This window comes from Gastrolobium bilobum, unplaced genomic scaffold, assembly GCF_033153095.1.
Source record: "Gastrolobium bilobum isolate Gb01-03AN ecotype WA unplaced genomic scaffold, APGP_CSIRO_Gbil_v1 utg11741, whole genome shotgun sequence".
NCBI classification, from domain to species: domain Eukaryota; kingdom Viridiplantae; phylum Streptophyta; class Magnoliopsida; order Fabales; family Fabaceae; genus Gastrolobium; species Gastrolobium bilobum.
The window spans coordinates 3098-75186 of NW_026895507.1; the positions used below are offsets into that span (position 1 = coordinate 3098).

The window sequence follows — 72089 nt, forward strand, 5'->3', positions numbered from 1 at the left end:
AATTTGTAAAGGATCGAATGTTAATTTTATGATGTTTTCGAACAAATTAAGGAGCATTGACTTTGGTTTTTGAATCTTTCTTTTCTGAATAACCTTCCATGGCTTGCAAATAATTTGAGTTGTGACTTTCGATGCACGAGAAACAACTGTATATAACGAGGACATATCTATGACTAGAATATATAAATATCTTCAAACAGCAAAGTCAGTATATGGTTACTGGACGAATCAATATGAGCTCCGACCTAACTATTTCCCTCCCATTGAAATCTTCAAATTAGCCTTTGAATTCAATCAGAAGCACATTTTTATTGCCAGCTTCATATATATAATCAACACGAAGCCTATGTATTTGCTCTATCTTTTTGAATAACCGTCTTCCAAATAAACGTCCTAACCCCATGAACATATTCTAATATAAACTGGTTATATAATTCATCATGAAATGGAAATTGATTAGTTCCCAATGTATTTGTTTTTTGGAAATTATACATAGGTTTCAATGTAATGTAATAGCAATGAATGTAGGGTTTAAGTTTTCTTATGTTATAGGATTGTAGGAGAGAAAAAAAGTAGAGAGAAGTTAAATGTGGGTCCCATATTTTATATTAAAAAAGAAAAGAAAAATTAATTGGCACGGAAAACGAATTTGTGTAGGAAAATAATGTAATCTCATGTGGCATGAGAGTATTATTTCCCATGAATGTAAGGTAATAGCAATGTCAGAGATGAGCTCAATCTAATTTAAAGACATAAACTTGTGTGCTAACCTAAAGATTTTAAGAAAGGATTCTGCATGTGCACTCCACTCTGATTCGTTCTAAATTTAATTAAGGGACATGCAAATTCAACGGGTTAACTACATGACTTAACTAGTCGAGGTGATATATATGCTCAGTCAAAGCTTAAATAAAAAAAACAGCTTTAAAAGAGGGTTGGCCTTAGAAGATTATGATAATATACAACACAGTTGTAGAGTGCTGGCATATTCCAACCACAATAGAATTGGAAAGTAGAGGATATTGTTTTTTAATTTGATTATGATCTTCAACGAGGGGCTCATGGTGGAGGGAGACCGCTATTCACTGGCGAAGTGAGCAATGACATTAAGTTGGCTTAGATACTACAATCAAATCCAAAACCTTAAAGCATTAAGTTATGTATGAATCTTTCCACTTATATGATGCTCACTTATTCAATTCTTAACTAATGTGAGACTTCACCCACTCACACGGATTCCTCACCACTTTCACCCCTAGGTGTATGGATACTTCCACTTATATGATGCTTACTCATTCCGTTTTTAACCAATATAAGACTTCACTCACTCACACTTGGATTAATTAACAATATTTATTGCCGAACCTATTCAAAAGGCAAAAGTTAATTAGAAATTAATCTCTCCCACGCCATAAAGGATACTTAATACTAATCTGAATTCACCTTAGAAAGATGCCATATGTTGCCTATAAAAGGGAGAGATGTCCTCGTAGTCAAGCATTCCATTTAAGACTGCAATAGGAAAGTGACGCAAGACTTTCATTTTGAAAATGAAGATCACGTTTTTCCTAGTAGCTTGTGTGGTACATTTGTGTTTCCTTGGTGTTTGTCAAGGAGGCAGCCTCAGAAAGGAGTTCTACCGGCATTCCTGCCCTCAAGCCGAGGACATCATAAACAACAAAACCCAGCAGCATGTCTCTGCCAATCCCAATTTGCCCGCCAAGTTGCTTAGAATGCATTTTCATGACTGTTTTGTCAGGGTACGTATTTTCATTCATATTCCAATATCTTTTTACTAGTTATGTTTTCTTTTTATAAATTTTTTATTGCCATTTCCACATGCAAAAATGAGCAACTTGTTCTGGAGCTACTTAACAATATATATGCGTAACATGGTTGCAAATATTACAGGGTTGTGATGGCTCGGTTCTGTTGAACTCCACTGCAAATAATACTGCAGAGAAGGATGCAATTCCTAATTTAACATTGTCTGGCTTTGATGTCATTGATGATATTAAAGCTGCGGTGGAAGCAACATGTCCCCAAACTGTATCCTGTGCTGACATTGTGGCATTGGCAGCTAGGGACGCTGTTTCTGTCCAAGTAAGCTTACCATTTATATTCTTCTAAACAATTAATGCCTGCTGATTATACAACAAAGTTAACAGACATATCACATATATAATCTAATGTTGTTAATTAATTAGTTTATGCATGTACCTGATCGATTAAATTTTCAGTTCAATAAAACAATGTGGGAAGTGCTGACTGGTAGAAGAGATGGCACAGTATCAAACAGTAGCGAAGCCTTGGCCAACATCCCACGACCTACCTTCAACTTCACCCAACTCAAACAAAGCTTTGCTAGTAAAGATCTCAATGTGCACGATCTGGTTGTATTATCAGGTACATTTAAATATAAATCGTATTACTCGTCTTAACATTGATGTAAATCCTGAATAATAACATTATATATATGGATGCAAGGAATTACAGATCATATTCGTAGTAAGTAATACAATAATATATTAATAACTTGAATATATATTACAAATGTAGGAGCACACACAATTGGAATAGGTCATTGCAGCTCGTTCAGTAACAGGCTTTATAATTTCACGGGAAAGGGTGATCAAGACCCTTCATTAAATACCACTTATGCTGCATTTTTGAAGACTAAATGCCAGAGCCTGAGTGACACAACAACAACGGTAGAAATGGATCCTGGCAGCTCTACCAATTTCGATAGTGACTATTATCCAAACCTTCTACAGAAAAAGGGTCTGTTCCAATCAGATGCTGCCCTTCTAACAAAAGATGAGTCAACAGATATTGCTAAAGAATTGGTTAAACAAAACAAGTTCTTCACAGAGTTCGCGCAGTCAATGAAGAGGATGGGAGCCATTCAGGTCCTCACAGGCTCCGCTGGGGAAATTCGAATTAAGTGTTCGGTTGTCAACTCATAAATAATTAAGACCTGTTCTATGGTTTCAGTTTCCTTTTTTCTATTGTATCTTTTAATTGTTGTAAATTGGTAATGTGGGGTTGTGAAATCTTTGAGTTGCAAATTTTGTTCGGTGGTGTTAAATTATCTTCAAACTCGAATAAAGGCTGTGTTTTTATTGATACGACCTTCTCCTCTTGCTGTATAATATTATGATGTATGGGCGCACGAGTGGAATTTGGAAAGCATCATGTGCCGGCAAACATGTGGCATAAATCTTGGTCTGGTTTAAATCGTTACGTTATTACAATTAATTAGTTAATATGACATATTTAATTGTTATTTATAGGTCAATCATTAATTTTTTTCCAATAATTAAGAAATCAGATTAAAATTATTTATAAAGTTTTATAACTATATTATGAGTTATTTTTTCTAATGTTACTTTAAAAAAACTGTCTCATATTCACTGAAACGACGTCATTTAGGGGTAAAAATTATAATGTAATTGTGATTTTAATTTATTTCAAGATTATAATAATCTCTATCATTCTAATTTTTTAATCTTTAAACTGCAAAACAATGTCGTTTTGATGAACATTAAATAAATTTTTTTAAAATAACATTAGATACTTTATTCTCATATATTATATATCAATATAGTGAAAATTATAATGAACACACCGGTCCAACCAGTTCATCCGAAATTTGAATCCCCAACTCTCAAATCGAATACAACCGTTATCAATTCGGCACCAATTTTTTTAGTTAAAACAGCCACTAATAAAGATCAAACTAGGGACACATTATTTGATGTACTTTCAACACTTGCCACTATATCAACTCTACTTATTAGTTATAATGCTTATAAACTCAATTCAATCGGTTCAACCATATGTACTTGTTACATCGGTGACTCATTAATCCATTACCCTGAATAAGTTAAAGACCAGTTCGTATTTAATAATATTGATATATATTATTTATTCAATCACTCTGCATTATAGTGTTTTTTAATGAATTTCTATTATTAATTAATATATAATTAAAAAGAGTTTCTTGTTACTTTTGATGATGAGTGATGTGGTTATTACTTATTAATATTCCATTTTACCAAGTCTCGTTTACATTCAATGTATTGTTGTAAAGTATATTTTAATATTAGTCTTTTTCCATTTTCTGTTTTCTTTACTCGAAGGGGATAACTAGGCTGTAGTGCAGTTTTCAATTAAAATTTTAAGGCTAAATTACAATTTACCCTCTTATACTTTAGTAGCGTTTTAAAATACCCTCTTGTATTTTCAATTAAACTAATTTACCTACTTGTACTTTCAACAATTAACTACATCCGTTAAAATTTCATCCACTTCCATTAGCATATCACGTGACCTAATCCTTCACACCTCATCCTCAATCCATTTCTCCCAATATTGCGGGTTTTCGAAGAAGAAAATAAGCAAGGCAATGCATCTAAACTTATCAATCTTCAACAACGTCATTGCTTTCCTAGTCTATCAGCTTCAGAGGAGATGGGAGTCAACTAGATCAGCCAATTAACGAAGTAATCACTTCATTACGATGGCGTCTGTCGAATCTCCCCATGGTGATGCCAACATTCATAACCCTCCATGAAGCCCTTGCGACACAGATGCACCCTGACGTGGTCCGTACTTTGAAATTTCATACACTTACACTTCACACATGGACAACTGATATCCTTACTTTGTGGTACTCTTCTCTCCCAAGCAAACTGGATGAACGTTTCCAAACCCTCAAGGAAGGCTCGAGTTAATTGCCTTCTATCATTGATACGATTGTACATCCAACTCCTATCATTGCCGCTTTCCATACTCCTGATTTTGTTAAATTTAAAGAGAATTATGCATTCAATTCATGAAAATATTATGCCACAAAAAATAAGTAGCCAATACACTTCCAACAAACATCAAGCAATTGCCACTTAATGAAGTAAGTGGAAAACAAACACATGCATTTATCATGGGACAATTGCAACAAGCAACCAGAGAATTAGGATAGTACACCAGAAGATGGGGACATGCACATGCATTTAGAGGGAACATCCAAAGAATGGGAAAGTACACAAGAAGATAGGGACATATTACAGAACATGGGATAACATATATAAAAACATGCAATTACATCAAAACATATGTAATTTGTTACCTCAAACGATAGATGAAGATATGAAAGAAACGCCGGTGTGAATCATACACGAGAGAATGTCAATAAAAAGATATCCAACTGCGCAAAAAGAACCAACCATTAGCATTCATAGTACTTATGTATCGTAGTGTGTCTTTTTTTATTTAAATAAAAATAAAATAAACAAATTTTTTTTATTTTTTTTAAGTTATATATATATTTTGATATTTAAAAAAATCACCTATTATATTATTATAAAATATTATGTAAAATCAGTTATGGTCCTGTGCTTGGAAATTGCAAAATAAGTACCATGCATTATGTAAAAGAAAACAACAAACATTTAGATAACTCCCCTTTTCATGAAAAATCAGACATGTTCGCCATCCAGTAGTGCAGGCACAACATTGATTGTAAAAGAATCGGATGCATGCTACCCAAAAAAAGAAAAAGAACTGAATGCAACATTTTTTTGGTGAATGAATGGGACAAGCAGCCTACAAAAAATACAGAAGAACTACACTTCATCAGCTCGGGTCATAGGGACCCGGAAAGCATCAGTAGAAAGCAGATAGCTTACTGGGATTTTGTGACAATAATAGACTTCGGGATCAGTTTATACCAAACACTTGACTACAGCATTGCAAACTTTGTGTTATACCATTGCCCTTGCATATCACAATGAAAGTGTGCGTGTTTGATTTCTTGACAAAAGATTCATATAGAAGGAATATCGTAAGAAATAAAGACAATAATGGAACCACCCAGACATAAATTGAGTGAATTTTAGATATTTTTTGCTCACTTAAAACTGGGTAATTGGCAACTTAACTTCATTGCCCTAAACAAGATTTCATTTCCATAAAGAAGTCAATAAAATGGATTCCAGTTGTGATACTAATAGCAAGTTAGCAACTGTGCCTTTTTCCAGTTGTACTTGTATTAGGCACAAACAGATAATCAAACTCCACAGAACATCCCAAATCAGAACCTTGCAGCCAGAAGAACACTATCTCTTACATAACCCCGACCTCAAGTTAACAATCACCAAGCAAATCACTAGATCAAGATCCACGTTAAGATATCTATGAGAAACCTAAAATGTTTCCATAGTACCAGCAATCAAAGGATCCATTGGCACAATTAATACGCTGACCAGCGCAATAATATTAAAAACATAGAAGTTTAGGTAAGTCCTTTTCTAGATTTTCTTATTCCTTGATCCTTCATTCCTTCTTGTATTTTTTTAACTTATAACTAGCTAACCCGAGAGGGGAAGAGAGACAGAGTAAATTAGGCAAGTTAGAAGGAAATCAGAAAGATATTATTTTGTTTCAGACTTCAGAGTCGAAGTTTCAGTGCCATCATGCTAGAATACACTCCAAGGTTTGCCATGAGAACAAATCAAAATGAACATTTGACCTAATAAGAAAAAAAGAGAACTGAATATTGACTCAGATTTCCAATTCCAGAGGAGCATCTGAAGCTAAAACTGATATTCAGCAAATGGCACGGAAAAGTTGTTGAAGAAGTGAGATACCATGAAAGCATGAAATTTAAGATATATACCATCCACTCCAAGTAGTTGAAAGGACTAAAGATGTGATTTTGCATGGTTTGACCTTAGTGAACAAATAATTATTATCATGCTTTTGACTTTTGATCATACTTTCGCAAAAAATTCTCTCTAATGCGTAGTCTGTAGAAAATGCTGAAGTATACAAATCAATCCACGTGACTTACAAGTGTCTGCTTAAATCCAAGTTTTCTACCTTTGCATTAACACCCAGTACTAAACAGCAAAATTAGCTTAAATAACATCTCAAATAGGCTTATTTACTACACAGAGATCAAGCAATTTTAAATGATTAAATTGAAAATAAGAATGGGGTAAGTTTAGACTACTAAAGAATGACACATCATTATGGAGGCAAGCTTCATAAGTCTACATAATTTAGTTTATACATCATAAAATACCAAGGTAATCATCATTACACAGTAGTGTCTTATTATCAATACTAAACTCAAATAAACAGTAACTCGTTTTTAAAAAGAAAGCAACTATACTTCGCTAAGCCATTGGAACCTAGTTAACCATACAATACAAAGAGAAGTAACATTCTTAAAATCCTCGAGAACTATCCAAACAGACTCCTGTTCCTTTTATTGACAAAAAAGCACAAATAATATAACAGACTCCTGTTTCTTTTATTGACAAAAAAGCATAAATAAATTCATGTCATTCCCAACTTAAAAGGATTTCACATCTGACTAAATATTCATCAAAATCAAAACAAATAATCACACTTTCCAGTACTAAAACTACAAGGGTTTTTAAGAAACAGGCACAGTCACAGTTCAAATCAAAATTAAAAAGAGAAAAATAAACACAGGCTTCACCAATAAAAAAATTACCTTCACCCTAAAGGTTAGGGTTTTAGCGAGATACAAGCGCCAGTGGACAAAATCGACCCAAAGGGTTTTGTGAAAAGGTATTAAGTTGTGGGAAAAGGGAAAGTGAAAAACACGGAGGTAACAGAAGCGGGTAAACCAAAAGTTGTATTATATACAGCGCTCTGAGGGCCGTTTGGATGGATTTTTTTTTTTTTTACAAAAGTTATTTTTTTTTTTTTGAAAAAAAGTACATCTTAGTTTTAGTTCATTTTGATTTATGCTTTTAAAAAAAATAAAAGTCACAAAAAAAATTAAAAATCTACTCTTTTTGAAAGTTAAAAATTTTAACTTCTAAAAAAAGTAAAAGTCAAAAGTCAAATATTTTTTTTTAAAAACTAAATATTTTTATAAAAATATAAATAGCTTTAACTTTTATAAAAAGAACTTCTAAAATAAGGAAAAGATAAAAATTACTTTTTTAGATGGGGAAACAAACTGACTCTAAATATGATAATGATATGGAAATAAAAAGTAAAAACTTGGGTACTATAAATTTTAAGTTTGCTCCTATCATTTTCAAATTTATTGCGTATTAACATCAGGTCTATTTTTTATAGGACCATCTAGAGAGAAGCGTGCAGGGTAAATATGTCGCATTCAATTTTTATTTTATATTTTATTTTCGTTGGTTTGTGTTACTGAGTAGAAGAAATTCAAAAATAAAAATATGTGCAAGTATATAGAAATTAAAAAAAAAATTGCGAAAATGAAATGTCAAATAGGATCATTTCGTTTAATATAAAAAAGTAATGTGTCGTTTATTCAACTTAAAAATTAGATGATTAGAATCAGTAGATAGGTTGCCATGGACAAAGTCTAAAATAATAGACAATTAATTTCAAAGTGATTTTTTTACATTTTATAATTTAATTAAAAATATTTTTTTAATAAATAAAGTTTAATGTCAAATTTTAATGATTTATTATTTAGTTTCTTTTATTAGTTTTTATGTTGGTTTAAAATTTTATTTAAAATTTTCTAAATTTGTATTAATTTATTATTTTATATACTATATAATAATAAGTTTTAAATGTTTGAGTATTATCAGTCAAATAATTACAGATGCACCATTAATATGAACGACTTGTTCCATTTTTTAATTATTAATTTTTTGGAGTCACTGACCCATTGTTCAAAGAGATGCCCATTTGGGTTGTGAACTGAAAGGAAAAGAAAGCAACTTTACGGTATGGAATTGAAAACTATGCATGAAGACGAAGAAACAATGGTGTGTGAAGTGAAGAAGAAACTATGTATGAATTTAAAATTATTAATTTTAATTTTAGTGCAGGAAGAAAGAATATCCTATGTACACAACTGATGTATACGAATTGTGGGAGTAAACTTTTGGTACAACGATGTACCAAATTTGGTATTTCCGTTTATTAAAGTCGCTAATTTAAATTTTTTTTCACTTTAGCTTTTGTTTTTTTATATTTTTCTTTATATTGTTTTAAACTTTCTCCATTTCGTACCAGCAATGTATCGAATTTAGTAAATAAATATACCAGTTCAGTACATCTGTAATATTAAAAACATTTTCGAATTCAGGGTAAATTATAATTTATTTTAAAAAATAAAAAAATCACTTAATGGAGTACATCATCATTTGAAATATTAAATCACTTTTTATTATCTTAAATTCATGGAGTTTTGCGTTATTTCTTTTTCACTTAATGGACAAAACTCATTATATCTCCTATTAACATATTTAATAGATAAATATCAATATATTAGTTGAATATAATCTGCATATGAAAAAAATACTGGTAGTGGTTTTTTCTTCTTCTACAGATTATAGTGTTCTTTCTAAAGTTAATAAATTTACAGTGCAAAATATTAGAGCTGATATATTAAATTGAGTAAAGTTTTTTATTTGGTCCATAACAAAAAATACGATCCTCACTTTAGTCTCTTACAAAAAAAATTAGTCTCCTGATTTCTATGAAATTCAAAGTGAACTTATTTTAGTCCTTTTGAGGGACTAATGCGGATCATTTTTGAATTTGAGAGGGACCACGATTTAAATTAAATGGATCCACTTTAAATTTTTTAGGGACCTGGGGACTAACTTCTTTTGTAAAGGACTAAATTGGGAACTGCGTTTTTTTTAAGGACCAGAAAGGAGCTTTACTCTATTAAATTGATTAAATAAAAAATTTATGCATAACATTTATGTGTATGATGCATAATAATGTAGGGTTTATTTATATTTTATTTTATTTTATTTGGGAGACTAATGTGGGTGGGTCTTCTTTGAATTTCAGAGGGACCGTGATTTGACTAATTGAATCTATTTTGAATTTCAAAGGAAAGATAAGTCGATTTTTTTCTTCTAAGAAATTAAAATGGGTCCCGTGATTTTTGTTTTGCGATGCAAAAGGTACTTTACTAATTTTTATTAGTTTAAATTCATTTTAATTATAATAATTTCATTAAAATTACTCTTTCATCCTTTTTAATCTAGTTTAAATTCATTTTAATTATAATAATTTCATTAAAATTACTCTTTCATCCTTTTTAATCTATTACTTAAAATATTTTTGTAGATTTATTTTTTAAAATAAAGCATTTCAAAATTCTTCTAAGGAAAGTAATCTAAAGTTTTTATATTTTTATATGAAATACAAATTATTATTAATTGAGAAAAATAAAAAAACATGTAACATCAACTAATTATATAAATTCAAATATATTATATTTGAATAAAAATTAGATTTAAATTTAGCTTTATCAATTAACTTTTCATCATTCTAATTGCCCCGACCCATCATTCGATTTCAATGCGTTGTGTCTTCGAAGGAACATTTACTCAATTATATATTCTATTCTGGTTGAACCAATGTATTGAAGACCAGAACCATCATATACTGATTGGGGTATTGGATGAGTGGCTTAGAAGTCCAATCGGGTGTGTCACTGATTGAAAAGCTTGATTTAAATTTATACAAAAGTATGTAATAAATATAACAATACTAATAAAACAAATATCACAAGAAATTCAATGGTATCATCGTTGATGTCATTCAATTTCTCCAATGTGTAATGTATTCAAATCTTGTTAGCTACCATTATGATAAAAGATTGTTTGCAATGCTGGAAAAATATTCTCTCATGTTGTAGAAAAATTATTTTCTCCTATTAGAGACCCTTCGATTTTCGTACAATATTTTTTTTAAACAGATGTAGGCCCCACACAATATGTATCTATAGCATGAAAATGTACATGCGTCAAAAGAGAAAATATGTACAAAATATGTACAGACCATATATAGTATAATGGATCAAACATCATGATCCTAAAATTGAATAAAATGCGAAAAGGTGAACAACACAATTAACAATTCCATACCTCAACAAAATTAACACAACTCAAATACTCTTCTTTAGCTCAAACGAGCACAATCACTAACTTTTACACAAAAACAACCTATGGCAAATGTAAAGGTGATCAACAATTCCTACAACACAAGGAACAATGACTCGATTTCGTCAATTGCAGCTCAAGTTATGATTTTCTCAAGTTGTTCTCTCTTCCTCCCATGGCTTCCATGAAATGAGAAAGAAGATGGCTGATGGTGTTTTATGTTTTTACTGATCTATTGTCCATGCTTTGTCCATACTCATTTATTCCAAAAGTAACTTTATGGCGTTCTCAACCTAGGAATAGTAGTCGTTACCACACCGGGAACGACTACTATTCATCAAATCTAATCTAATTTTATTTTTCTGAGCTCATTTACATTTATTTTTATTCCATAAGGAACAATTTTAGCAATTCACAATTGGGTTTCTGCACCTTTTTTTAAAATACATTGTGAATCACTAATTGTGCACTGTTCGCATGCAAATCCGTAAAACTTCTAAACTTATTACTTTTGGTGTAGACATGACTTGTTTCGCATACATTGGACTTTCATGTACTCATCACATAATTTATTTATTTCTGGACTCTACCGGTTGCTTAAACAGTGGTAGAAAATACTCGGCAGAAAACACTATTTATGATAATTTTGCGAAAAGTGCCAGACTATACAAAATCACATTCAAAACACATGTTTGACATCTAAATCCTCAAATTAAATATCTATAATAAAGATTTACTTGTGAGGTTCATTATAGATTTAGGGACATAATATTTTCAATTTCTGCAATCAGTCTTTAATTCTTTTACTGATAGGAATGCAATATTATTCGTCCCAATAAAGGACGGAATTAGGGACGAATAGTAAAAATTGATGATATATTTCATCCCCAATGTTGAAAAATGGAGTCATTTTTAAAAATTTAATGTTGAAAAACGCGAAATTTTAATGCATACCCAAAAGCCATCGCAAAACCCATCGCAATTTACAATGGAAATGGATTTCGCCGCAAAAAATAGTCATTTTTAATGTTGAAAAATGCAAAATTTTAATGCATACCCGAAAGCCATCGCAAAAGCCATCGCAGTTTACGATGGAAATGGATTCCATTGCAAAAAATAGAGGCATTTTTAAATTTTTAATGTTAAAAAATACAAAATTTTAGTGCATACCTGAAAGCCATCGCAAAACCTGTCACAGTCTGCGATGGAAAATAATTCTATCGCAAAAAATGGAGTAATTTTTAAATTTTCAATGTTGAAAAACGCAAAATTTTAATGCACACTCGAAAGCCATCGCAAAACCCATCGCAATTTGCAATGGAATACTTTTCCATCGCAAAAAGTGGATAATCCTTTTCCGTAAATACTCCTCATTTATTATCGGAGGGACAATTTTTGCACACCAAATTTTTTGCTATTATTGAGCTGGAATATGCATCTACAGTGACTTTCATATTGAATTTAGATCTATACTTATGTCCTACTAGATTATTGTTACATCGACATACTATATTTTAAAGGGAAACTGACTCTAATCAATCGCACAAACAGTTCATATTAGTAGGCTTAATAGTTGGAATTTGGAGTAGTATATTCCAATGTTGATAAAATCGGGTCGATTCGACAGGTGGATTCGGGAATCGGTAAACTTATTATATAATCGATTCGGTTGAAGCAGCGGACTGGCCATGCATCAGAATCGGTGCGATCCGATCCAAAAAAAAAAATTCCACAATTTTTTTTTCAAAAAAAATAATAATAATGGACATATTTGAATATTTTTTGCTTATTGATTTACATAAGTTATATACCTACAACACTAATATTATCTCAATTATGCACTATGCAGAAAATTTTAATTTTATTTATAGTTAGAGATGTCGTTTACTGAACCTGAAGTCTCATATCACGATCATCATATTTTTGTTTTATCCTTTATTGGATAATAATATGTGATTTTTTATTTTTTATATTAAAATATTTGAAATTTGTATCATTTTTTATATAATTGAGTATGTTTATAATTTTTTAATATAAATTATATGATTACACATAATTACCGGGTAATGCGATTGAACCAATGACCCACTGGTTGAACCAATGACCCAATGACTCAGTAACTCGACCGGGTCAATGAACGGGCTGATTTTAATAACATTGGTACTATATTCAACTTAGCTACACTAAATTCATTTAATTCTTTTTCTTAAATATTGATTTTTTAAAAGTGTATTTTTTATATATAAGAAGATAAAGAATACAAATAATATTTTATTACTTATTCCAATTACTTAAAAAATATCAAATATGCACTTAATTAACAAAATCGAATAAATATTACCAAATCTATTTTTAATTTATTTTTCATTCTTATTCCAGCAATTGCATGCGGAATGCGCATCTTTAAATATTTTAAACAAAATTTTAATATACCAGAACCGGTAATTTATTGGCTATTCAACTGTTTGACTGAACAACCAATTTGAACCGGTGACTGGCCGATTCAATTCGGTTTTAATAAGAGTGGTCTAATCCCAACCACTTACTTGCACACTCTTCTTTTTTTCGTTTTCTTTTAGTAAATACATTTTTTTGATCTCTAACAAAAAAATACAGTCTCTACTTTAGTTCTTTACAAAAATAAATTAGTCAGTTAGTCCTTAATAAATTCAAGGTGGACCCATTTAGTTAAAATTGTGGTCCCTCACAAATTCAAAAAAGACCAATATTAGTCCCTCAAAAGGACTAAAATGAGTTCATTTTGAATTTGTTAGGGACTAACTGACTAATTTATTTTTATAAGAGACTAAAGTGAAAATCGTATTTTTTTGTTAGGGACCAAAAAAAATATTTACTCTTTTCTTTTTGTAACCCCTTTATCAAAAGCAGCACATTATAAGCCACTGATTGTGGAACTTGACCCCAAAATTTGCAAACCGAGCACTAATCATATTTTCCAATCTTTTTATGTGTGCGGTTAAGGTTCTTTTATTAAGTTCCAACACACGGTATTCCACGCAGAGAAGTTTATGCTTAGAGAAGCAGTTACGTGATCTTCTCACCAATCGGTTTCATTAAATATTGGATATCATTTCAGTTTTGTTTTAGCAGATAAAGTACATATACTCTTAATATTTTTTTAGCAATAGAAATGTTAATCAAGGTACCGACACACGCAAACACTATAAACAAGATATTAAATTACAGCTGTATGTGTATTACAAAAATGCTACAAAATATGTTATAATCCAATTATAAGATGTGAAACTTGAAATCCCCGAAACATAAGGTTATGTTGTGAGGTTTATGTGAGCTCTAACTCTTCCCATCTTATAAACTAGTTTTTAGAGTGAGACTCTCTCAAATTCATATCAATTGGTATCGGAATTTCTACCGTATCCCGCGCCCCTAGCATGGAAGGATGTGATTTTTACACTAGTTTAATGCCCATTCAATCGTGTGGGAAAAAGGATGTGTACCTGTATCATTAGTATCTAAAAAGGAAGGGATAATCTTTTCTCATGTTATATTAGAAAACATTAATCTCCTACACTCATAAAATAGAGGAGAGAAGAAGGAGAATAGATGAGAAAAAAATATATAAAAAACGAGCTCCACCTTTAAATTGTGTGTAGGATATTTTCTCATGTAACATAAAAAAATATTAATCCAAAAATAAAACATCGTAAAGGCATGATAAGCAACCATATGCAGCAGGACGACAAGCTAGAAGACAAAACATGAAAGAATCGAATAAAAATGTTTTTGACACAGATATGCATTGACTTTGGTTTATACAATATTAATCTTTTCTCTTCTTAAACCTTCCTTCCTTTGCAAATAACTTGAGTCGCTGACCACCGACTATTACAAGAACTAACCAGAATAATGTATACGTACAACTATATATATATATATTTATATATATATATATATATATATATATATATATATATATATATATATTTTGAAAGATTCAACTTAACCTTCGAAGTGATCATAGACATACTTTTATAGCCGGCTTCATATATTCAAGAGGAAGTGTCGCTACAAGAAAATTGATTTTTAGAGGGAAATATATTTACATTTTGAGACGGTTCAAACCACCTCTAAATATTTGGTTCGTCGGTTCATGAACCACCTCATTCAAAAGTTAATATAATTTTTATTTTAAATTTGTTATTTTTAATACAATTTTCAAAAGTGATTGGTTAATATAATTTTTTTTAAAAATTATTTTTAGAAGTTAATATAACTTTTATTTGTTGAATATAAATAGCTTATTAAATTTTCTATATGTGTGTTAGTATGGCTGTCATATAGAAGGGAATAGAGAAGGTGGAACAAGAGCCATCCAATGTGAGATTTTAAAGTGAAGGTGAGATAGTTTTTTTCAATATGCAAAAGTCATCGTTGAAAATTTATATATAACACGAGATGATTCAAATTAAAAATCTGAACGGTCAAATTAAAGTATTAGAAGAGAAGAACATATTGACAAAATTTGAGGACGATCCAACGGCTGAACAAAGAGATCTTCTTTTTTGAATCTCACTGTCTGATAGATCATGAACCGCCTCTAAATATGCTTTGGAGGCAGTTATTGTAACCACATTTAATGTACATTTTGATACAGTTAACATGTAATCACCTCCAAATGTGTACTAGAGGCGATTAAAATAACCGCCTATAGTTACTATTCAAAGGCGGTTACATTAAAACCACATCTAATTGCTACATTTAGAGGCGATTATAGTTCAACCGCCTCTCAATGATCAATGGGGACGATTTTAACCTCCTCAGTTAAACAGCCTCCAAATATCTGTTTTTTTGTAGTGTGTATATTTGTTATATTAACTTTAATTACTGTCTCATAAATTAATCTAGGGAAATATTACTCTCCTTTTACATGAGGTAACTTATCTCATTTTCTCTCACTTCGATTTTCGCACCCCACTTTTTTCTTCTTTTTCTTTTTTCTTTTTTCTTTTTTCTTGTAATGGTGGGACCCACCCATTTTCTCTCTACCACATAAGATAACTACCTTATGTGGAAGGAGATTAATAAAACTCATTAATATAATTCATTCCAAAAAATAATGCAAAGGCTCATATGTATTTTATTTTTTATCTTGTTCCAATTTTAACTTATTTTTTTAATTTTATTAAAAAACCAGGATAATAAGGTTTTAATTCGTGATAGTTTTATATTAATATCTCTTAACATTTTTTCCCCTTCAATTCTAATTTTTTTATACTTTATTTATTGAACTCAAAATAAAGATGGTATAGTGTACAATTTATATATATATATATATATATATATATATATAGAAAAATATTTCTGCAGTTACTGCATATAAGTTATCTGCATTTACTCTCAAAACGACGTTGTTTTGGGATTGAAATATTAAAGAATTATAATTATAAAAACTATAATAACCCTAAAATAAATTACAATCACAAAAACACTATAATTTTTGTCCCAAAACGACGTTATATTGGACTTACTACAGATAACTTATCTGCAATAACTGCAGAAAAAGTGACCCATATATATATATATATATATATATATATATATAATGAAATGCAAAATAACTAGTCTAGGTGTTAACTACATGACTTAACTAGTCGAGGTAACATGCTAAGTCAAAGCTTAAATAAAAAAACAGCTTTAAAAGAGGGTTTTACCTAAGAAGATTATGATAATAAAGAACATAGTTGTAGAGTGCTGGAATATTTTTATTTTATTTTTTTGAATATAGTGCTGGAATATTCCAACCACAATAGAATTGGGAGGCAGAGGTTTATGTTTTTTAATTTGATTATGATCTTTTAGTTGATATCCTGTATTTCTAAATTATGTTTCTCTCTATCTATCCCGTGGTAAGTGCTTATCTGAATGAAACCAGCTAGCTAATACATGCATATTGTATTCAGTGATTGAAGAAGAAGTTATCTTTAATTAGAAATTATTCCCTCCCACGCAATTAAAGATAATAAATACTAATATGAATTCATCTTAGAATGATGCCATATGTTGCCTATAAAAGGGAGACATGTCCTAGTAGTCAAGTATTCCATTTAAGCTGCATTAGGAAAGTGACGTTAAGATTTTCAATTTGAAAATGAAGGTCAGATTTTTCCTAGTAGCTTGTGTGGTACTTTTGAGTTTCCTTGGCGTTTGTCAAGGAGGCAGCCTCAGGAAGCATTTCTACCGGCATTCCTGCCCTGAAGCCGAGGAGATTATAAACAAGAAAATCCAGCAGCATGTCTCTGCTGATCCCACTGTGCCCCCCAGTTTGCTTAGAATGCATTTTCATGACTGTTTTGTCAGGGTATTTTCATTCATATTCCAAGTTCTTTTTACGAGTTATGTTTTCTTTTTATAAACTTTTTATTGGCATTTCTACATGCAACTTGATCTGAAGCTACTTAATTAACAAATATGCTTAACATTGTTGCAAACATTACAGGGTTGTGATGGCTCGGTTTTGATAAACTCCACTGCAAATAATACTGCAGAGAAGGATGCAATTCCTAATTTAACATTGCATGGCTTTGATGTAATTGATGACATTAAAGCTGCTGTGGAAGCAAAATGTCCCAAAACTGTATCTTGTGCTGATATTGTGGCATTGGCAGCTAGGGACGCTGTTTCTGTCCAAGTAAGCTTTACCATTTTTTATATTCTTCTAAGCAATTAATGTATGCCTGATGATTATACAACAAAGTTCACGCTGTAGAATTTATTTTAATTGTTTTAGCTGACACGTCACACTCATAATCTGAGGTTATTATTTAGTTTATGCATGTACTTAATTGACCGATAAAATTTTCAGTTTAAAAAACCAATGTGGGAAGTGCTCACTGGTAGAAGAGATGGCATAGTATCGAAAAGTAGCGAAGCCTTGACCAATATCCCACAACCTACCTTCAACTTCACCCAACTCAAACAAAACTTTGCTAGTAAAGATCTCGGTGTGCACGATCTGGTTGTATTATCAGGTACATTTAAATATAAATCGTATTGCTCAATCATATTTCATATCATTGGTCGTAAATCTAATATACTAATTAATATTATATGGATGCAAGAAATAAATATTAACTAACTTGTACAAATATTATTGGCTATATATTATAATGGGTTTTATAATTCTCATTTAACATGAGATTTCAAATTTTACTACACATCTTTCGATTTTCGTGCTGACATGGGTCCTACATATAATTTTTTGTAACACATGGGTACCACATGTTTTATATCTCTACAACATGAGAATTGAATTCTTATTTAACATGAGAAAATCAAACCCATAAATGTAGGAGCACACAAAATTGGAGTAGCTCATTGCAACTCGTTCAGTAGCAGGCTTTATAATTTCACGGGAAAAGGTGATCAAGACCCTTCATTGAATCCAACTTATGCTGCATTTTTGAAGACTAAATGCAAGAACCTCAGTGACAACACAACAACGATAGCGATGGTTCCTGGCAACGCTACCAAATTCGATAGTCACTATTATCCAAACCTTCTACAGAAAAAGGGTCTGTTCCAATCAGATGCTGCCCTTCTAACAAAACATGAGTCAAAACATATTGCCCAAAAATTGGTTGAACAAAAATATTTCTTCAAAAAATTCGCGCATTCAATGAAGAGGATGGGAGCCGTTCAGGTCCTCACAGGCTCCGCTGGGGAAATTCGCATTAAGTGTTCGGTTGTCAATTCATAAATAATTAAGACCTGTTCCATGGTTTTAGTTTCCTTTCTTTATTGTATCTTTTAATTGTTGTAAATTGGTAACGTGGGGTTGTGAAATCTTTGAGTTGCCAATTTTGTTCGGTGGTGTTAAATTACCTTCCAACTTGAATAAAAGGCTGTGTTTTTTTATTGATATGACCTTCTCCTCTTGCTGTAATAGATTTATTACAATATTATTTTTGTATGGGGGCAAATGGAAAGCATCAGGTGCCAGTCAAACATGGGGCATAAATCTTGGTCTGGTTTAAATAGTTGAGTTATTATAATTAGGGTTTAGACTTTCTAAAATTACTCTAGATAATTTTATCTAATATTCATCAAAATACACACACAAAAATATGTGGGGCTTATTTTTTTTTTCTCTCTCTCTTCTCTTCACATGGGTCCACATGGACCCCCATATATTTTTTTGTGTTTATTTTGGTGAACATTAGATAAAGTTATCTAAAGTAATTTTAAAAATCTTAAACCCTTGTAATTATGGGGAATATGTTTCTTATATTTTATAAGACAAAATTATCTCATGTAATATATAAAAAAAAGTAAATAGAACTCACTAAGAATAAAAGAAAAAAAAAGTGAGTCTCATCCACTTTTGTGTATGGATGAGACAAAATTATCGTATGCATCATCATATTTATATTCCCCAACAATTAATTAAGGGAATAACATCTATTCTTTTAAAGGATATAAACTTATATCCTTTTAGATCATAACCGTTGATTTCCGTCCATCAACGGTTATAATTTATTGTACTAAAATTATTAATTAATTAATAATAAATTTGGCCCATTAAGTCTGGCCCAACAGATTATAATAATGGGAAAACGTTTTGTCCTTTTAAAGAACATAAATTATATCATCTTATTCCTTGATAATTATGTATTTCGGAAAATATATTGGTGATAATGACTTTAATATTATAATTATATACTCTCCGGAGTATATAGTTATAAGGGGATAGAATAACATAACTTAGTTCTTTAAAATGAAAAACTATTTTCCCTTAACTAATATGCCATATTCTAATTGTTATTTATAGGTCAATCATTAAGAAATCAGATCAAAATTATTTATAAAGTTTTTATAGATATATCGTGTATCAATATAATGAAAATTATAGTGGACGTGCCGGTCGGATCAGTTCATCCGAAAATTGAATCCCCAACTCTCAAATCGGGTTCAACCGTTATCAAACTGGCACCAATTTTTTAGTTAAATTAGCCACTAATAAAGATCAAACTAGGGACACAAGTTTGATATACTTTTAACACTCAGCATTATATCAACTCTACTTATTATTAGTTATAATGCTTATAAACTTGATTCAACCATATGCACTTGTTACACCAATGACTCATTAATTCATTACGCTGAATAAGTCAACGACTAGTTCAAATTTAATAGTATTGATATATATTATTTATTCGATCACTTTGCATTATAGTGTTTATTATAAATTTCAATTATTAATTAATTTATAATAAAAAATAGTCTTCTTGTTACTTTTTTATTTTATTTTTGGTAAACGTCTTCTTGTTACTTTTTATTATGAGTGATGTGCTTATTACTAATTAATATTCCATTTTATCAAGTGTCATTTACATTCAATGTATTGTTGTAAAGTATATTTTAATATTTATGTTTTTCCATTTTATGTTTTCTTTATTCGAAGGAGATAACTAGACTGTAGTGCAGTTTTCAATTAAAATTTTAATTACATAAAATAATCATTATTTATAAAAATATAATGTTTTACTTCAAAAGTATGATGGTTTAAAAAGATTTTAATCATAAATATATTCCGATAGTTTTTTTTTTTGAAAAAAAAAGGCCATTCCAATGAATTCTATATTTTTGCAAGGAAATTATTTTCTGAATTTAAACCAATCACCTTTTGATCATAAAAATAACTTTAAAATATTTCAAGGCTCGCCCTCATTTTATAAATAATAATATATTCTCGAAAAATTCATTCTATTAAAAATGTATCCTTATGTGTTATTTGTTTGAACTATTCTATAACCATTTTTAATTTTATTTTTCAAAATATTCTTTATTAAATATTAGTTCATTACTTTTAATCAAATTAATCAATAGCGTCTGTTATGACATATATATCATTCGAAAATTGTCCTGATTTATAATAATCAAAATTGGAAAATAAAAATTAAATTGACTGAGATACATTTTTTGAAGTTGAATTGAATTTGAATAAATATGAGTTTAGCAATAGATAATAATATGCCAATTGAAATCTAAACTTCTTAACAAAATTATTTGAAGAGTATTAATAAAAATAACAAATTAGTTGAAAAAGACAATAAAAAAGAAAAGTAGTTTTTTAAAAGCAATTTGGTTACACTTTTTACTATACATAACGTTTGTGGGGGGAAGAATATGTGTATTAGTAAGTTTGTTTTTTTATTTTATTCATCCCTATATATATTAAAAGTTATTCTTTTGAGAGTAATTAAATCCCAATATCCCTATATGGTGCACATAATCCGAATTGAAACACTCATTTAACTGGGAAGCTAGTAACAAATACTGGCTTAACAAAATCAACGCTGAACTTTTGATATACTAACAGCTAGATTAATAAAGTTGTCTTCTTCTTGATGTGTCATGCAAGCCTGAGCTATAAAATGTATGGTCACCGGCTATAGTTTGTCAAATATGAGTGCATTGTTACACATTTAAAGGTCCTATTCATCAACATATCCCCATTTGAGAACCGGAATTAATACACAAATCATAACAATGGCACGGAAGAATCATACACAAAAACTCTTCCATTTATTTTCAGGGATGTGATTCATATAGAGGCAACTATATATTGGCCCATAGCCCCCACTCTGCCTTGGTGGCTTTTAAATTATAGAGAAAGGTCGTATTTTGGCAACTTTTACATCAAAGCATTCCCATAGAAATCTAAAATATGTCTTCATTGAAAATGAGCTGATACGATTCATATTAGCGCAGGTTACCCCGTACGAATATTCACTCTTTCAAGTGCATTATAATGCCCCAAAAAAATGCAAATTCTGATTTTATGTTCTAAAGCTACTTGCTGCAGCTGAATCTACTATTTAGCTATTTACCGCATGCTTCTAATGCTGTTCTCCTTGAAGCTTTTCCAGGCATGCATTTAGGTCTCATTCTGAATTATGTTTAGCATAATAATTGAAGTTTGTTCAAAATTTCGTCCAAGTGATCAAGTCCGGTGAAAATAGCTACACGGGAAATTCAATTCAATTTTGGTCCTCCGCAAAAATATCCAAAGAGTGCAAGATGGATGCAAGTGTAAAAATACCAGTCAAACCAAGCCTACCCTGCCATTCATAGCCTTAAAGATATGTAAATTCTGACGGATATCATACAAAACAAAACTATAAGGAGGTGCCAAATGAGACCATATATGAAATATGCGCTTTAAATTTGCCAACAAAAATTCTCAAGAAACAGAAATTGCCTTAATTAAATCACAAAAATAAAGACAATTCTTTAGTGAACAAAAAACTACCTCATAGATGAGAAGAGAAGGCCAAAATTTCATCTTCTTCCAGCAATCTTCAACAAAGGAGAAATTATACCCTGTATCTCTTGCAATGACTGTTGAACCCGTATCTCCTCCTCAACAGACCGCTTGAGATTTCTGATATGATTCTTGAGGGCTTCAGAAGCTCCAATATCATCAGCCCTCATTTCAAGAACCTTCTTTGTCAATCCCATCAACAAACTTGAATATCTGGGCACGGTACAATACTTACGCAAAAACACCAAAAGTAAGTCCAGCTTCTCCAAATCCAAATCCGAAACACACCTCAGCAATTTCTTCCTAGCCACCAATTCCTCCATCACAGCCAACACATTCCCAGGGTTTTTACTTTCCAACACAGACACTAAAGCTTCCCCATGCCTAAACTTGTTCAACAGCTTATCATGCTCAGCCAACTTCACCTTTTTAGGCCTCATTACCAAGTAATCTCCCTCAGAAGGTTTCTCTCCTTGCCCTCTTTGGAAATACCTAAAATGTGAAGGCCTGAAGACTTGCCTCTCCGTGTGCTCCACAGGCCTAATTCTCCAAAACAAACTTGACTCACTCACCCCATTTTCATTTTCATCTTCATTTTCCTTTTTTGTCTTCCTCTTCCCAGCATAGATAATCCCATTAGAAGTCCCAATCACCCTTGTAGAACTATCTGGGGAGTAACCAACAGACAAAAGAGGTGCAGGGAACCTCATGGAATGTGTAACCTTCATTGAGGCATAATCAAACACCTTCATGTACCCATCCAAACCCACACTCAAAATCCTAAATTGATTAGATTCCTCCCCAGAATCCTTCCCAATTCGACCCACACAGATAGAAGTCACCGTCTTGTTGTGGCTCTCCATTGAAAACAGAAGCTTCCCGCCACCAATCAAATCCCAGAGCTTCACGGAGCTCCCACCGGCCGTCGCAACCATCCCTCCCGACGGCAAGAAAATCACGTCCTCCACGGGACTCCCATGGTTCACCTCCATAGCCGGTTTCGAATCCCTAACCCTAACGTCCCAGAGCTTGACGACATGGTCGTAGGAACCGGTAACGAACATGTCGGCATTAACAGGGGATGAATCGCCGCACCTGACATAATCCTTGTGGCCCTGCAATTCCAAAATCGGAGTCTCCTCCGCCACATCCCAATACTTGACGAGGGCGTCGTCGCAGCCTGAGATGAGGTGGAGCTTGTCGAGGAGCGGGAACTGGACGAACCGGACGGGGCGGGTGTGGGAGCGGAGGCGGCGGAGCGCGGTGCGGGTCTTGACGTCGAAGACCTGGACGAGGCCGGAGAGGTCGGAGGCGGCGATGAGGCGGGCGTCGGAGCGGAAGGAGGCACAGGAAACGGAGTCGGAGAAGGAGGAGATGGTGGAGGTTGGGGTTAGGGTTTGGGAGCTGAAGATGGAGAGTGAAGCAGAATGAGCTGCGGCGAAGGAGTGAGGTTGAGTTGGGGAGAAGGTGAGGGAAGGGACTGAGATGAGTTTTGGGATTTGTTGAGTCTTGAAGGAAGACCAGTACTTTGATTCTGGGGTTTGCTTTGGAGTTCTAGGTTTCGTTTTCACTTTGGGTTTCACGGGGAAGCTCTTCGTTGTTCGTTGTTCCTCCATTGATGCAACTCAGAAGAGATGTTTTCTGTGGTTTAGGGTTCAAGGGTTTTGGGACTAATTAATGTGAAGAAAGAGGGAACGAGAATGTAATTTCTCATAATATGGATCGTTCAAAACTAGCGAGCCCGAAATTGGAGGAGGCCCCATAATATAGGGTCGGTTCTTGTAGCAGGCCTCCCATAATCATTTTTTACAAATCTCTCTCTCCAAGTTTTGAAAGAGGTTAATAGTGTAACATTGTCCAACGTATTTGAGGTTCTACCACCACCCTTCTTCTTCCGTTTCTTCTACTTCAAGGTAAAAAGAATTGGATCTGTTTTTCTCTCCAATTTTGTGTGTGTGTTTTTTTTTTTTTCCTTGTGTTCGATGATGAATCTGTTTAGTTGATGCTTCTTTTCTTTTCTTTTTAGGTTTGGTGGATTTGCTAAAATGGGGTTTTAAAATGGAGTTTCTCGTTATTTAATTTTGCAATTGGTTGTTCGTTTTTTCTTATATCAATGAAAATTCATATCATTAATCAAATTAACCATTTGCTTTGAAAAGTAATGATTATTGCTTGAACTGCTATTTCATAAATGTTAACAATTCTATGTGACATGAAATTGGAGATTTTTTCTTGCATGCAGCAACGTGCCAATGCGATTCTTGTTTCTGGTAGGATTAGAATTGAACAGTTTTATATTATGTTTAATTGGTTGAACTGGATCTGTTGATATAACTGGTTTAATCCATAATTCAGGGGTGGCTATACTGTGCTTATAAACACTTGCAAGCACAATTCTCTTCTAAAACAAGCTTTTGCTCATTATGCATCCTCTCGTTGTGTTGATGCAATACATGCGGTGTGGAATGAAAGTGAACCACCATCTGAAATGCTGAGAACATAAGAGGTTAATAGTGTAACATTGTCTAACGTATTCGTGGTTCTACCAAATAAATAAATAAATTGATAATAACATTTTCAAATCGAATTTTTTTTCTTTTCAGCGTATCAGCATGATTGAGGTTTGAAGCATCCTCTACTCATTTAACTTTATTAGTTACTAGAAGTAGGAAACAATGGATGTATCTCATCTCGTGCACTCAATCATGCTGATTTGCTCAAAATACATCATCGTTGTTTTTACTATATTAAACTGTCATTAGTAGCAATTTATTTGATTTTATGAAAATATGATTTATATCCAAGATCACGAGGATAATCTTTTAAAAAGGAATGAATCTTCTATTTTGGTTGAGGTTTCTTTTTATTTGGGTGGAGCGGCTATAATTCATTTGAAATCTAAGGCACTGCTTACTCTCATTCTCGTGAAATAAATCAAGCAATTCAAATGAGACTTGAGAGACGGTTGATCAAAAAGTTATAAACATTTCTATAAAGGAAAAATTACATATTTCTTTTATGACATAATATACATATTAATCAAACCCTATATCCCTCACTAAAAGTCATTCCTATGTTGAGGAGTAGAAGACACCAACATCTCTTCCACTTTATCCACGTCCCATGCCTTATAAATCCAATCTCCACAAGATAATCACTCATAATGCGCTCTCTCGAGCCTGTATATAACAACAATTTGACTTTCTGCAACTAGAAAAAAAATACAGTACAAAATAAATATGTATTCTGTCAACAACAAAGATATGAACAGAACATTTGGTGAGCAGGGTATCAAGCCTGATGAGATATCCTCAAGTGCTGCATTTCATGTCATGAATTATATCATATATATGCTAGTGAGCCACGGTCAAGGTCAGGCTGTGGTCGACCCCTAGTAGGAGTTGGTGGTCTCTGAATATTAAGCTCCTGGAATAAGAACAATATATTAAGCTCCTAGAATAAGAACCCCCCAAAAAAATCACCATTCAACAAATTCACCATTTTCAGTAATTGTTAAAAGTACAGTATAGAGAAGCAAGATACTGCATAAAGCTCACCTGCATCCATGTCTCATCCATGACACGCTCAGGAGATGTCTCGGGGGACTGAAGGGGAGGTGGTAAGGGATGAATCAATTTTGGAACCACAACCAAGCCCCTACCAACTACCAGTATAGCTCCCGCATTGTTTGCAGTTCCTAAATAATATACCCAACATGAGATTGAAATGCTATCACATGCAAAGGAGAACGCTGGTGAGGAATTATGCTTACCACAATAGTTAGTTGCAGAAAAAAGTGTGATTAATTGTCCCTGGGCAAATCGCTCAAAACCATCCATGACACATTCATGGGCCCTTATAATGAGCTGCAATTTATTTCTCTTACAGAATTCCATGACGCGATCAGGCTGCATAAAATAAGAAAAATAATAGGTCAGCTTCGCATTTAAATAGCAAGAACTTTATCGCACGTGTAGCTATTGTAATATTCCATTGTATAAAATGGTATGAAATAGTAAAAGATATGAACTACTTCGAATTGTGTCCAAAAACAATTTTTGTATGTTTTATATTATTTGTGCATATTACATGGTGTCTTAATAGCAATTCCTAAGTCCTCTTTTTTTTTTGGGGGGGGTTTGGGGAATGTTAGTAGACCTTCACAAAAAACAAAAATTTCCTCTTTTGTAAGGCACAGTTAGCTTACTCCTTGCCAATTATTTGGTCCTATAGGAAGATTATTGATTCCAAGGAGTGTGCTGACCTTTCTTAAAAATTGCTCATAAGAAAGGTATTTTTCAAGTTCAAACTCAAACCAATAACATCTAATAAGGGACCATTTCAAGTTAAGGTTTAAAAAAAATTACAAAAAGAAATTCCACTACAGTGAAGAGGGGGAAAGTACAGTTACAGGAGAACTAGATATCCTCCGGGGGGAAAAAGAGGGAGGGGGGAACCGGAGAACATGAAAAGAATCACGAATGCAGCAATGCTGCCCAATCCGAGCATATCTGAAATGACAACTCCCTTAAAACAACCATGACAAAAAAATTAGAGAGAGGCCATAGACCTGTCCTATTTCAACAGTGAATATTTGATTAATATTGTTAGGACTGAAATATATTTGATTTTAAAGGTAATATTATAATGATTCTTTCAATAGAGAAGTAACAAAGCAGCAGGCTAGGTAGCCTTTTCAACTATTATGAGACTTTTGGAAATTGGAATTTATATTTCCGATGGGGAAAGATGGGGTCAATGTTTATTGATTTTCGATAGATATAAATGGGGGGAAATGAAACAGAAGGTTCCTCCAACACTGGATTTGGATGATACAGTCATTAACAAAATTGTAATAATCATCAAGTGGGACCACACCATTTATACAATATTAGTCCATAATCTCGGCTGTAAACATGAGATTACATATTCATACATCATAATTTATGGGTGGTGGGAAGAATGACTGATAGCATGAAAGGTCCATGTTTGCAATGAATGATACCATACTTACCCCAAAAGTGACAAGCCCTGGCCCTCTAGCATTTGGTCTCAAACCCTCTACACTATCATTTTCTGTGGGATCAGACCTACAAATATATAAATGTTAATAAGACAAAAGGAATGCAAACATAACAAAAAGCCACATGAAAAAAAAAAAAAAAATAGATAAACAAAGAAGAGAGTACCATAAAAGGTCCATTAAAATAATAGATCCTGCATCCATTGTTATGGGCCTTTCAAGCTTCTCTATCTGTTCTATTGAATGGATAGATCTTCCAATGCCACCATGCATACAGATAATTTTCTTTTCAATAAGAGCAGCTAGCGGAAGATAGTTAAAAAGTTGATTGAAACGTGTCCATGCCCATATTCCATCATTTTCTCCCTACAAGCACATAGTTAATTGTAGAGTTGAACCTAAAAACTAAATCAATACAAGAATGTTATCATCCCTACCATTCTTTCAATGCACTCTATACGAAAACCAAATAGTGCATTTATGTCAGCAGCTTCATGGTTTCCACGTATCAAGTGAACATTCTCAGGATATTCAATCTGCACAATCACAAGAATGCCAGTACTAGGTCAATTATAAAGACAGAGAAAGCCAAACACAATAATATCTGGCAACTAATATAACTAAACAGTAGCCTGCCTTAAGAGCAAGAAGCAAGGTGATTGTTTCCAAGCTGTGCTGTCCTCGATCAACATAATCTCCCAAAAACAGGTAGTCAATATACCTAACACATTAAATGAGTTAGCTAATTACAAAATGTTCATATGAATGAGCACAGCAAGAGAAGGACAGCTTCAACAAATTCTCACTTTACCATTAACTAGAATAAATGTGTTATTTACACAGAACAAGACTGAAACAGATCAATTGTCCAATTAAACAATCCTGATAAGGAACACATAGCACGTAACTTAACCCCCCAACCATCAGTCTGCAAGATTTACTTCAAATCGCAACTAATTCCGAGTAAACATTTCTAGACATGGTTTTAGGATGGAAAACATTTTTGGACTTAGCATAAAGCTCAAATACAAAACCATTCAGAAGAAGTGCATGTTAAAATCCACACAGCAAAGACTTACAGCCAAACAAATAGTCTTAAACTGGATTCAAAGTAAGAGCCCTCCTTACTTAGTGCACAACAATATCCCTCAAGGCCTCAAATGTAACTAACAAATAAATTATTCATGTATCTAACACATAATTTTAGCAAATACTCTTGAAAAATATCCAGTGATCTGCTTACCAAGGAGAAGCTATTTTAACTCTTAAAAATATGGATGCTTGATAATTTACAATATGTTAGTCTATGACTAGAATGTTGTAACTAATTTCCAATGACCGCCAAGGAATAAGAAGATCCACGATTACATGATATCACAGAAATGGAGAAGAGCTGATTGATACTATACACAAGCCATTTTGACACACCAGCAATGTTAATCAACCAATGAATACATGTAACAAACTTACGTGATGTCTCCTGCAGTTGAAGGAAACCCATATTCATCAAATAGCCGCATCAAATCACCAAACTGACCATGAAGATCACCAAATACTTTGACAGGAGCTTTAAGCTGAAGAACAGTTGGTTCATGCATAAATATTTGCTCAGCAGCATAGCAAAGCTCACCCACTTCATAAGAATCCAAGAAGAACCGCCTGTTTGCTGGAGCTTTCCAGTTGCGAGGCCGAAGCAAAGTAGAAATTATCTGGCAAGAAGACAACAATAATAAGCAATTGTCTAAAGTAGCAATATGATAATAATATGAGTAGAAATAATATGTCTAGCACCAACAACATATAGGAAGAAGAATGTGTATCAAATAATTCTTGCCTTTTTATGTAAACCCTGAGGGGATTTCTGTCTGGTGAACTTTTTCGTAGGATATGGCGAATCATTATTTATGGGAACCATGCGTCTGCTTTCATTTTCAAATTGATCTAGTGATAATTGTCTCACCATTCCACCTAGGTTACCTACAGCCTCTTTAGCAACTACAACCTGAAACAAAGTGTATATGATTTTGCAGCCTTGAGTGGAACATTATCAGTTATAAACAAGGATTCCAAGAACATACAGCTCTAGGATGAAGGCGAACATCTCCCTCTGTGTCACTTCCATCTGAAACTGTTTCTGCAGCTTGTGAGTTGTCATCTGAGACAGATGTTTCTTCTGCAGGACTACTTGATATAGACTGCACAGCTTGCCATACAGCACTCGCTGCCTTAGCTTCAGCAGCTGATGCCTCCCTCAGTTTCTCCATGGAATTTTCGTCCATGCTGGTAAAATGAACACATATCAAGTTGTCATACAACTGAAATAGCCCAAGCACAAGAATGGTGAGGTAGAAGTGTTGAGCTTCTAAAGAAAGAAGCAACGAATGATATACCCTGAGCCACCAGATGAGGGATTCGAGTTAGAATGATTGTGTTTGGGGCTTGTAACAGGTGAAGCTCTCTCAGCCATTAACACAGGAGAATTATTGTCGGGCTGATATGGTGAATTTTCAGCAACTAAAAAATCATCTAGTAGTATATCTGCACAGGATATCATGGCTTCATCAGAATTGGTAAACAAAAAATACAGTTTGAAATATCTAAGGAACACTAATTTAAGAAGAATGAAAATATAAAATTATTAAGAAACTTGCAGTACATAATAAAAATTAGTTGACTTAAAACATATCAATTCCTTCAATAAGAATTTTGATTAGTGCTAACTAACTCTGCATAGCTAAGAATTAATCAACTCGAGACATTATAACGCATAGCCCAACAATGCTTTTGGCATATTTGAGAAGAAGGACAGAACACTATTTCTCAAACAAGGAAATTGTCAATGAAAGCCAACATGATTATTTGCAGAAAATCCCTAAAATCACATACTTATTTGGAGAGAATCCCTAATTTATTAAAATTAGGTTGGTTGAGCAGTGGCCAGAAAACTGCCTGAAACAGACGAGAGAGAGAGAGAGAGGCATCTTCAAGGGTGTCTCAAGGGTTTTGATAATGAAGATGGGTGGAACAGAGATCTGATTTATTTATTTATTTTATTTTATTTTTTTTTTGGGGGGGGGGGGGGGGGGTTCTAATTTTTCCCTGAAATTTGCTAATGGGACAATGAAGAGATGGAGAAAAGAGGAGTTTTTTACCCACTTTTCGAGGAGGGGCGTTATAGGCCACTATCTTGGCCACGATAGCACCTGCTACACAAAAACGCTATGCTACAGCTTCTGAATAGCAGCCAGGTGGCACTATAGCCTGCTACTGATAACTCTGACGAGGATCGTGCTTATTTCGTGCCAAAGAAAGGTATACAAGACTAGAGCCCCATGCAGCTGCCAATAACCCTTAAAGGGATGATTGATGTACATTAATGCCATTTAATTTAATTAAAAAATAAATAAAAGTATATCAATATGACAGACTGTATTGATGGCATCTTTGCCAATTAATTCTTAAAGACTAAAGCCACTGGAATGAAGACAAGAGAAAGTGTCAGCCAATTTTTGTGAGCTTAACTATTTTAGTAATAAGTGACAAATTGAATATTCTGCATTTGGTTTTTCAAGTCAAAGTAAACTCCCAGTTCTTCAATTACAACATCATCTTTCATAATGTGAGTATTTACCTCCTCTAAGACCGCCATAGATATATATATGAACACCAACAGCTGCTGCAGCATGGCGACAACGACGCATAAGCTCCAAAGAAGGGTCAGAATCATGACCTTTGTTTGAGCGTGAGGAGGACACAATGCCATTTCTGTCCAACCAAACCCCAGCAGCGGTGTCCAATACTGTCAAAACATTAAAAAGAAAATATACATATATATATATGGGAAATGGATAAAACAGCATAGCAAGAAACACATGCAATAAGAAAATTTGGTAATAACATAGAAAAGCAAGTTACCTGCAACAGCTGCTTCGCCTTCCACAGCCCGTCCACCCCTGAGAACACCTCCTGTAACATGCAATCTCGCACCAACAAAAACCTGATAGAATGCAATGCCACTTTCAATCAAAAAACAATCTTCAAAAGGAACGAGTAAATTGGTCAAGATCAATTGACATCATTACAAAAGTAAAACTCTTACACCAATTCTAAGCCAATCATCTTGTTTTCATCCAAGAACTAAAAGATATCCAGAACTTATCGTGGAATCTAGCATTAAATAGGAAAGAGAAATTCACTAAAATTCTTTTAGAATGTCACACAGTCTCTCTCCATCACATGAGGACAAATTGACCACAGAGAAATAAAACTTAAAAATTCAACAGTTTAAGAGAGAAATAGTATGAGAAACAGTGTGTGAGATAGAGTAATATTTTTAAAGACAGAATCTTTTGCCAAATCCAAATTTATGTCAGCATACGATCTATCTAGTCTCCTATTTAATGTCATAAATCACAATTACCCTGCTAGATGAAAGCAAGATAAATGTCTTGAAACTTTTATTTTGGGTCTGTGTGTATGAAAGTTAGCTTTTGAGTGGGTAACACTCTTAATTAAAGTGAGACCCCAAAATGAATTTTGGTGCTTTTTAGCCATTAGATGGAAGCAAGGTCAATTCTTACAATCGAGGTCTGTAACTACATGTACATAAATAAGCATATATTTTACTATGAGAGAAGTAAATTTTGACAGTTATATCATGCATGAATGGTCAAGATTAAAGCACCAAATCATGCCTGATTAAGTAATAATGTGAAAGAAACATACACAAATCCTAGTTATGAGAAAAATCATATAAAAAATTTATTGTAGGAATCTCTCACTTACCGCGGCATGTTGATACCTTGGTGCAGGGGAAACTCCAGGTGCAAGGGTCCATTCCCACTGGCCATTCCTATGCATGAGCAGTCCATAGGCGTCTGCGAGTGGCTGCAGAGGATAAGTACAATAAATGCTATCATATTTCACTAAATAGGCCTAAAATGCAAGATTCATAACAACATGATATTCCAAAGTATGCTTTTCTGCTACAACAAAATTACTTATTACTCAACACACTTCAATTTAACAACCCAAATGGGATGTCAGAATCCACTCATGATAGATTAGCATATTAAATATTTCTAAAAGCAACAGATTGCACTGATCTGATTAGAAGAGTATGATCAATTATACAGTTCCAGTAGAGTCCCTTCCACCACACAGCAAAAACATTCCATCTGAGCGGGCACTAGCAGTTGCATACCTATAAATTGAGGTAGAATTATGTAAAATTACAATATATTTTATATATATTGAAAATATGAAGACAGTTGAGGCTTCACTTGCGAAGGCGAAGAGGCTAGACAGACTTACATTCTAGCGGAAGGTCTATCACCTTCTGGGTTCAGCCTCTGCCACACATAAGGTTTTTGAGCAGTATCCAAAGCCCAAGCATCAGATACAACTCTTTTCCCTACCACATGGTATAAAATTCAAAATAATTTATTACATATCACATGACGACAAACTTTATTCACAAGAGTGTACTAAGATAAGCATTCTATAGCCAGACAGATATATGTAGCATTTGAATATACAAGGAAAACAACTTAGCGGAAATTCGACTACCAACTTCATAGTATTTATTATCAAAATTTTATATTAAAATGAGGTGTACGTATTATGTAATAACAACTGGATAAAAAGGATATAAACTTTCAATCACCAAATTGGTCATAAATTGTGTAAGGACAACTGTTCTTTAGTTTTCGTCAACTTTCAATCTACTGAAGTACGACAAACACTGATCCAAAAGAAACTTATACACATGGCATTCATTAGTCAACCTCATCTATCATTCATGTTTAGCTTTACCATGTTGCCACTTAATTGGTCGATCCAGAAAGTTTGTAGCAGACATCTTGTTTTTACAACTACGACATTACTCACTACAATTTAAATATGAAAATGTAAAACAAAAGAAGACAGCCAGACACTGAATTTCTCTCACCATCATTTCCGCTGACAGTAACAAGATATCTCTGAGCAACCAAGTCCATTACATGGCCGTAGCGAGGCCCGGGTCCTTGCCCTTGTACGACGACCCTACAATTAAATTAATTGCATCATTGACTAATACCATAATTTTGTAAGCATGAAAAAAGAAAAGCTTGTTCAAATAAAACAAACTCACCTGTGCCATTTGTATTTATCATTGGTCAGGTCAAGCACATAGAGATCATCAGTAGAATGTCCAGCAGGACCTATCCCACCCTAGCCAAACAGAATCAATCAGACATATCATCTTAAGTCTTAAAACCTTATCCAAACCCCATCATCCCCAAACTAGTAAAAAGGAACCTTATCTCAGTCACTCCAATTTATCCAACAATCACCTGAAAAACAACCATTGTTCCAACTGCAGCAGCGGCATGAGCAGCCCGAGGAGACGGCGGCTCTCCGGCAGGCTTAATACTGAACACACATAAAGCATTAAAGATCGTTACTTGAGTAGCAATTCAACCACCCAAAACCATAAAATAACCGAATTTGCAAGATTTAAGAAATGGGAAAACCAGGAATCAACTCACCTAGTCCATTTTCTAGTCTGAATGTCATAAGAATGGACCGAATTTGTGACTCCAGCTAACCCTGAAAAGTAACAGCAAACAAAAGCGAGCAAATTTTCAGGCAAAAAAAGTGACAGAAAAAGAAAGAGAGAGAGAGTGAAGGGTGGGTACGAATGCCGGGAGCTGAAGAAGATCCTCCTTCAATGGCAGTGGCGCCGCCGAAGAGGATCAAGCGGGGACCAAGTGACTTGGTGGCAGCGACGGCGGTGAGCGTATGACCACAGCGAGGACCAGGAGCATCTTCATCGGTGTCCCAGTAGGTTTCAAGAGGACCATAAGTGGAAGCGGGGTGCAGCCATGGCTTCGACCCCATCGAAAATCTCCACTAGCAGCAACTACCACAAAATTTGATGATTTAAACAAGAACCCTAAAAAGAAAAGTGGGTTTTTTCTTCTTTTTTTTCTACTTTTCTTCTGTTATTGTGGGTGGAGTTAAAAAGCTACTGAGTTCACAGCTCATGCTTATTTATGTCACTAAGCCCATTCATTGAACGAAGGGAACAAATAAACAAACAAACAACCTAAAACAGACACGGTACCATGGCCCAAGTCAAACCGCTGTCATCGTTTTCATTGCAAAATGGCCAAAGTGAATGTCAAAGGGTTTCAAAAATATGCCACCTTTTTCCTTCCCAGATATGATTGTCAATTAACAAAGAGGTAAGATATTTCTACTACCAATTTTTTTTATTATCACTCCACTACCACTTTAATTACTATTGGATTCAAAAGTTATTTTTTTTCTCTCTCTCTTCATTCAACTTTTCCTTTAATCCAAGTAAAAAAAAATTGGTAGTTAGAATATCCTAACTCGTTAACAAATAGCACAATACCTTCTTCTTCGGACAAATAATATTGGTACATTTCTTGTCCTTTTTTATTCATTTTAAGGAAATGGGGAAATCAGATTTTTTCGCCTTTTGTGACACTATGACATTTGCCTTTCGACTATGCTTATCCATATCATCTGTATCATTTATTGCCATTCCTGTATGAGTTTAAGAGCAAAATTACATGCGGTTTTACTACGGTTCATGTATAGCCACGTAGGTAAATTACATTCGAATAGGACCTATGCTTGCCTTTTTATTTTCGCAGCTCTTATTTTAAATATTTAAAGGGAAAGAGAGAAAATCATAAGCAAATTAATTTATTTGCTCATTACTCGTTTGATTTCCATTACTTTTTTTAATTTAATTGACTATCCAGAAGAATTGGAGGCTGCCGAGTTTCTGTTTGAAAAATAGGAACACAAGATCTAGATGCATAAGCCTGGCATAATTGTTGTCTAGTGTTCAGAATACAGCACATTTTTTCTAAAAACTCCACTCCTCTGTTCCCATATAAAAGTGTGGCCAAAAATCTAATAGGTTAGGGCTAATCCGCAAGGTAAAATAAACAATTAAAGGATTTCAATTTTCTCGTATAATAAGATATAACTATCTCATGCTATAAATATATTTTATATGAGCTCACATTTATTAAAAAAAATATATATTATACGAAAATTGATAGAATAAAATAATTCTGCTACAATATGAAAAAATATTTTTATTAATTAAAAGGCAAAAAATTTATTTATATACAAAATATATAAATAATAATTAAATAACAGTATCACTGGAAATTTGACATCATCTAATCATTAAAGTTTGTGTCCAAGCTTTAATCATTGTGTTAAACGAATAAATACACTCACAGGATGTCTGCTAGGATTTTTTTTATTTTTTATTTTTTGGATTCCTACGAAAGTAGAGGTGATAATTTACTTTACTCATGTTTGACAGAAGATTTTAAAAAAAAAATTCAGGATTGTGAGTTTTCCGATAATTTGTTTTAGAGAAAAATTATTCTCATGTCACATAAGATAAATGTTTTTTCTCCACACCTTTCGATAATCGTGCAATATTTTTTTTCTTTCTTTTTTTATTTTTTAAATAATGGATCCCACCACTATATATCTACCACATAAAATTTCTTCTCTTATGCAACCAACATGAGACTAGATAAACCCTTTTGTTTTATGACCAAATTTTAACCAAGATTTCCATTCTTAGATTTCCGTTGACATGAAAAAATTTCACAAAAAAACTTTACAAAAGTAACCGTCGTTTTGCTCTTCCTCTGTCCATTTACGTTTCATCTCTATGCAACTTTCACAAAAAATTAGCGCTTTTTATTTTCTCTCTTCGTTATTTATAAACCCATGAAAAAAGAGCTTCAGCATTTCTAGAGATGTTCGACATAGTGCTCTCTTCATTTTTCATTCGCTGCAGAGCTCCATTTCACAAAAAAAAAAGAGGGGGGATTTTACACTGAAAGGAAATCTAAACCGAAAAAAGTTTATTTCTCTGCTATTGTTTCCAAATCAGCGTTTTTAGACTTCACGAATCACCATCATTTTTGAAGAGAAGCGTCTTTCAAGAATTACAAACTCTCCTCCATAACCGACTTGTTCACAAATGCTGGAACGCTAACTTTTAGTCTTCTTCACAAATGACGATCTGAAAATGAAAAGGCCTCGATCAACACAGTTGACTCAGCAATTAGGATACTTCAAATAGGGGTGTCAATATGGGTTTTGACACGCGGGTTGACCCGCGACACGACACTAAAATTCGTGTTCGGGTTGACCCGTAAAAAAATTTGTGTCGTGTTCGTGTTGGAAAAAATGACACGCAAAAAATTCGTGTCGTGTTCGTGTTTATGAATTCGTGTTCGTGTCGACCCGTATTATTTTAATTATTATTTTTATTTTTATTTTTTTTTAATTTTTTATTTATTTTCGATCTATTTTTTTAATTTTTTTGTCAATTACCGTTTTGTCCCCTATTTTGCGTGTTATTCGTGTCGTGTCGTGTCAACCCGCAAAAAATTCGTGTCGTGTCAGTGTTGAAGATTTTGACACGAATGAAAATTCGTGTCGTGTTCGTGTTGATGTATTCGTGTCGTGTCAAATTCGTGTCGTGTCAAATTCGTGTCATGTCAACCCATATTGACACCCCTAACTTCAAGTTATTTCATAATTTCTTTGTCAATAAAATAAAACAAAATCAAAAAACCCATCATTTTGCAATGATGAAAGCCATGAAAGGTTGCTCTATTTTGCAGCCACCAAAGGTTCCTCTATTTTGCAATGATGGAAGAAGAGAGAAAAACTAATAAATAGTTGTCCGAGATCGATGTTACTTTTGTAAAATCATCCACGTTCCTAACAATAATGTTACTATCATATTTTAACCATTAATTTTCGTCAATCTCAGACTCATTAATTAATTAATAATTCGCAATAAATGATAACAGCTGATTGACGAAAATCGACAGTTAAGATATGGTAATAACATTATTTGATAGTAACAATATCATATCTTATATTTTACAATGAACCAAATCTAGTATAAAAAAAAATAGTCTAATATTTCTGAGAATATTTTAACCTACCAAATAACTTTTTGATAATATTTTTGAAAAACTCATTTTTTCATTATATTTTCAAAAATCATGATATCCGTATAAAAAAAATTCTTTTTTACCAAACGTCCCCCCGAAGGATTAACTAAAAGTAAAATTCCCCTCCTTCAAGAAAGAAAAGAAAATAAACACGGGAAAACCCGCATGAATATTATGAGTGATTTTTTGGTACAATGGGAATAGGTACTCCCTTATCAAAAAAAAAATAAGAGATATTGAAATAACCGTAAAGATAAAGTAATGTAAATATAGTAGTTCTTTTATAGTTGGTAAAAGATGTACTAAGTGATTAGTATATCTGATGTATCAAAAATATTTTCCAGTATTATATTAAAAGTCTCTTTCATGTGAACACTGTGAGTCCTGAATCTTAAGCAAAAGTAAAGTTTGAGGTGAATAAGATTAGAGACTAGCAAAGTAAAATTAATGATTTACTGTAAAAGGTTAAAGGCTACTTTAAGTGGTGACAAGAATGTATTAAACCTTAGTGACATTACTCAGAAGGTATACAATCACTTAAAAAATCATATAATTGTAGCTGTTTGAATTAGATTATTTAAAACTAAGCAAGCTTTGATTTTTTACATCCTTTAAATAGAGGGTTTTATCTTTTTTATGTCATATAAGAAAAATTTTATCTCCTACTCTCATTTCGATTTTCGTGCTCTATTTTTTTCTTTTTTCTTTTTTAAAAAATAAGTGGATCCCATCATTTGTTGTGAGAGTAAAAGAGAAGATTTATCTTATGTGATATAAGAAAAATAAAACCCTTAAATAGAATGTAGTTACTTCAATTTTCGTAATACCAAACTATTCATACTTCAATTTTAATTTTTTTATGCCTATTGGGATTCTATTAGGGGGCGTTTGGTTGAGGAAATTTTTTTGAAATAGTAGGAAAATGTAATAGATAGAGAAATGATTGGAAAGATAGATAAAGTGAGATAGGTAGAAAAATGTAAAAAAAAGTTGTTTGGTGGAGAAAAACTTTACTAGGAAAATTAGGTAAATTTTAGGGTATGTATGTTTGGTTGGAGGTGAGATATAGATGGAAAAACAATGTTAAATTACTAAAATAACCCTGATTTTAAAATTTAAAAAAAGAGCACAGCTGTCAAATTTGCTTCTACCTTTGCTTCTACACAAGGGTGGGTATATTGGTTACACAAAATTTGCTTTAGTCGTGGTTTTTCAAAAAACCACATACGAAACAGTGGACAAAGCGTCTTTTTCCTAACAATTTCTCAAAACCCATGCATTTTGGATCACTAGTTTTTTTATCTGAATCCATCTAACCAAACATGTCTTTTTTGGAATCCACACGCCACATGCCAAGGAAAATTGGAAAAAGAGGCTTGCCAAACACCACCTTAGTGTTTCATCATCAATAGTTTTACAATTATCTTTTTTTTTTTGAATATTACAGGAATCGAACTTGCAACCTAATACACACTACACACCCAACACCACTAGGCTAATCCTAGCTAGTGGTGCAGTTTTACAATTATCTTCGTCCAACATTTAACCAATCAATATTATACGTACATATAAAATATAGGTTTATTGTTTGTCATTTAAAAGGATGGTCCTTTTAGAAGAATGTAGTGTGTTTTTTCAAATTTCAAATTATAAATTTTTTCCTCCACTCTCTCTTCTCCAAATTTATTCTTTTATCTCTCTTAAAAGGATATAAGTGTGTATCCTTTAAAAGGATATACACTTTTCCCATAAAATATTATGAAAAATAATACAAAACATTACGATCAGGATTCTAAGTAAAACGATGCAATTACTAGGGGTGAAAGTGGTCTACGTTGGGCCGAATTTTGTCCCGAAAAGTCCAAGTCTATGTAAAAAAAATTCAATTGGACCTGGCCCAATAGCATAGTACGACTTAACTATAAGCCTGGCCTGACCCATTTATAAATAAAAACAAATGGTTTGGTCTGACTTGTTAGCCGGTTAATTTTTAACTTTCAAGCAGAACATGAATAAACTTCACTAAATACTCAAATTTTATTGTTAAAACAAAAACCACAATTTCAACGTTCAAACAAAATCATGAATCATAACAACAATTTATCAAATCTGCATTTAAGTCACTTTCAAAATCAAGAAGCCCAAAGTAAATAAAATATATTTCATCAGATCCAACAAATCAATCCATATCATGTAAATTAAAATAATTGCATGAATCCAACAAATGCATCATGATGTTTGTAGTAGCCAAAAAACTTCTCATCATCTTCTCCCACCTGCAAATACAATTCCAAGGTTATATAAGCTGGCAAACAATCTGTGAATGTAGAAAACAAAAAACAAGATTAAAGAATATAAAAAAGAAGATTAAAAATAAAAAACATTTTTATACCTTTTGCTTTTTTTCAAGTCATACTTATTATGTAGTCAATCTCCATCATATATTAAAGCTTGGATGATATCTTCAGCCAAGTTAGAACGATAGGCATCAATAACTCTTCCTCCAACACTAAATGTTAATTCTGATAGTATTGTAGAGATTGACACAGATCTTATGTCACTCTCAAAGGTAGTATTGGTGGGAGATCGAACCTAGGTCCTTCCTCTACCTACTAAGTTCACATGCACCAACTGAACTATCGTCATTTGGTACTATTATGAATAATATTATTTTATTTTATTTAAAATAAATAATATGATATAGGTCGGCCTGTAAACTTATAGACCCGGCATGTGAAAAAAAAACACATATGGCATGCTTTCTAAACAGATTTTTTTGAAAGTTTGGACCTGTTCTATTTGACTTAAGCCGATACTGACCTGATATAGATTAAGTCGTAGGCCTGCTCATGATCGTTGTATCATCACCAAGTTACTTAGTAATAATATTTCGCACTGATGGTGGAGTAGTTGAATGTATAATAAATTGAAAAGGTGATTATGGTTTCATTAATATGGAATAGGGTTTTTTTGTTAATAAAAATTTCAAGTATGGAAGATCTGTAACATGTTATGGATGAGTGACCCTGGTTGGTCTTTGGTCATCATCTCATGTTGAAAAGCGATATAAGGGGGTTTGATTAGATTGTGTTGTGGTGGACTCTGCCTGTTATCTTTATCATATTTTTCTAGCTTCGCGTAACTCTTTTGAGAAGACGGTAAAAATGGACTCGAATGACTTCTAAAGGTAGGTTTTCTAGAGTTTGTGTTGAAGTTGATATAAGTAAAACTTTGGTCCTAAAAGAGAAATTTAACATATTTTTATAAAATCTCTTATTATAAAAAATGTTTTTTTTGTAAGATGTATATCGGCTTTTTCTGTGTATTTGATTTTTTTCAATTATTCCCTTATTCTAAAATTTATAAATTTTACTCTTTATTATAATGATAAATTATTTGATCTCCTTCTCTCTTCCAAAATGCTAAGAGCGTCATCAATTTATTCATTCTTTGATTTATTTTTCTATTAATTCTTCATCTTTAAAACCTTTGACTTTTACTTGTTATTATAGTTGTGTTTATCTAAATAATAGATGTTTCTAATACCTTTTATGATAATTTTAATTAGAAATAAAGTTTATGAAAAATTATTTTACTAAATAACGTATTTTTAACTTGAGCTTTAAAGTAACTTTAAGTTAATTTTTTTATATAATCACAAACAAATTTTAACTTAAACTTAAAATTAATTTCTTGATTAAAAAAATGCACTAAACAGACTCAATAGTCAGTTTCATCCACAATTTTTCAAAACACTTAATATTAATCAAATAGATACAACTGTATTGGAGTCAACTGAATAACCCGTTTGGCGTCAAATATAAATATTTATTGAGCATTTTGAAATAAATTTACCTGCCTAGAGTTAGAATGATATGTGGCGACTTTATAGAGAAACGCTTGGCGAGTGCCTTGTTAAAAAATAAGTTTGACAAATAATACCACATGGCAACACCAAAACGTAGATGCTAGCATTAGAGCAATGTGACGATGGATAGAATTTTATCGAAATGTGTGCATATTTATAAGACCCATTTTTTTTAATGTAAGTGATACGTCCGACTTTCTCAACTTGTTTTCTGTGTCTTTAGAAATTAATAAAACTCTAGATTTCACCGTAGCTAGTCTTAAGACGGCGTTTGGTTGAGGAGAAATTTTTTGAATACTAGAAAAATAGAATTGATAAGGAAATGGTAAGAAAGTTAGATAAAGTGAGATAGATAAAAAAATATTTAAAAAAATTATTTGGTGGGAAAAAATTTTACTAGATGTTTTGCTTCATTTTCCTAGCTATATTTGAAAAACCACATACAAATTGGCTTTTCTAATAGTAGATTTTCCTAGTTATCTACCACAAAAAGCTGAAATCTATGCAAATCACTTGGACGGGGAAATTGAAGAAAATCGTGAACCAAACATGGTTGTTTTGCTTTCCCACTTTCACTTGCATAGACATCCTTAAGAATACCCCCAACCAAACACCACCTAAAAGGTACATATAGCTAAAAGCTAAAAAAGTAACGTAAATCAGTGGACTTAACAAAAAAATTATCTAGAGAACTCTTCTACTTAAGATGATATTACGTGATGAGTATATATATTTAAATTTGTTTTTTAAATAGTTAGTTCTTAGTTAGTTCTAACTGTTTTGTTAGTTAGTTATTTTTCTGTCAATCGCAATTAGCCTCCGTTAGTGTTTCTGTTAATTTCAATTAGCCTCCGTTAGTGCAAAGGTGGTTAGCTTGTGTATTGACACATACTATATATATGTGTCAACTGTACAGAATAAGCTACATGCATTGATTCTATATCAAACACTGCAATTCAGTTTTCTTTTTCTCTCAAATGGGTTTGTTGAAATTCATTCGTATCATGGTATCAGAGCTCTTCACAGAGCTCTGATATTCGCCTCTTCCTTTTGTTTTTCAATCTGTTCCTTTTCATTTCGATTCACAATTTGTTCCTTAGTTTCTTTTGAATTCCTATTGGAAGCTACCTACTGTATCTTCGATCTTTGGCGAATCAGAGCTCTGTTAGTGTTGGAGAAACGATGGAGAATCAAGATCCAGTTTCAAAATCATCGAACTCTATTGATAGTTCGGATCCAGCAAGTCCTTATTTCTTGCATTCCAATGAAAATCCCTCACTTGTGCTTGTTTCAACGCTGATGAATGGTAGAAACTACCATGGTTGGGCTAGGGCCATGAAGATGGCTTTGATATCGAAAAATAAATTTTCTTTTGTTAATGGTACCATATCAGCACCAGATCCATCAAGTTCTCACTATGCGGCATGGGAACGATGTAATACCATGGTCCTTTCATGGTTACACCGTTCCATTACTGAATCTATCTCTCAGTCAACATTATGGATGGATCGAGCCTCAGATGTGTGGAATGATCTCAAGGAGAGGTTCTCACAATCTGACATTTTTAAGATTTCTGATCTACAGGATGAACTTTACAAGTTACGTCAGGGTGATAGTTCTGTGTCAGACTATTACACACGGTTAAAGATCCTATGGGATGAGCTAGAGGCTTTGCAACCAACACCAACGTGTAAGTGTGTGCGTCCTTGCTGCTCCATAGCTTCAGATGTGAAGAATATTCGTGAAAGAGACTACTCAATTCGGTTTCTCAAAGGACTGAATGATCAGTTCGCCAATGTCAGATCTCAGGTGATGCTAATGCATCCATTGCCTTCTGTCAATCGTGTCTTCTCTTTGGTAATGCAGCAAGAGAGACAACTTCACTTGGAAGGAGTTTTTAATAATCAGGAAGCACATAAAGCTTTCTACAATTACAATGATCAAGCACAAGGCAGGGGACGTTTTCAACCACGAGGTAGAGGACGTGGTACCTTCACTGGAAGAGGAAGGCCCAGTTCATCAAGGCTTTGTACTTACTGTGGGAAAACAAGCCATACAGTGGAGACTTGTTTTGAGAAACATGGATATCCTCCTGGTTTTAAGCCAAGAGGGCCAATCCAACAAAGCTATTCAGGCAACACACCTCTCAAAGCCAATGCAGCAGCTGTGTCAAAAGATCAGGAGCCTACTCCAATTGAGGGTGTTGTGAATCCTCCACAGATAGATATGCAGGATGGTTTTACTCATAATCAGTACCATGCTATACTTGAGATGATTCAGCATTCTCTCCAACAGAACTCACCTCATTCAAGCAACTTGGCTCAGACCAAAGCATTCAGTGCAGAAACAACAGAATCTTCACCAGGTATCTTTAATGTACAGTGGATTTTAGACACGGGTGCCACTGATCACATCACATGTTCATATGCAAACCTTTCCTGTGTTCACAAGATTGAGCCCATTACCATTTACTTGCCAAATGGAAATCAAGTGTTTTCATATTATTCTGGTACTGTTCAACTCTCGAATTCCCTCAAGTTGACAAATGTGCTGTTTGTAGAAGAGTTCACAGTGAATTTAATATCAGTCACTAAGTTGATAGAAGAATCTAATTGTCCTGTGATTTTTCAGCATCCAACATGTATCATTCAACAAATGCCATCTCAAGAGATGATTGGTTCAGCTGATTTGAAGAAGGGCCTGTATGTCCTTCAAAATAATGATCATGAAGACAAACATTTTAATTTTGCTAAAAAGAAGTTGTTGATTGATACACTTCCTTTCAATAATAGTACCCTTACTGTACAGTCCCTCATTTCTGATGAATGGCATTCTCGTTTGGGGCATTGTTCCAAATCTGTAATAAAGGCCATGATGGCTCAATTTCCTTTCATCTCTTGTAAAAACTTGGATGATCCATGTGATATTTGTCATTTAGCAAAACAAAAGAAACTATCATTTCCTATCAGTTCCTCTATTTCTAATTGTTCTTTTGATTTGGTACATGTTGACATTTGGGGGCCCTGCTCTCTCAATTCAATATATGGATATCGTTACCTTTTAACTGTTGTGGATGATCATACACGTTTTACTTGGGGTATCTTTATGAAAGCAAAATCTGAGACACGAAGCCACATTCAATCTTTTGTAGCTCTTGTGAAAAATCAGTTTAATGCTACCATAAAGTGTTTTCGTAGTGACAATGGCCCAGAGTTTTTAATGACTAATTTTTTCAATGAAAGAGGGATATTACATCAAACTTCATGTGTGGAATCACCTCAGCAAAATGGAGTTGTTGAAAGAAAGCAACAACATATTCTCAATACTGCAAGAGCCCTTTCATTTCAGAGTAAAATACCACAAAATTTATGGTCTTACTGCATTACTCATGCCATATATCTCATTAATCGACTGTGTTCACCTATGATGCAAAACAAGTCACCATTTGAATTACTGTACAACAAGCCCCCTATTATGATTCAATTAAGGAACTTTGGGTGTTTAGCATATGCATCTACAATCAGTAATGGAAGGACAAAATTTGATCCACGGGCTAGAAAATGTGCCTACATAGGACACAAAGATGGTGTTAAAGGCTATGTCTTATATGACTTGGGATCCAAACAAGTTTTCATATCCCGAAATGTGATATTTTATGATAAGCATTTTCCTTTCTTAGAAATTGAAAACTCAAGAAAGGATCTTCCCTGGCCTCTTCCAGTTAATTCATCAACTCTATATGATTCGAGTATTTCACAAAAGTCTCAGGCAACAACACCATCTAGCACCCCATCTACTGCACAAGACCACCAACCTACTGTATCTGTGACAGGTGTCCCAAGGGAACTTTTGACTACTTGCTCAGAAAATCCTATTGCTCCCATTATTCCAAGAAGGTCCACAAGACTAAGAGGACCTCCTAAACATCTTCATGATTTCCAATGCCACATGACAACAGCTGATCATACACTAAATCAAGAATCTAGTATGTGTACTTACCCTTTGTCTTCTGTGATTTCTTATAACCAATGTTCTGATGGATATTCCAAATTTTGTCACAATGTGAGTTCTGTTGTTGAGCCTCAAACATACAGACAAGCAGTCCAGTCCAAAGAATGGATTTCTGCCATGACAGAAGAAATTGCTGCACTCAATCATAATAGAACCTGGACCTTTGTTGATTTACCTAAAGGAAAGAAGCCAATTGGCTCCAAGTGGGTTTACAAAGTGAAGCACAATGCAGATGGCTCTATTGCTCGGTTTAAAGCAAGACTTGTAGCCAAAGGATACAATCAAATGGAGGGAGTAGATTACTTTGAAACATTCTCTCCAGTTGCCAAATTAACCACCATTCGACTTCTTTTGGCTGTAGCAGCTTCACGTGGCTGGTTCCTAGAGCAGCTTGACATTAACAATGCTTTTCTTCACGGGGACCTTTCAGAAGAGGTATATATGTCTATACCAGATGGTGTTGTTCCACCTAAACCAAGCCAGGTTTGCAAGCTTGAAAAGTCCCTTTATGGACTTAAACAAGCTAGTCGACAATGGAATGCAAAGTTGACCAATGAACTTTTCTCTCTTGGTTACATACAATCCTCAGCAGATCACTCTTTGTTCACCAAACAGAATCATGGTTCTTTCACTGCCCTTCTTGTGTACGTTGATGACATGGTCTTGACTGGGAATGACATGAATGAGATACAACATGTTAAAGGTCATCTTGATAATCTGTTCTGTATCAAGGACCTTGGCCCACTTCGGTTCTTCTTAGGCTTTGAGATAGCTCGCTCTCAACGTGGTATTGTGCTGAATCAAAGAAAGTATACCATTGAATTACTTTCAGATGGTGGTTTAACTGGTGCTAAACCTGTGTCTACTCCCATGGAGGCCACTATTCGTCTAAGTCAGAATCAAGGAGAGCCTTGTCATGAACCAGCAGCTTACCGTAGACTTGTTGGACGCCTGCTATATCTTACAAATACACGTCCTGATATATCCTTTGTTGTTCAACAACTTAGCCAGTTTGTGGCTCACCCAATGAAGCCTCATTTTGATGCTGCCATGCGAGTTCTCAAGTACCTCAAAGGGTCTCCAGGCAAAGGAATTTTCTTCCCTTCTCAAAATTCCCTAAATCTCTCTGGTTTTGCAGACGCTGACTGGGCTACTTGTCCAGACACTCGCAAGTCTACAACCGGATTCTGTGTGTTTATTGGTTCTTCTCTGATTTCGTGGAAATCTAAGAAGCAGAGTACCGTGAGTCGTTCCTCAGCTGAAGCGGAGTATCGTGCTTTAGCCACCTTGACATGTGAAATGCAGTGGCTTACATATCTTCTACATGATCTTCACATACCAATTTCTGGTCCAGCCATGATATACTGTGATAACCAGGCTGCAGTACATTTAGCACATAATCCTACGTTTCATGAGAGCAGCAAGCATATAGAGCTTGACTGCCATGTTACACGTGAGAAGATCATCCAAGGCTTGATTCACTTACTTCCTATCTCTACCAAACAACAACTTGCAGATACTTTCACAAAAGCTCTCCATCCTGCTCCTTTCCAAGAGTTTATGTCCAAGTTGGGACTTTATGATATTCATTTTCCAACTTGAGGGGGGGGGGTGATGAGTATATATATTTAAATTTGTTTTTTAAATAGTTAGTTCTAACTGTTTTGTTAGTTAGTTATTTTTCTGTCAATCGCAATTAGCCTCAGTTAGTGTTTCTGTTAATTTCAATTAGCCTCCGTTAGTGCAAAGCTGGTTAGCTTGTGTATTGACACATACTATATATATGTGTCAACTGTACAGAATAAGCTACATGCATTGATTCTATATCAAACACTGCAATTCAGTTTTCTTTTTCTCTCAAATGGGTTTGTTGAAATTCATTCGTATCATTACGTGTCCCTCACCAAAAAAAAGAAGAAGAAGATGATATTACGTGTTTTAGATTATTTATTTTTTAAATGTATAATAATTTTGTTATATATCAGAGAAAGGCCCACAGCAATATGAAGCCCAACCCACGTCAATCCAGAGGTAAGCTCTATAAATAGGACTAAAGACCACAGGTATGACTGATCTCTCTAACTCTATTTCATTCAAGACACGACAGTGCACACACACCCCTTCTGGCTAAAACCATCATATAGTGTGTAATGATCAGCTGTCCCAAAGATACCTAATTCATAAGTATCTAGAGAGAAAGCTCTAGATCCAACATCAAAGATCCGACCTTCTGTCGGACATATCTGCTTCAAGCTGAACAAATTTATAATCTAAATCTTATCATGAGAGTTTTGACAAAAAAAGAAATGTTTTTTTTCTACAAATTAATCTACGGCAAACATGAAATTAAACTAAGTTGTCCCCGGTAAGCAAAAATGTTGATATTTGAATTATTTGGTAGGTAGCTTTAAGGCCTTATAGCACGTTTATTTTGCTTTTCAGAGAAAACAGTTTTATTTTTTCTTATTTTAAAAGTATTTTTTTTATAAAAGTTAAAGTTATTTATATTTTTATAAAAATATTTAGTTTTTGACCTCTGTTTTTTTAGAAGTTAAAATTTTTTAGCTTTCAAATTTTATTTTTTTGACATTTTTTATGACTTTTGCTATTTTTAAAAGTAGATATCCAAACAAACTTAAGATGAAAAATACTTTTTTTTCTTAAAAAAAATAATTTTTGGAGGAAATTTTTTTTTCATCCAAATGGGTCCTTAATAAATATTACAACCAAAAAGAGCCGCTGCATATAGGGGTGTTCATCAACCGATCCAAACCGATTCAAACCGCGATAACGGAACCAAAAAATCGATAACCGAATAAACCGAAAATCGAAAACTGAAAAATTGAAAACCGAAAAAAACTGCAAATTTTAATTGGATTGGATCGGTTTTTGGATGGGTTGACGAAAACCGATCCAATCCAAATTGATCTAATATATTAATTCTCCTCTACCTACTTGGGTTTTTTTCCCAATCATAGCCCAAAAATTTCTAAACCTAAAACTCATTAACCTATCAACTAAACCCAAGAAAAAATCTAGTCACGTCTCATAAAAAGAAAAATATCTTTGTAGAGCTTCATATCTCATTACCAAAAAAAAATTATATTATAATTTACTAATGCTTGTGTATTTCAAAATAAAATAAAATTACAAAGCCAATATATAAAAAAATGCTATTTGCACAATAATCATGAAATAAATTTTAGGATTTTCAAAAAACCGAAAACCGATCCAATCCAAACCGAAAAAAATTAGATTGGATCAGATCGGATTTGAAAAAAAATCCAAACCGAATAGATGATGATATGATCAAACTGAAAGGATTGGATCAGATGATTTTTGCTTTCAAAACCGATCCAATCCAGACCGCGAACACCCCTAGTTGCATAATCCTATATGCTTCCTTTGTAGTTGTGCTTTTTCTCCTTCGCCTCTCTAGGCCCCGCTCATTTAGGATGTGTTTGGTATAGGTTTTATTTTTTGTTTGATGGGGAAGTGTGGGTGGACATTAGTATATACCACGTTTGGTACAAGCTACTGAAAAAAAAATATTAGACAACTTGAAAGGATAGGAAAGGTGGTTTGTGTTGATTTTTGACACAATAACACTATTTCAAAATACACGCTGAGACATGGTATTTTGGATATGGATAGGAAAGTGAAAAATAATGTAATGAAAAATGTTTCACAATAACACTGTTACAAATATTTTCGTGATAATATTTTGATCAACCAAACATCTTTTCTTAAACTCTTCTATCAAATTTACTTTCTTACCATTTCTCCGGTAATTGTATTTTTCTAGTAAAAAAAAAATTCTTCAAACGTCCCCTTCTTTCTTCCCTTGCGATGCTCTCTCATCCTTTGTAGTATTTTGATACCCTTTTGAGTTTTTTTTTTTTAATTGGAGCTGCTATTTAGATCATTAGGGATAGCCTAGTGGTGTTGGGTGTGTTTAGGGTGTATTAGGTGTGCGGTTCGATTCACTGTAATATCCAAAAAAGAAAAGAAACAGAGAGTGCTACCATATTAAAAAATTAAAAAATATATTAAAAAAAGTCTGTTGTTACATGTATTTATGAAGAGAAAATATTGGAAATTTACAGTATAATGAGATTAGCGTTAGATCACATGTAACTCCGCTTTATTGTGTTGTTGCCATTGAAATTACAAATTTGCATTCACACGGGGAGCTTAAGCTTTAGTTATGGTTTACATTGATATTTATATGTGAACTAGCGAAAATTGAATTCAACATGCATTTTAATATAAATTTTGAACTTACGAATTAGACCAAACCCCATTATCCAGGAAAAATTTTATATGATCCTGGCCATGTTATTTTTTTCTGGTTCCACTCACAATCAAAACTTTTTTTTGACTATTTTATTCCTGATTTTTCTTTTCTTTTTTCTTTTTACTCTTTACACGTGAGAAGAAACATTTGTAAATTTTATGGCACTGATCCATAGAATAACTTATCCATTATCCGGGCCTTCCTTTGAAAGCAACAAATGTCATATCGAATAATCAAGAATAATATTTTGAAATAAAAAAGAAAAAGATCTCTATAGATTAGTGATAAAAAATTTAAAGAAAAACGCAAAAACACAGAAGCAATGAAAAAGAAACAGAGAGTGCTACCAATAATGTGACACACAAATAATGATCTAAAAAAGAAACATCCAAAAAATTTACGCACAATGTTACGACCACATCTTAACCGTTGATTTCCGCCAATCAACGTTATCATTTATTGCGAATTAATAATTAATTAATGAGAAATATTTATCTTGGGGTTTAGAAAAAAAAATATAGGATATTTTTGAAATTTGATTTTCCTGTTATATTATAAATTTTATTAAAATATCATGCATTATTTTTTTCAAATCCCAAAATAATGTCATTTACGGGTTTAGAAAATATTTTATCACTATAAAGAGAAATTGTTACAAACACAATAAATAAAAATAAGAATTTGTTTATAAAAAATAATGGGAATTTGACTTTATTGAGAAAGTCTGACCTCTGATTGCTTTACTGAGGAAGTCTGACCTCTTGCATAGAGTTTTTTTTTTCCAAATAATCCTTCTGATAGATCCTTATTCAAATAGATAATACAAGTCAACAAAATAACTATCCACTAACACTATATAGGCTCCACTAATAATGCCTAAAGTTGAAATTCAAATAACAAAATAAACAACTTAACTACCCACAATCCGCTATTTAAATTTAAACAAAGGAAAAAATATTTTTGCAGTTACTGCATATAAGTTATCTGTATTTATTTTCAAAACGATGTCATTTTGGTATTGAAATCTTAAAAAATTATAAATATAAAGAATATTATAACCTTGAAATAAATTAAAATTATAAAAACACCATGATTTCTATATAAAAAAAAACTTGATATTGAGCTTACTGCAAATAACTTATATGCAATAATTACAGAAAGAGAGAATTTTTAAACAAATCAACCATTCATAAAATAATAAAAATAAAATCTGTAACAGAAACATTAATTCCAAACGTATTCTCTCTCTTCACATAAATAGAAAAAATCTAGATTTTATTAACAAAAGAAAAGACACAAAAAAGTTTCATTACTGAAATTTTTAATACTGCTATTATTAATTTTTTTGAAATTTACAGAACCACCCGTCCATTTTGCAATGGTCACGGAACCCAAGAGGTTCGTGAACTCCTCGTCATTCCCAATGCATATTCATTTAGATGGTGTTTGGTTGAAGGTTTTTACAAATTTCCCTAAGCAAATGAAGCAAGCAATCCCCAAAACACTTGTTTGGTTTAAGAGATTCACTTCAATTCCCCATTCATCCTATTTGTATAGCATTTTCAATTTGGTCTTGAATGCTAGCTTTTTCACTGATTAGCAACACATGTTGAAGGTGGTTTTATGAGGATAGACACCTAAATCATTTTTCACAATTTCTTCCTGACCATTATACTCTCTTGATCTGAAAGAGAAGTTGGAAGCTTTCTCCCACACGTTGCAGAGGAAGCCTGAAAGAGAAATTGGTGTAGACACATTGCGCAACAATCACCTTCAGTTTCCTTCCCCGCATCTACATGATGAATACATCTATAACTGTTATACAGTTTATGCAACCTTTGAATTGCATATTTTTTAAAGGAGTGCAGGATAAAAAAACAATGGCCGTGAAGAAGATGAGGATAGTAGAGGATGACAAAAATAATTCTGGCCATTTAGCAAGTAGAGGATGATGAAACAGTAATATAGATGATGGAAATTTTTGTTGGATGACAAATGGCACGGTCAGTGGCCACTTGTACTCAATATATATATTTGTATTGGGGTTGAATTTGTAATTTCATATTATTTATCCATCTAAATTTTACCTTAAACTAAATATAGATTTTATAAATCTTATCTAATTTGTCCAGTAAATTTTTTCTAACCAAACAATTTTTTTTACATTTTCCTATCAAACTCATTTTCCAACCATTTTCTTAATATTCAAAAAATTTCTCCTGAATCAAACGACCCCTTAAGCCATCAGAAATTTCCAAATGGACAAAGAAAAAAACGTAAAGGCAGCGTTGAATCACGAACCTTAGCTGAGTTTGCGCATTGAAGCAGGAAAAACCGAAATTCCACATAGCCGTTTTTTTTTTTTTTTTTTGGTAAATACATAGCCGTTTCTTCTTCTATAGGAACTTTCTGGTTATATTTGAAACTGAAGTACTCAACAATGTTATAGAATTGGAATTGAAAATATCTTGAGAATAAATAATTCAAGAAGGTGCTTTCTTGAAACCAACAACTACAAATCTTACGTCAAAATGATTAATTATTGGACAAATTTGTCTCTTTCTTCATAGGAAAATAAATACAAATGTAGCAATCGCCAAGCATCTTGTATTACTTAGGGTCCGTTTCTTTTAAAAATTTTATTTAAATAAAATTAATGTTAAAAAATTAATTTATGATTAGAAATGGAAGTTAATTTAAAAGAATTGTTTTTGCCTTACTTCTCTCAAAATTAATTGTACTTATCATAAAATCAATTTTCGAAACATCATCATCAATAAGACTTTTCTTTTAAATCAGTTGGGTCCATGGTCGATAAACCCAAATAGAAAATATTAAAAGATTGAGGAAAAAATAAAATAAAATTGAAAACAGAATGAAAAATAAGATAAGAATAAATAAATAAATTATCTCCCGTAAATAAGATAAAATTGATACGACATTATTTTGGGTTTATCAAAAATAAGTTATTTTCATTGACTGATACTATAATAAACTTATAAGTAAAAATCAGTTTGTACAGTAACCCATATTATTTGATGGGTTTAGTATATTTCCAATCAATGGAGATAATTTATCTCCGACAAGTTCAAAATGACATGGTTTTGTGTTGAGAAAAATATATTTTTGTATTTCTAATTTATTTCAGGGTTATATTAGTTTTTACCATTTTAATTTTTTAATCTCAAAATGACGTCGTTTTAAGCTAACTGAAGATAAGTTTATCTCTTCACTTTATGAGTTTAGTCTATAATGGAGATAACTTATCTTCAGTGAGCCCAAAACGACGTCTTTATGGAATTGGAAAAAATATATTTTTGTAATTCTAATTTATTCTAAGGTTATATTAATTTTTATTATTTTAATTCTTTAACCCCGAAACGACTTATTTTAGGCTCAATAGAGATAATTTTATCTCTAATCATTAGAGAAATGATTTTTCCTTTATTTATTTATTTTTATTAACGCCACCGTGCTTTTGGCAATTTGGGTTAAGCATTATTTAGACCGTCCGTTTGCTAGTCAATGTAAGAAATGACATTTGAATTGGTGGCGGCATCTTATTTCAACAATGTCATGTTCTAACTTTATTAGTCTACTAGTTCTAACATGTTCAAAAAAAATGGGGCTATCCTCATATGTTGGATGCGATTTGACGAAACCCGTGGACAAAACAAAAGGGACTAGAAAAAAGGACAAGAGAGAATGAAAAGCATTTGGGATTGTGAAAAATGACTTATCCAAAAATGCCTGAGATTTTAAGTATTTCGTAGCAAGAGACTGGTTTTGAGCTTCTATGGCTTATCAGAGATTGATCACATTTTTTTTGTTTAACGAGTACAGCCTGAAAATGAAGATATAAGAGCCCTTCAAAAGGGCCTATTATTAAAGTGGGATGCATAGCTTCATTGGAAGCAGAACAGAGCCCGTTCTTTCACTCCTCATTTCATCAACTACCATCCACAAGTAAAAAAAAAAAATACAAAGTATACAAAGTCACAGCACTATACACAGAAAAATAATTAGAATTCTCCTAAAGCAACGCTCTTAGATACATAATCAAGAGAGACATGTTTTTTATGGAGAGTCTCCAAGTTAAGATGCGTAAAGGCCTTGAGATTTGATTGAGACCCACCGTGTGCAATCAATAAAAGAGCAACTTGCAAATGACCTGCTTCGGCAGCACAATGCAAGGGAGTGTAACCACCATCATCAACAGCATCAACCTCAGCACCATGTTCAAGCAATAGCTTCACACTCTTTATTCGACCCTTGAATGCACCCCAATGCAAAGGTGTCCACCCATTCTGGTCCCTTCTATTCACCGCAGCTCCTTCCCCTAACCATCTCTTCATCCCGTGAACATCGTCAACCCTCGCCGCACGCATCACCGCATCGCCCCAACCAAGCAAATCAAGCAACTGCGACTGCGAATGCTCGCTCTCCGCCGCAACAGTAAACGCCGTTTTGCCCTCTATGTCCTTAACGTATTTCACATTGGAGCATTCCAACAAACACTCCACGGTCTTCAATTGACCTTTCGACGCAGCGTAATGAAGTGGGGTCCACCCTTTCAAATCCACAGCGTTAGGGTTCCCTCCCATCAAAACGCAAAACTCAATCACCCCCACGTGCCCCTCAATCGCCGCCACATGAATCGGAGTCATCCCCTTAGGGTTAACAGAGTTCACATCCAACTCATCACCAAACGACTCGAACAAAAACTCCATGAAATCGATTCGGTTCATCGCCGCGGCTTCGTGCAAAACCAAGTCCACTGAATCGTTGATTTCACAACCAGAAGCTACCAGAAGCTTCATCACGTCCAATTTCCCAGCCCTGATTGCTAGGGGGATTAGGGATTTCCCATCCGAGTCCCGGAAACTGGCGTCGCCGCCGGCGCCGACCAAACCGGCGGCGAATTCCGCGTCTCCGCATTCGACGGCGGGCTTCATCAATTCCGCGAGCTGGGATTTCGCGCACGCGGATATGGCTTTCTTGAAAAGGTAGCGGCTTTCGGGGATTTGGGAATGGTGCGAGATGAGGAACTCTGCGACGTCGGGGCCCACGAAGGAAACGGTTATAACGGCATCGCGGAAAACGTGGGGTCCCGGTTTGGAGAAGATGCGGCGGAGGTCGTCGGCGTGGGCCTTACCGGTGGGGAGCATGGAGGTTCGGATGATGATGACGTCAGGAGGGTCCGTAAGATGGGGTTCATCGGAGGGCTGAGAAAGTTGGAGGGTGTAAGATGCAGAAGAGAGTGGGGGGATTATGGAGAAGAGCTTGTTGAAAGAGAACAAAGATGGGTTTGTGGTGGTTAGACACACTGCCACGGACATGGTGTGCATAAGGTTGGTGAGCTTGAAGGAGGTGCTGCACTTTTGACCCTTCTGGAATATCAGCTCCACTTCCTTTACATCTGGTTTCACTAGCCTGTCCATGGTGGTAGAAGAAGACAAGGGCGAGTTTTTTTGTTCTTGTTGGATTGTTTATGCTTTTGTCTAATTTTGATGGAGAATAATGGTGCTTGTTTAATTTATATTATTATTGCTGTTTTCAGTATTTTGTGGATTGTTTATTAGATTGATGGGTGTGATTGTGACACGGAAGTTGAAGGGGACATTGACGATGAGAATGGGGAAGGATGTGAAATAGTCGCCTATGGCGTTTTTTTGAATATGGGGTAGCACTTTCAGCGAAGACTCTGGACTCGAGAGGCTTTTTATGCTTATTGGAGGAACACTGATGAGGTAAACAAGGTGTAAGTTCGAATCAATTCAACTGTTAAAACAATACTGCTAATTCCAACGCATTGGTTTTGCTCAGTGATTTCCCAGAAAGAACAACGATTTTGATCGAAAATATTTTTTATTCACTTCTTCAAATTTGATGGAAAATATTATTTATTTTATTTTATTTTATTTTTTTAAAAAAACGTTGGGCATGAGGAGTAAAGAGGAAAACAATACAAACCTCGCTGGCTAGTTGGATGGATTGTGTCGTCTTATGATTTGACTCTGAAAGTGAGAACAGGGCATCTTAATTAACCCTCATAAAATATTGTGTATTTTGGGCCAGATGTGAAGACGATTAATGGTTTGATTAGTGATTAATATAAAAATGCAGTGGTTGACAATGATGTAGCAGCCACGCGCGAATTATTTATAAATTGATGGCTATGAAAGTCAACAATCACTGCATCAATGGAATATGCGATAATTACCTGTTGACGCGCAGGAGGAGAAAATCTCGGGTACTCTAGATATATTCTCGCTAAAAGAAAAAAAATTTAGTACTTAAAAAGGAATTATAAAGAAAAATATGAGTTAAAATGGAAAGAAAATTTTCTTTTTTTAGTAAAAGAGATTACAGAACTTGATACTCTTGTAGTACTAAAAAAATTTACTATAGGAAATATGTGCTTTTCAAAAACAGGGGAGCACGAGAATTATCTCAGACAACATTATTAGACTCGACTTGGTTATTTATTCGGTTAGAGTACCGAGTCACATTGATTGAACCATATGATTTTGGTTATTATTATGAAAATCTATATTTTATATATATAAATTCATAAAAATACTGAAATATATGTAAAAAAATTTATGGAGGGTTGCAAACATATATAATGTTTGTAGGAATAAAAAAAGTAATACATGGTAATCGCATGTAGCATATTCTAAAAGAAATAAAAAAAATTCAAGTATCAAATATCAGGTAACCACATATAATTGGAACAGTGACTAAAATGTCATTTTTTGACAAAAAATTCATCCAAATGTCACGCGAACAATATTTTTTACCAGACTGTCACGTGTCATAATTCGCTATCACTGATAGCGGATTTTGTGGCCAATGACACGTGGTCATATTGCAGACCAAATTCACTACCACTGGTAGCGAAATATGACACATCGGCTTTTTCTTGCGAAAGTGTGCTACGTGTCACAAAATCATTGGCGAACATAATTCGCTACCAGTCGTAGCGAATTTTGTCACGTGGCATTCTGAGAATTTTTACTGTTGGTGTGACAGTCTGATAAATATTTTGGTGAACAGTGGCAAAATGGTCACTGTTCCCATATAATTCCTCTCCCAAATATTCTTAACTAACCACCATGTTTAATAATTATAAGACATTTGTTGTTAGAGATATATAAAATCATTAATGTAGTCTCACCTAAAAGTTTAAGCTTTTAGATTGAATTGGTTCTTTACATGGTATTAAAGCATCGGTATCACGAGTTCGATCCTCCCCGCCTCCCTCCCTCCCCCCCCACTTTCTCTTGTGGAATTTCTTAGCATAGGTAGGTTGATTTGATGCATAATCCATCATTCAAACCCAATGGACTCTCATGTGAGAGACATGTTAGATATATAATAAACAATTAATATAGTCTCACCCAAAAGCTTAATCTACTGCGTGCAAATTGCTTCAATCTTTGAAACTGAAATTTGAGGTCACTACAGGAGAATATAATATATATTACTAGAAAACAAAACAATAAAATTATTTGAAAGGAGTTCCACACCTTTTAAAGACAAGATGAGAAGACTTTGCTTTTTTTTTTTTTATATTATAAAAATACATGACCCACCGATTTTGATGACCCGACTAGGTCACCGGTTTTGATAAAACCCGACTTGTTCGAAGCAGTTTTCACTGATATGATATATGGCCGATCCGATACTTGACTCGAACCGGTAAAAAATGATCGATTATCCAGGTTTCGAGTTAACCCGTCTGGTTTGAGCCCATTCTAATAACACTGATCTCATATATATATATATATATATATATATATATATATATGGGTCAGGATCATTTTACATCAGTGTAAATTATACTCTTAATCTTGTCCGTTAATCTCACTTATATCTAAGGGTTCAAATTTTTTAGTAATGTGAGCCATTGGATACAAGTGGATCAATGGTCAAGATTGAGTGTAAGACTTCTAACTCTTACACCGGTGTAAGAATATCCTGTCCATACTATATATATATATATATATGGGAAATAGTTTTCTCATTTTACATGAGAAACATTTTCTGATGTTGTAAGAAAATTATTTTTTCCTATCAGTGACCCTTCGATTTTGTGCAATATTTTTTTTAGTAGATATGGGCCTCATACAAAATGTGTGTATAACATAATTTTTTTTTCTCCTATTGCATGAAAAAATTAAAACCATATATATATATATATATATATATATATATATATATATATATATATATATATATATATATATATATATATATATTTATATATAATATAAAAGTTGAAAATAATTTTATCTTTACCTCCTAGAGATTCAGAGTGGGTAGAATTTTTTTTTAATATTTCCGGAGAAATATTAAATTTATATTATATATATATATATATATATATATATATATAAATATATATATATATATATATATTTATATATTATTCATATAATTTTTTTATGTAAATTGATTATTTAAAAATATAATTAAACTTTGTATGTTATTTGAGCTATTTCTTAATTTTGTAAGAATTTAAAATTGTTGAACAAAATTGTCATATGTGCTGTTAAAGTTTTTTCTAATGATTTTTAAAGTTATATTTTGAATTTTTAAATACTCATAAATACTTGAGTACCTATACGGAGAAGAGGAAGGAGGCACGAGAAGCATTATTAAAAAAAAAGTAGAGGAGATGTCCATGAAGCTAGAGTGACAAACTACAATATGGGTTTGATATCATATTTTGAAACAACCCTAAGCAATGGATTTACATTTTTTTTTTACTTATATAATCCTCCCTTAATTTATCGTTCAAATTTCAATTTCCAGCATTCTCTTTCTCAATTTTAAGTCTCATCATTAATATATTTCTCCTCAAGTCGAAGCCTTTTTGAATATTCACGAGGTTAATAACAGAGCTTAGTCTTGGGTATTGCTAGACAACATGGATTAGGTAAAAACTCCAGCATGCATAATTTTGTCTTAGGTTCTTAAATTAATACGGATAGGACTTCGACTTCTGTTTTGTTGGGATTGTAAAAAATCCCACACTAGAGATTTAAAAAGTTCGACATAAAATATTGCAAGCCTAGGTATGTCACTAAGGTGACAAGATTTATATGAATTAGAGTTCACCTGTTGAAGAGTCAATAAAATGGTTCTTTGTGTAAGATTTTAGGGAGCTAGATGTACATATGGATTTGCACAATACTTGACTTAGTTAGCTTCTCCTCATAGTGCTCTTAGGATATATTTCCCTAATTCGGAGTTGGTCACTGGATTGATGCTAATTAGAGAATGATGAAATATTTGCAAAAGGCAAAAACTACATGCTTGTATACAGTATGATAAATAACCTGGATGTGATTGGATAAACATATTTTGATTTTGGAGGATGCCTAATTAAACTCTAGGGACCTTTTGAGCTAGTTGGTTGTACACATAATACATTGGTATAGACTTTATGTTAACAAATGCATTAACCTAAGTCCTTAGATTCTTACTTTTCATGGGCGCATTGAAACTATGGATTGTTGAACTCCTTTGATAAGCTTGACTATTCATTTGCTACGCTTTGTTTGTATAATGAGAATCTTTTTAATTTTTGGCATGACGAGATATTTTGATATTGTGATCATACTATTACACACTATTATTTTTATGATTTTGTTGTGCATTTGCTTGCACTATTTGGCCCACTTGTTATTAATATATGAGCCTATATGGTTGATGTGTACCTTATGAGAACATATACTGACATATAGTTTTATGTCAGACAGTGATTTATTTATGCTCGTGCTTGTTTTCTTGTTTGGATGAATAAGTCAGTTATTCATATGAAACGCGAAATAGGCTAAGGGTGATACTTTTAATTGTGATCTAGTAAACCTTGTTGGACTGATATCTCAAACGACTTCTAGTGTAGGCTTGTTCCTTAAGAGCCTATGATGAGAGGGCTTATCAGTGTTGGATGTCTATATATATATAGGTTAGGTCCTCATTCCACTCTTAAAGTTCCACTCTTAAAGTTGAAGCTTTATCCATTAAAAGCCACAAACTTGGTGAATGGAGGGCCAAGTTCCTCAATCATATCACTCAATACAATCATGGCCAGTACAAGTATGCAACTTAGATGATCTTTTCGGTGTTTTATAATCATATATGGCATCTCATTTAAATCTTAAATATGTGTCAACTTTAGGAAAAATAAACACGCTATATATTTTATCTCACAAGATTCAATTGATATTTGTAAATTTCTAAAACTGAAGTAACTGTGGAAGTACTTAGCTGCATTTACTGCACATTCACTTGATTCACTTCACATTACTATGAAAGGAGTGCTATTTTCTCCCACTCCAAAAAAAACCTGAGATTACGTGGTCGTGGGTTCGATTCCCACAGACGGCTCCAATGTACTATTAGTGTACATAAATGTGTCCCATGAAGGATGAAGTATGTTGATATAGGGGTGTCCATAGTGGCAATGGTAGAGACCAAGGCAGTAGTAGAGCTTCCCATGGTACATAAGGGGATGTGTGTGGCAAGGATGGCTCTACCAATGGGCAGAGTAACATCATAGGTAGAAGGTGGAGAAGAAGATCCCTTCTCCATGTGTGAGAGGGGTATTTAGATACGAGAGTCCTCTTTAGCATGGGGGAGACCGTTGGTCCCTCCCATGAACTGTCTCATCAAGCCATGTCTTGTCTTGAGACAAGACATGCTGCCCATTGTCAGTGTACAGGGGCAGCTGTGTAGGGAAGGAGAAACCCTCAGTGGTGAGCCTCTATGGCTTGTCATGAGTGCCCTCTAGAAGGTTCTAGATATGGGCTTTAAGGGATTGGGCCCAACTGGTGGGCCTAAGGTGTGCATCCAGAACAATCCGCACCTGATACAATATATTTGTTTCTATAAATGGTAATCCAGAAATGTCTTTATTCATATTGCTACCTGCGCAGAAGTCACATGCTGACATACTAATAATTGTGTCTGAAAAATGAGACCCAACAGATACTGCCTAAGGTGTCCAAGACATCTCTTAAAAGGAGTAATAGGCTATGTTGACCCAGCAATCCAAAGGATTACTCAACTTATAATGTCTATTAACCTTGTTTGGTGAAGCACAATCTTACTTGAATGTCCATAGTTTCTTTTTTATTTTGTTGAGCATCTTGTCAAGCTTTTATTTCTGTTGTTTAACTATAATATTGGAAATGCCTACAAGCACATAGATCTGTTTTTATTTTCACACTTTGACTCCATTAAATTTGGTCAACCTTGGCTTTTAGGCTAAGGCTGGATAGCAGAAAGAATTTGTAGATACATTTAGAAGGTCTGGTGGATATGATTATTTCCCATGAATCTGCTGAAATTAAAGTACAGATGATTTGGTGTCAAAGCAAGAACTAATTGTAAATTAGTTGGCAGGATTAGTCTTCAGACTATGCAGTGCATGCCCAAAGTAACAAGGTCTTACATGCTGTCATTTTAAGAACCGTGTTATATTAATATAACTAAGTAACCAAATCCATTCACACTTTTTTCCATTGACTTATTTATTTCCATATTGGAGTTGGAATCAGCAGTTTGGAGGGCAAAATGGATTTTGTTTTTATGCAAGTGATAATTTTATTCAGCAGGTATGAATTTTATATTGTTAAATGCTAAACCGTTTCTATTTTCTGCACTTCACTATGTTAAAGGTGTCAAACCGTTTAATAATATGTTTACACAAAAGTTTGTAAGAGTTTTTTTTTGTAAAAAAAAAAATTGTAAATATATATTGTTTATATAATTTTTTTTTTATGTCACCAATCGAAATCAATGTATCAAGTGACAATTTGCAGATCCCAATAATCTCATTGGGTGCTGTCTTGATTGCAAGCTGTGGTAGGAATCTCCTTGTGCTTGTTAGTCAGCATAGCAAAACTAGTGAATACATGGAATCTGGATTATTAAAGGAAGGAACTTGTTTTTCAGGTATGAGCAATTGAGCAACTGGCACATCTTGGAATGTTCCTCGGAGGAAATTTTTTCTTTATGAAGGCCCATTTTAATTTTCACCACATTTTAATGAGGCAATATAATTAAGAAACAACTGTCACAATATTAAAACCATGGCTTAAAAAATTAATCTCCAAACAAATTTCAAGTCTCACCCTTCGAGCAGAAATTAATAGTCAAAGCCTTTTTCTTTTGTTTTTCATCCACAAAGCCCAATATTGAAAGAGTTTCCTGCATATGTGTTACGACTTACGAGCCTTTCTGTGGGCTGTTTTAACAGACATATATAAAGCTACTGTCAAATTCAGCCTATGATCCATTCAACCCTAAACCCATTACCTCCTTAATATCCAAACCTGAAAATAGAAAAAATAAAAATAAAAATAAAAATAAATATAAATGACCCGCTCATTGTCTCTTCAAAATTTTCTAATTTCTTTGCCAAAACATAGGGCATTTGTTTGTAGATAGAGGTGGCAAAACCGGCAATACGTCTTACCCTGCCAACAACCTGTATCAAAACAAATCAACTCACGTTGTCTTGTTTTTTTGAATGTGGGTTAAAAAAATATAACGCGTCCCGTCTCATCCTGCTTTTAACCTGCCAGCCAACCCATAAGCATCAAGACTACATTTATAGAAAATCTCACATGTAATAAAACTATAAAAGTGATGTTTAATCTTCAAAAAAAAAAAAAAAAACGACAGTGACAATCATAACTTATAGCTTTGAATCACCAGATCAGGTATTTTAAAAGCAAAGTAACCAAAGACCATGTTATTAAGGTCATGCTTGGATGAACTTTTAAAAAAAAAGACTTTTTATATCTTGTTTATTTTAGAAGTGTTTTTTACAAAATTAAAGCAATTTAGATTTTTTTAAAAAAAATATTGATTTTTGACTTCTGCTTTTTTAGAAGTTTAAATTTTTAGCTTTAAAAAAAATTAGAATTTGATTTTTTTTGTGAATTTTATTTTTTTTCTAAGCAGACATCCAAATAAACTTTGTAGTAGAATTCTTTTTATTTTTTTATTTTTTGAAAAAAAGTACCTTTTGACTAAACACAAATCCATGCAAAGGAACCCTAAGTATAGGAATTAACACAAGCATAAATCTTCAAAAGCGGAATGCTATGTAAGAGAAGATATACAATGCACAGAATATATTGGATTACAATACAGAAACCCATTCAACATTTTTCGAGGAAAGGTTGAAGTTAGGGGGTATAAGGATCGGGAGAGGGATGATTAAAAAAAGTGAAAGTAAAAGTAAAGTAAATCATCAACTGTGTTATGTATTTAAAAGCCCTGTGGCGTGCTGAATATCATGGTAGTTAAAATCGAAATTCTATTTAAAATCGAAAGGAAGATAAAAAATTATAAAACGTAAAATTTCAACGTGAAAAAAATCGTAAAAAATTATAAAAACGTAAAAAGCATTTGAAATTTTGATGAAATCATTTTGATCAAAAAAATCGTAAAAGCGTAGATTTAAATCGGGAGTTTAACTACTATGCTCAACATGGCCCATACTTATACCGGGTGGGTTATACTGGTTGACAGGTTATAAAATATGACCCACCTTGCCATATATGATGAGTTATGCGGGTAGACTTGACGGGTCAAAACTCTGTTTTGCCGTCGTAGTAAAAAATGATGGAAATTAGAAAGGTAGAGAATAAAAAGTAAATGATTCTATTGAAATGTTTGTCAAATTTGTGAAATAATTTTTTTCCTCGAAATATCATTATTGTTTCTTTGGCGAAATTAGAATCAAAAACTAGAAAGCATGATATAACACAACATAGGATTTCAAAAAATATGCATTAACCTGTTACTCCCCCCCAAGAGTATTAGTGTTTAAGGTGAATTGTTAATCCTTTATTACTTGTTAATCACATTTAATAAGTTTTGAAACATTTATAGTAAAAGTAAAAGCTAAATATCTCGCAACTCGCTTCGAGAATTGTACCTTTAGACAGACTTTCATTAAGAATTTATTTGTAAGAATTTGTTTTTTTAAAAATTTAATATTACTTTAGACAATTTTGTTTAATGTTCATTGAAACGACGTTGTCTAAAGTAACTTTAGAAAAAATGAATTTTTTTTGATAAACTATTTGTAAACTTTATCCGTAAGGGTTTGAATATTTTATAATTAATTTAAGGGTTATGTTTATCTCATTTTACATGAGATAAACATATCTCCTACACACACAAAAAGGAGTTGAGTCCCACCATTTTTTTTCTCTCTCCTCTTACATGTGGGTCCCACTTATACTTTTATTTTTACAACATGAGGTAATTCTTTTCCTACAACATAAGAAAAATATATCCCTTAATTTAAAGCATCGGACAACCCATTGTTGAAATTATATAAGGTTAGATTAAAAAAATGAAAAAAATAAATACTCTAGATAATATTTTCTTGTGTAAAATGATGCGAAATATAATATGTTTGTGATGCAAAAGATGATATAATAACTTCTATTTATATTAATATTAGAATATTGAACTTAATTAAGAAAATAAATCATAATATAATCAAACATGAAAAAATGCCTAAGAAACTATTTAAGATATAATAATATATGAGATGTTTTTGTTTACCAAAAAATATATATGAGATGTTTTTTAGATATTCTAAAGCTCTCCTTTAGCTTATTATAATTGAACACACTTAGATATTCTAAAGCTCTCTTGTCACTGCTTATTATAATTCTAGATGTAATTGAACAAACTTATAGTAGGATAAGAAAAAATTGACTTCTAAATCGAAAGGGGAACAAAATAAAATCTTGAAAGTAATTTTCAAAATATATCCAAAAAAAAGTAAGTAATTTCCACATCCAGCCAACTAGCGACATGTGACCCTGTGTCCTTGAATCGTTTGCAAACTCATGTAAAAAGAAAAGAATGATAAGTTTTGGAAATTATCCAGATGTTGCCATAGATTACTTATCTTGGAATAATTGGAGCCCCAATCACTCCCTTATCAACATTGCCTATAAAATTCTCTTGAGGACTATTGATGCACCCCTAATAGAGTTTGGAAGTGGAAAGGCCATGAAAGAATAAATTTCTACTCTGGAAATTGAGACATGGTAGGCTACTGACCAAGAACAGAATTGCCAAGCGGGGCAACACTACTGATAGATGCCTATCTTGCTATGACAAAGTGGAAGATTTATTACATGCCTTCCGTGATTGTCCCAAAGCCCTTGTCATCTAGAACCTCAATCTTCTCCAACCCCTTTCCCTTAATTTTTTTTGTTTGCTCTTCTTTTTAGGAATGGTTAAATCTGAATTTATGCTTCACCAAAAGAAATAGGATGGATTGGAGAAACTATTTTTTCCTATCTTGCAACTTCTTATGGACATGGAGAAATGCTGAGATTCATGAAGAGGACTTCTTTAGGCCAACAAATCCTGAGCTTTGCATCTCCTCTCTCTTAAATCAGATCAACTTGAGCAGATCTCATAGCTTCTGCCTTCTGCAATGTTAACAGTTGCTCTACTGTGACTACTATATCCAACTGGACCTGCCCCGACTTTGATACTGTCAAGCTCAATGTTGATGGAGTTGTTTCTAATGAAAAGGCTGTGTGTGGCGGTCTTCTTAGAGATTCTAAAGGCACCTGGCTAGGAGGTTTTTCTTCCTTTTTGGGCTCCCGCTCCCCCCTGTTATCTGAAATCTGGGTTATTTTTTATGGTTTAAATTTTTCCTGGGATAATGGGTAGAGGAAGATTGATGTTGAAAGTGACTCTCTTCTTGTGGTTAACTTACTTACCTTGAATGGTAATGACACTTAAAAGCTTCCTCTGGTTGCTAAGATTCGAGTCTTACTTGATAAAGACTGGTTTGTTACTATCTCTTATATTCTGAGAGCTTGCAATAGATGTGCATACTGGCTAGCCAAAGAAGCCATCAACAAGAACTTTGATCTCTCTACATTTTTCTCTCCTCAGCATGATTTGCAGTTGCTCCTTTCAGTTGACTGTCTTGTTCCAGGAGACTCTTCCCATACTCCTCCTTTTTAGTTTGTTGTCCTTGTTTTAGTTGTATTTTTTCCTCGTTTATGTAACCCAAAAAAAGAAGGAAAAGTATCAACTTATTTATAAAATTGGGCTGAATGTTTCTTTTTACATCAATTATATTTTGTTTTGTCCCATCTCACAAGTATTAAAAAATGGATTAATGTCTTTTATGTTATAAGAGATAATTTTATCTCCTACATACACATAAAAGTTTGTGAAACTCATATTTTTTCTCTCTTTCTCTCTTCTCTTCCCATGATCTTATATGGCCCCACATACTTTTATATCTATAGGAGATAAAAGGAGATAAAATTATCTCTTACAATATGATAAATATCAAACATGGAAAATCGTTCATCTATATTTCAATTTTGTTCTCACTTTTTAGTATTGCTCACCAAAACCATTACCATAGGGCCACATCACAATCACCATGGTCGTTTTCATTGTTAATTCATGTATCAACAATTCATGTGTGTCATCCTTATCATCAATAATCAATTCGTTGTTTGTAATGTTCAACAATGGGGGAAACATGATTCGACTCAAACCCTGCCAATTATACACAAAAATAATATATATAAAAGTTACATTTTCAATTAATCATTAATTTTGATCTGGATTCATATTATGTGGGATAAAATATCCAGCCCAATAGCAGCACAAGAGGTTTAAAAACAAATATTTAAGGAATAAGGAAGCGTGTACATCACGTGTACAAGCAATCCTACAGACACACATCTTGACTAACAACGACATAAAATACTTAATTCTCCTCTAGAGCCAATGGCTGAAAGAAAAGCACAAGGCTCCAGTTAATTAGGCTTACACTTCACAGCTCACCAAAAGGCATACCGCAAACGAAATAAGGTGATAAGACCACTTCAATTGTAACTCAATCCACCTATAAGAGTGAATGTCATCATACTAAGGCGATACGAACAAGTAATGTCATTATTATATAAAGAAGACTCAAAGTTCAAGTATGATAATCTTCTTCAGTTTACTTAAGCTTATTTACCCAACCATTGACTTGAGTATCGAAGTGCCTTGCAGGTACCCTCAATCTGTCCCAGGAAAATAGATCTATCTAGCACCAACCCAGTCATCATGCGAACACATCCCGTTTAGCAATCTAGTTGATCCCACCATAATCATCCTTCTAACACCACTTAGACCATGTTCAATCGTGTATGGTCAGGCCCATCTTCTATAAATATTTAATGACTTTTATTTATTAATTATATGAGTCATTAGATGCAAGTGGATCAATGATTAAAATTGAGTATAAAATTTCTTATTCTTAAATTGATATAAGTTGATTTTGTTCTATTGCTCTGTGAATTTAGGCATAAGCTTTACACCTGTTATGTAAGAGGCACATATTGTATACTCACTCATTTTGTTGTTACACTACCAAAACACAGCTCAAAAGACTTTGTGTCGAACACTTATATTTGATTCTTAGCTTTTGTTAGAATTCACTTACGGTGATGCTATTATTGAGCTTAAACTTATATTATACCCCAAAGGGTAGCTCAACCGGCAAAGTAAAGCATCCAGCGTTCGATCCTTGAGCCAAGCAATTCTGAACAGTAAGTGGGGGCCCAAGGGAAAAAGCTCCCCTTCAATGGAGGATTATTCTCATTCTTCCTTAATGACATAGCCCAATGCACCCGCTGTTTCAATGGGGGATAAGCTTTGGGACCGTACTTCAAAAAGAAGGTAGTCAGAGGAGATTAAATAGGGATACCTCCATGTTTCTACCAATAAAATAAATATGTAAAATAACAAGAGACGAGAGGAACATTGAAATAAATTTGTATATTGAATTGATTCAGGAGAGTACAATATATAAAGAAACACTAATGGACTTAGACCAGACCTACCTAATCCTAATGAAATAAGGAAATAGATCTCTATAAATAATAAAGATATCCTAAATATATTCTTTTCAACACTCCCCCTCAAGCTGGAGCGTATAGATCATAAACAACAAGCTTGAACAAGAAAGTTGAAGAAACATAAAATAAACGAATGGGGTTGTAACAACTCACCCTAAAGAAAAATAACAAACTAAAATAAAATATTATCTATATCTCGAATACTCCCCTCAAGATGGAGGGACACTTCATCTTGGGAAGAAATAAAACTAAAACGAAGTTTAACGAAATATAAGTCAGGAAAATAGATAGTAAATACACTGAAATGACCATTAGTTTGAAGAGCTGATAAAGAGACGGTGCTGGAATGGATATCAGCAAAGGAAGAAAAAGACATCAACCAAGGAAGGGCTGGGAAAAAGACAATGTTGTAACTAGAATACAAGCCGACGGAGCCAGTGTAACTAGAATAATCCGTGGACCAGGTAACAACAGAGATAAATGCTGCAACTGGAGTACAAGCCAACAGAGCCAATGTAACTGGAATAATCCGCGGACCAGGCAACGACGGAGATAAATGCTCCCCTGAATAGGAGGCCAAAATAAAGTCAAACAATGGTAAAAATAAATCAAATACAAGCCAAATCAGACTTGAATAAGACCACAAAGATATGTGGGAATAAAATAAAATTGGCCAAATACAAGCCATAAAAGAAAATAAAAATAAAAATAATAAATCAACGAAGAAGAAGAAAACATACCCGGAAGAAACAAGATTCGACCGAAGAAGAAAAGATGATGCGATCGGAGGAAAGAAATGCGGCCAAAACAATGACTTGATTTGGTAGCTGGAGAGAGAGAGAGAGAGAGAGAGAGAGAGAGAGAGAGAGAGAGAGAGGATCTGAGCTTCGCCGAAAAATAAGAACAAATCTTATGAACACTGGCACGGTGGTCGCGGACAGCAACAACGACGCCGGTGGTGATAGAAATGGACAAAGGGAAGGACAGTGGTTGGGTCGTCGACAGTGACGAAGCACATTATATACTTGCAATGGCGAAGGCAGGAGCGAGAAGAAGAAACTAAGAGAAGCGAAGAGAAAAAGAGAAAGGAAAAAGTTGGGAAAGTCAATCTCTCATGGTGGGGATATCTCTCTACTACCATATTAAAATTATGAAAAGGAGTAAGGAAAGACAGACAATGATTCTTTTCATTAGGCTCTAGATACCATGTAAAATAACAAGAAGCGAGAGGAACATTAGAATAAATCTGTATATTAAATTGATTCAAGAGAGTACAATATATAAAGAAATACTAATGAGCTTAACCCAGACCTAATCTAATCCTAATGAAATAAAGAAATTGATCTCTGTAGGTAATAAAGATATCCTAAACATATTCTTTCCAAAAAAAATAAACTCATTTTTATCGCACAAATAGTTAACAGGAGACCTAGAAAGTCCAATAGATTGGGGAGGTTGCATTACGTAAGCAACTTCATATGAATTTGGACAAATTTTCATCAGAATCAAAACCAGGATAACTTAATAAATAAACTGCATCCTTCCTTTCTTTTATTCTTTTAATTTGAGAAATGAGTGGATGATAAATTCTCAAAGACAAGCCCAGGTAAATGAATACTTGCATAATACTTTTTTTGGTCGAGGAAGAATCTTTGGGATTAATCACCCGATATTGACACAAATGCATTGTACCAAGTTCGGTTGGTGTTTATCTTATAATATTCAATGTATCAGAACAGGGAAATCTGCCAAACACTATGCATTCATTTCATTTAGCTGCATCTTTTGTCCTTATAATCGATGCAAAAGTAAGCCTAGTGAACTTAATGCCATAACTTAAAAAAAAAAAAAAGTTTTGTACACGTGTTATGACTCGTTAAATTGTAATCGATATATAATTGATTTAGGATTTAATATTTCTTATATTATGGAAGATAATTTTATTTTTTATACACGTAAAAATATGTAGAGCCCATAAAAAGATATACGAAGAGAAAAGAGAAAAAAAAAATGAGTCTCATATATATATATATATATATATATATATATATATATATATATATATATAGAAGATAAAAGGGGACGAACCGGAATAGTGGTAAAACTGTTCTTTCATGATTGAAAAGTCATGAGTTCGAATCCAAGAGACAGCTTCTTTACAATTATACAAGGATAAAGCTGCGTGCAAGAATTACCTCCACCTATACTTGCTAGTCGTGTTTAACGGAGAGTGAATTTTAGATATATAGAAGATAAATTTATTTCTTAAAAAAAAACTCAAATCCTTTTTCTAATCCTTCACTTTCGTGCTTTCCAATCAGCATTGAAGGATGGATGGTATATATTTGACATGTCGGCAATCACTATCCATAACCAGTGGATCATGGCTTCATGGGTCCTTGGACATCCACGGCAGGCAAATTCTTTTACTTAGTTGGCCCAATTGGATTCTAATATTATTATTTTGGCATATTTTAAATTTAAGTTCTTAAACCTATGCAAAATGCTGAGAATTGTGAGTTTCAATCATGATTTCCTAGCAGTATTGTGTTTCTAATACTTTTTACTAAAGTCATAGGTGTCAAGCACGATTGAAACATAAAGTTTAATTTTTTTAATATTAGTTTTATTATGTCATAGGCGTAATACATCGTAAATTTATTTATTTTTACATTATTAATACGAAGTTGTAGGAAATCATTTATTATCAGTTTAAATGAAGTTTTGGGGGAATAACAACTTATCTTAACAGGTCACGACTTATATTAAATAATTAATTTTTTTTACAATAAGACATATATAGTCGTTGTCCTCAGGCACACTTAAAATAATAGTAATACACTTTGATTCTTATATTAGATTAACATGGGACGCAACTGTTGATATAGTAAAATTCAATCCAGGTAAAACGAATTAATACTCGAGATAATCCAAATCGACACGCGGATTGGTTACTTGGTTTTGGTTTTGTGTGTCACATTAGAAATCACAAGCTCTGTGTCTCACTGATCATATCTATCTGATAATTAAACAGAGACATGCATAAATGAACTATTTTCCATTTGGTGGGATTGAACCAATCGGCACAAGAGTCCAAAAGCTGTTCCTAGTTGTTGACCTAACGCAGAAAAGGCCAAACCCAAAGGTGGCCCGCACGTTATCGATGGAGAAGCTTTTTATTTTTCTATTAATATGAAAAAAAGAAGAAAAGAGAGAGAGAGAGGAGATTCAATTCAATGCCCAAAAAGAAACAAATGGCCTATTGAATACGTAGAGAGAGACGAAAAAAGAGGGTGAAAAAAGAGACGTAGGTGAAGAAACAAGGAAGTAGTATGCAACACGGCAACAAGTTTGGTATAATTTGTGTGTATGTGTGGCACATGCTTAGCCACCGCTCGCATTAGGACAACATATGCAGCCAAATACATAAATGCACGCTGGTGCTTTTATTTTATTTTAATTATCTTAAATGTTCCTTTTGGTTAGCATATTATACTACCTGTACTATTGAAATCTACCCTAGTAAAAGAGGTGCATAAACATAAATAGTATATATAAAATTCTGGGGCATGATTTTACCCTTTTGATGATCTATCCCTCTGAGCATGTGTTGTAAAGGCTCCTACTAGTTGAGGAAAGAATCACCAGTAAAATATGAAAAATATTTCACTAGTGCTCAAGCCAGCACAACTATTTACTTTTGTTCTTCGAGGTGGCGGAAAAATATCATTGCTTTCTACTTTTTGATTAAAGAACGTTAAATATTTAGGAGTAGGAGAATATTTGTAAGACAAGATCTATTCTAGATTTATCATGCAATATTTTTTTTTTCTTTGGAAAAAGTTAGACAAATGTCTCATCCCCATTGTTTAATCATGCACTAGCCAGTAACAAGGCATATACTTTGCATTTGTCTTATGTTCATTGTTCACTTTGTTTTTGTTTTATCTTAAACAAGAACGAATTTTGTTGTGAGCTTACTCCCATGACAGTGCGATAGAAAGATGTAGTTTATAAAACTTCACAAAGTTGCTCTGTGATGAGCAAGGATTGTTCGTACTAAGTGGTTTTGTGACTTCCGCCTTTGTAATTCATCTTTGTCCTCCACGTATATTGATTGAATCATTTCATTAAAAAAAGAAATATGCACAAATTAATGTCTGGATAAAACAAATATTTAAAATGCGAATCATGTAGAAATAATAAAAAAAGATATTAATGGTAACCAACAACAACTTAACTTAAAATAGCAAAAAAAAAAGAGATCAAATTATAGTCATAAGAATAGAATTGACCAGTAGAATAAAGTATATGAAAATATCCCCCCTCCCCCCGCCAAAAAAAAAAAACATATAAATTATACTATAAATTAAAATAAGTTTCATATGATATTTCATTTGTATCTAAGACTTAGAATCCAGCTAGGATGGACTTTTTTTTCTCAAAAATTGTTTTTTTTTTTTTTCAACAAAAGAAGAAGCATTTATCAAAAAAAATATTTGGATGTTTGCATTTAAAAAAAAAAAATCAAAAAATTGCTTTTCTTGGAAGCTAAACATTGTAGCTTATAAAAAAGGCAGAAAACAATTTTTTTTTTTATTTTAAAAAATCTAAATAGTTTTAACTTAAAAAACATTTCTAAAATAAGCAAGCATAATAGTTAAAATCTCGATTTATCATTATGGTTTTATATTTTTACGAT

At 33.2% G+C, this 72089-nt stretch overlaps 5 protein-coding genes and 1 long non-coding RNA gene across 8 annotated transcripts; 2 read left to right on the plus strand and 4 right to left on the minus strand.

The window, feature by feature from the left end:
* The first annotated feature begins 1550 nt into the window (after window positions 1-1550).
* LOC133314497 (peroxidase 3-like) lies at window positions 1551-3031 on the plus strand. 2 transcript variants are annotated; one of them, XM_061515989.1, is made up of 4 exons: window positions 1551-1760; window positions 1912-2103; window positions 2241-2406; window positions 2560-3031. In XM_061515989.1, the coding sequence occupies exons 1-4, from the start codon at window positions 1551-1553 to the stop codon at window positions 2964-2966; spliced, it is 975 nt and encodes a 324-aa protein (XP_061371973.1). In that variant the 3' UTR covers window positions 2967-3031. The 2 variants fall into 2 exon arrangements, with proteins under 2 accessions (XP_061371973.1, XP_061371978.1); XM_061515994.1 differs by having other exon boundaries at window positions 1912-2097.
* Window positions 3032-4031: 1000 nt separating this feature from the next.
* On the minus strand, window positions 4032-7630 carry LOC133314628 (uncharacterized). Its single transcript, XR_009751979.1, has 3 exons — window positions 7523-7630; window positions 5129-5206; window positions 4032-4797 (listed from the first exon to the last, which is right to left on the minus strand). It is a non-coding gene; the product is annotated as an uncharacterized LOC133314628 (long non-coding RNA).
* Window positions 7631-17058: 9428 nt separating this feature from the next.
* LOC133314516 (peroxidase 3-like) lies at window positions 17059-18666 on the plus strand. Its single transcript, XM_061516001.1, has 4 exons — window positions 17059-17268; window positions 17407-17598; window positions 17773-17938; window positions 18260-18666. The coding sequence occupies exons 1-4, from the start codon at window positions 17059-17061 to the stop codon at window positions 18664-18666; spliced, it is 975 nt and encodes a 324-aa protein (XP_061371985.1).
* A 3248-nt stretch (window positions 18667-21914) lies between these two features.
* Window positions 21915-24045, minus strand: LOC133314576 (protein SLOW WALKER 1-like). Its single transcript, XM_061516068.1, has 2 exons — window positions 22222-24045; window positions 21915-22030 (listed from the first exon to the last, which is right to left on the minus strand). The coding sequence occupies exon 1, from the start codon at window positions 23847-23849 to the stop codon at window positions 22251-22253; it is 1599 nt and encodes a 532-aa protein (XP_061372052.1). The 5' UTR covers window positions 23850-24045; the 3' UTR covers window positions 21915-22030; window positions 22222-22250.
* A 1153-nt stretch (window positions 24046-25198) lies between these two features.
* Window positions 25199-34340, minus strand: LOC133314605 (serine/threonine-protein phosphatase BSL1). 2 transcript variants are annotated; one of them, XM_061516105.1, is made up of 21 exons: window positions 33937-34340; window positions 33787-33847; window positions 33592-33670; window positions 33390-33469; window positions 33207-33301; window positions 32570-32669; window positions 32390-32459; window positions 32042-32143; window positions 31172-31253; window positions 30888-31055; window positions 29647-29794; window positions 29335-29536; window positions 29091-29258; window positions 28727-28965; window positions 27893-27977; window positions 27694-27792; window positions 27423-27622; window positions 27248-27323; window positions 26006-26141; window positions 25791-25930; window positions 25199-25659 (listed from the first exon to the last, which is right to left on the minus strand). In XM_061516105.1, exons 1-21 carry the CDS (start codon window positions 34136-34138, stop codon window positions 25576-25578), a joined length of 2616 nt encoding a protein of 871 aa, XP_061372089.1. In that variant the 5' UTR covers window positions 34139-34340; the 3' UTR covers window positions 25199-25575. The 2 variants fall into 2 exon arrangements, with proteins under 2 accessions (XP_061372089.1, XP_061372098.1); XM_061516114.1 differs by lacking the exon at window positions 33937-34340 and having other exon boundaries at window positions 33390-33459; window positions 33787-33814.
* Window positions 34341-53265: 18925 nt separating this feature from the next.
* Window positions 53266-55142, minus strand: LOC133314597 (protein VAPYRIN-LIKE-like). Its single transcript, XM_061516096.1, has one exon. The coding sequence runs from the start codon at window positions 54890-54892 to the stop codon at window positions 53474-53476; it is 1419 nt and encodes a 472-aa protein (XP_061372080.1). The 5' UTR covers window positions 54893-55142; the 3' UTR covers window positions 53266-53473.
* Between the last annotated feature and the right edge of the window lie 16947 nt (window positions 55143-72089).

Bases quoted from the DNA above. Each gene is read 5' to 3' on its own strand.
- LOC133314497 (XM_061515989.1), top strand. From the start codon at position 1,551: ATGAAGATCACGTTTTTCCTAGTAGCTTGTGTGGTACATTTGTGTTTC. The intron at 1,761-1,911 runs GTACGTATTTTC...CAAATATTACAG, and splicing joins TTCATGACTGTTTTGTCAGG to GGTTGTGATGGCTCGGTTCT. The intron at 2,407-2,559 runs GTACATTTAAAT...TTACAAATGTAG, and splicing joins CGATCTGGTTGTATTATCAG to GAGCACACACAATTGGAATA.
- LOC133314516 (XM_061516001.1), top strand. From the start codon at position 17,059: ATGAAGGTCAGATTTTTCCTAGTAGCTTGTGTGGTACTTTTGAGTTTC. The intron at 17,269-17,406 runs GTATTTTCATTC...CAAACATTACAG, and splicing joins TTCATGACTGTTTTGTCAGG to GGTTGTGATGGCTCGGTTTT. The intron at 17,599-17,772 runs GTAAGCTTTACC...TAAAATTTTCAG, and splicing joins GGGACGCTGTTTCTGTCCAA to TTTAAAAAACCAATGTGGGA.
- LOC133314576 (XM_061516068.1), bottom strand. From the start codon at position 23,849: ATGGAGGAACAACGAACAACGAAGAGCTTCCCCGTGAAACCCAAAGTG.
- LOC133314605 (XM_061516105.1), bottom strand. From the start codon at position 34,138: ATGGGGTCGAAGCCATGGCTGCACCCCGCTTCCACTTATGGTCCTCTT. The intron at 27,978-28,726 runs GTAAGTTTGTTA...TTAATGTGTTAG, and splicing joins TCAACTGCAGGAGACATCAC to GTATATTGACTACCTGTTTT. The intron at 27,623-27,693 runs GTAGGGATGATA...ATGTGCTTGTAG, and splicing joins TAGAGTGCATTGAAAGAATG to GGAGAAAATGATGGAATATG.
- LOC133314597 (XM_061516096.1), bottom strand. From the start codon at position 54,892: ATGGACAGGCTAGTGAAACCAGATGTAAAGGAAGTGGAGCTGATATTC.